Source organism: Cucumis melo, chromosome 8 (genome assembly GCF_025177605.1).
Source record: "Cucumis melo cultivar AY chromosome 8, USDA_Cmelo_AY_1.0, whole genome shotgun sequence".
Classification (NCBI taxonomy): Eukaryota; Viridiplantae; Streptophyta; class Magnoliopsida; order Cucurbitales; family Cucurbitaceae; genus Cucumis; species Cucumis melo.
In genome coordinates, this window is record NC_066864.1 from 6,957,482 (window position 1) to 7,029,407 (window position 71,926).

Consider the following 71,926-nt stretch of genomic DNA (forward strand, 5'->3'; position numbering starts at 1 on the left):
TAGGAATTTGCGTCGATAATCATCGATAAATATCTTTATTATTCAAATACTTTTAGTAACAAATTTAGACCATTAGATCTTACACTCTCTAAAATCAATCATATATGTGTAGCCTTTAGATCTCTTACGTCTTTTTAGGACATTTGGAGTTATTGGATTCTTCACATCTCCTACATCTTTCGAGAATCTATGGTTATCATAAACTATCCCAAAATTTAGATCAAGTGGGTGGTATAAAATAGAGGGAGTTTTTTCCTATATAAAAGAGCTTTTTTATTTTTTTTTTAATAAGAAAGAAAGTTTGTCACTAATATCTTGTTAAGTAAATTCTTCTATCCTTTTCCAAGATTTATTCTCTTCTTCTTCATTTTTTATTATTTAACTAGGGTCATGGATGAAGCACAAGGAGTTGAAGAGGGGACGGAGAAAAGTATTCCAATGAAGAGTAATGGATGATAATTACAAAGTATGGAGATTTATGTGTTGCAATATTTTGGCAAAGAATATCGTACTTTTGTGTTTTTGTATGTGTTTATCATTATCATTATTTTTCTTTTTCATTCAGCTTCCCTTATATTCTCTATAGGAGCCTCTTGCCCTTATATAAAGGACAGCCAAAGACCCCAAATTGTGCACTAAATTATCATTCTTCACATTTGTAAAAATGGTTGCCAAGAAGCCTTACGTTGTTGCCATTTTCATTCAAATTATTGAAGCCGGAATGAGTTTATTGTCGAAGGCTGCCTTCGCTACCGGTATGAATACGTATATCTTCCTCTTCTATCGTCAAGTTGCTGGCAGTCTCATCTTAGTACCACTAACTTTACTTTTAAAGGGGTACGTACGTCTCATTTCTTTCAAAATGTTTTTTTGTTGTTGTTCAAGCTGTCAATATACGAGCATAACTTAATATAAACCAAGCTCATTTGTTATATTTTTATGCTATGTTTCAGGAAAGAGAAGAGGCCATTGTCTCTAAAACAGCTCTGCCATGTTTTCTTCATTTCATTGATAGGGTGTGTATTTAATTAATGTTTAATAATTATAATAACGTATTAACCTATTAAAAAATGGTATGGTTTAATTTACTAATTGCTTATGTTATCAAGTGAAAATTATTATAGTTTCAAATATATAATATTGTAGGATGAAAATGATCATAATTTAATGAATTGGGGTTTTAGGATAACACTTACAATGAATGCTTATGGAGTGGCCGTTGATCACACGTCAGCAACTCTTGGAAGTGTAGCCTTCAACTGCCTTCCTGTCTCAACCTTCATCTTCGCCGTCTTATTTAGGTGATTTTGTTTTTGTGAATTTGAAATATTAGTTTATTATTATGAAAAATTATTGTCTACTAGATAAATAGCTAAACTTAAAAAACAGTTTTTGAAAAATAGACAATCATTTTCTCAAAAAATGCAAATTCAGATAGTATAACTTTTTTTTTTTTTGTTAATTCGAAACAAAAAGATTACTAGTTTTTAAAAATGTAAATCATTAATTTTTATTATATAGTTTATAAATAAGAATTGAAAAAAAAAAAACAGAAAGCAAAGTATTTATTTTCCTCATTTCCCATTCAAACAGTTCCAAGGTTAACATCCCCTTTCTCATGGAACAATACAGTTATAATGATATGACACATAACTTTGACAATATATATAACTTATATAGTATTAGCTGGACTGCAGTATTTTTGTATGTTTCACTTGATCGTTTAATAAAAAATTGTTAAACGAAAGATATATATAGTTTTTTTTTTTAAAGAAATTGAATTACTAATAGTTACACTTAATCATGGCTTTGATAATCCTCCTTGGATGACTATTACACTATTTAGAATCAATCTTGTATATTATTTTTTCAAAAATCTTGAAATCTCAAGTTAATTAAAAAGATTCAATAGAATGGAGAAAATGAACCTAAACTAATTGAACTATGCTCGATAAAATATATATACAGAATGGAAAAAGTGAACTTACAGAAAGCAGCAGGGATAGCAAAAGTGGCAGGAATGATGATATGTGTGGGAGGGGCCACAATACTTGCATTCTACAAAGGACCATATCTAAAGCCAATAATATCACATCCACTTTTTCACATTGACGAATCTGAAACCGACATTACCACAACATCTCAAAAGTCATGGTTGTTAGGGTGCTTCTTCCTGCTAGTGGCTACAGTGGGGTGGGGGATTTGGTTCGTGCTTCAAGCTAAGTTCTTGATGGGTTACCCTCACCCAGTTGAACTCATGTGCGTCCAAACAGTGATGAGTGTGGTTCAGTGCTTTGTTGTGGCTATTATTGTGGAAAGAGATCCTTCGGAATGGAAATTGGGTTGGAATGTTAGACTCTATGCTGTTCTCTATTGTGTAAGTATCTTTCTCCCTCCACAAATCTTAAATAAGTTTCAACAAGAGATGATATATATATTTTTTAATTTTAATTGTTTGTTAAAAGATTTAATTAATTAAAATAAAGCTCGTTTTTAATATAGTAAAATGAATCATAAAATGTTTACAAATATAGCAAAATTTTATTATGATAGAAGACAATAGACGTGTATCATTGATAATTTTGTATATTTATAAATATTTTTAACAATTTTGTCATTTAAAACACTTTATCTAAATTAAAATATATTTAAATTTGATTTTTTTTAAAAAAAATAAACTATTTACATTCTACAGAAGAAACAATTAAAAGAAAAAATTTATTACACTTATTTTTCCGATAAAATGTAAATATTTTGTCAAAATTTATAATGTACAATTGTATAAGGAATTTTAAAATAATAAATGAAATGGTTCATATGATTTGTTTAGAGTTGGAGCTGATGAAACTTTTAATTTGCAAATTTTAAGTTTAAATATTACTTTGCTTTTTGTACTTTTGAAATATTTAGATTATTTCGGTAATTTGGTTAAAAAACCATTTTCTTCGCTGAAAAAGTGAAAATGAAAACAAAATTAATAACTGTAACGACCCAACTTTCCGGACTAAGCTGAGGTCACTACCAAATACCAAAACTCGACCATTCAACATAAAATTTAAAACGGACCAGTTACGATTCATTAAAAGCATTAGAAATCTTACAAAAAGACGGTTTCGGGCCCTATTTTAAATCAATCATAAAAAGTCTCAAATAAAAACTCAAGTCATCAGTTCAAAAGCACAAGTCAAATATTCTGACAAAATACATAGCGGAAGCGATAAGAAAACAGACGCGTCCATATGGCCTTCACGCGTCCTTCCTGCCTCTCGTCGGTCTGCCCCTCGCTGTGCCCTTACCTGAAAAGTTTAAAAAGAGAAAAGGGTGAGTATAAACATACCCAGTAAGGGACCCACTACTGGGCCCGTTAGGGGACAACAGTTAACTTCCTATTCGGGGGTACCCTACATAACAGTCTAGTGGTCCCGTAGGACGCACATATCAGTCTAGTGCTCCCGAAGGATGCACATCTCAGTCTAGTGCTCCCGAAGGATGCACACATAAGTCTAGTGCTCCCGAAGAACGCACATATCAGTCTAGTGCTCCCGAAGGATGCACATATCAGTCTAGTGCTCCCGGAGGATGCACACATCAGTCTAGTGCTCCCGAAGGACGCACATATCAGTCTAGTGCTCCCGGAGGATGCACATATAAGTAAATCATCAATCATTTACATTTCCCCTAAGGGCTTTACTGGCCAGGTAGTATAAGCTTAAACCGTTACACCCTCAGTTGCTATACGCGTCAACTATTCGTATACCATTATGGAAGAGCCCAAGTCTCAAACAGCTAAATAACCAACTGAACTCACTGTCCTTCCCCGTCTAATCCCATGTTCATCGTCCATCAATCTAAAATTTCAATCTACAATTAGCGGTTGAAGTTCAGTTACATCAGACAGAAACATAATAACAGTACTTAACAGTCAACACAGATACACTTATTCAGTATAGTCACTAACGTATAATCCCCTGTGGATTACTACGTTTCCGGCCTCGACCCGAGGTCCAGTAGTAGGAAAACCCTTACCTGAAACTTGGTTATGCCCCTCGATCGAATCCACGCTCAACAGATCAACCTAAACGAAAACACAAGGGTTTTAGTTGATGACTCTAGTAGAAGTCGTTTTAAAAGGTCCGAAACGACTCCCGTTGACTTACCCAAGGAAAGGAAAGCTATCTCCAAACAAGCCTACTGCGAGACCCGAGAACTCAAGCGTCAACTCTGTACTACCTTCAAGGGGGAAAAGTAGGGCCATATCTTATTCCAATATTCAAACTCTAATCGGATGTAGCAACATTAAGGAATTCATCGAAAACAATCCTTACCGAAGACTCACCGTGACCCGGAGCGGAGGAAGGAAGCCTTAGGTGGCTTGGTGAAACAAGGAGCTCGGCTCGGCTTGAAGGCGTTCGGCTCGGCTCGGCTCGGCTCGGCTCCACCTCGGCTCGGCTCGGCTTGGCCTCGGCTCGACTCGGCTTGGCCTCGGCTCGGCTCGGCTTGACTCGGCTTGGGGCTCGGCTCAACTCGGCTCGCGGCTCGGCTCACTCGGCTCGCGGCTCGGCTCACTCGGCTCGCGGCTCGGCTCACTCGGCTCGCGGCTCGGCTCATTCGGCTCGCGGCTCGGCTCACTCGGCTCGCGGCTCGGCTCGCGGTTCGGCTCACTCGGCTCGCGGCTCGGCTCGGCTTAGCTCGCGGCTCGGTTCAACTCGCGGCTCGGCTCAGTTTTTGGCTCGCGGTTTGACTCGGCTTGCGGCTCACGGCTTGCTCGAAGTACCCGGCGCACACGCGAACGGCTAGTCTTGGCTGCTCGCGACGACAGATGAAAACTCACACGGCGACGGCGGCGACTATCTGCGATTTAGCCTGAATCTTTTGGGCTGCACCGGACGGCATACAAAAGAAGGAATGTAACTTACGGTAGAGACAGAGACGGCCGACAGATCTGTGGTTGCGTGAGACAGGGAGGTGGATCGGAAAGGGGGCGGTCGCGATGGCTGTTCTATGCCGTTGAGAGATGGATACCAACGGAGATGGAGACGGTCGTGCTAGTGCCGTCGGAAAAGAAAGAGAAACGAAATGGGGCGACCGTGTCGTTGGAAGAAGGCGGAGATGCTGTCGGGAGACGGTCGGGTGAGGAAGGAAGAGGGGGGGGCGGGTGTGCGGCGCGCTTAGGGTTTCTTCTTTCTCTTTTTTTTTTTAAAATATATATATATAAATTAAATAATAATAATAATTATTAATAATAAAATATTAATATAATAATAATATATTAAATGAAATTAATTAAAGTTTATATTAAAATATTACTATTAAATAATTAATTATTAAATAATAATATTTGTATTTTAAATAAATAAGAAATAATAAATAAAATTATTAATATTAAAATAAAATGATAAATTACCTAATGATAATAATATAAATAAATATTATATTATTATTTTATCGCTTAAAAAAATCCTAAATTCCCGAAAAATTCACATAAAATACAAAAATTTTACCTCGATCTTCGGGGCGTTACATTCTTCCCTCCTTAGGGAACTTTCGTCCTCGAAAGTTTTATTTCTCGAACAGCTCGGGATAACGGGATCTCATGTCATCTTCTCGCTCCCATGTAGCCTCTTCCACCCGGTGATTCCGCCATAAGACTTTAACCAAAGGAATTTCTTTATTCCTCAACGTTTTCACCTCTCTAGCCAGCACCTCAACGGGTTGTTCGGTATAGCTCAAGTTTTCATCAATTTCCAGTGGCTCGTAATCCACTACATGGGATGGATCTGGCACGTACTTCCTCAACATGGAGACATGGAACACATCATGAACTGTCGAGAGTGATGGTGGCAACGCCAAGCGATAAGCTACAGGGCCAATCCGCTCCAGAATCTCAAATGGCCCAACAAAACGGGGACTCAGCTTTCCCCTCCTTTCAAATCGTAAGACACCTCTCATAGGTGCTACCTTTAGGAACACCTTGTCCCCTACCTCAAATTCGAGATCCTTCCGCCTCACATCTGCGTAACTCTTCTGCCTACTCTGAGCGGTATGCATGCGTGATCTAATCTTCTGTATCGCTTCGTTAGTAGACTAAACTAACTCAGGACCCATCAATCTTTGCTCACCCACTTCACCCCAGCAAACCGGGGATCTACAACATTTGTCATACAAGGCCTCAAATGGTGCCATGCCGATGGTAGCCTGATAACTGTTATTATAGGCAAATTCCATCAAATGTAAGTGGGAGTCCCAGCTACCTGGAAATTCCAATGCACACGCTCGCAACATATCCTCTAAAACCTGGTTCAGACGCTCAGTCTGACCGTCAGTCTGTGGATGGAAAGCCGTACTAAAGTCCAACCTCGTGCCCATAGCGGTCTGCAAACCCTTCCAGAATTTGGAAGTGAAACGGGCATCTCTATCAGAAACAATCGACACTGGCACCCCATGCAACCTCACTATCTCGGACATGTACAACTGTGCCCACTTACTAGCAGTATAGGTGGATTTACCCGGAACAAAGTGTGCTGACTTGGTAAGCCTATCCATCACAACCCAAATCACTGTAAAACCCCTCAGAGTTCTCGGCAGTCCTTTAATGAAATCCATGGACACGTTTTCCCACTTCCATTCCGGTATACTCAAGGGTTGTAATAAACCCGCTGGTTTCTGCCTTGGTGCCTTAACCTGCTGACACACCAAGCATCTACTAACAAATTCTGCTACTTCCCTCTTCATGTTACGCCACCAATAAACCCGCTTCAGGTCCTGATACATCTTCGTACTACCTGGGTGCATGGAAAATGGGGAACTGTGAGCCTCAGATAATAATTCTGTCTTAACCGCACTATCCAACGGCACACAGAGGCGTCTCTCGAACAAAAGTCCACCATCAGAGGATAATGAGAACTCAACCGCTTGCCCTGTTTCTGCTAGGCCACGTTTCTCAACCAGATAAGGATCGTTACTCTGAGCATCAATGATCCTCTGCCTCAAAGTCGGCTGTACTGTCAACTGGGCTAACTGCATAGTAACTGCACCCACTGACACTGCAATCTCAGCCCGCTCAAGATCCCGATGCAATGGGGCCTGTCGGGTAATAAGTGCTGCCGAATGTGATACCTTTCTACTAAGAGCATCAGCTACCACATTCGCCTTGCCTGGATGATACAGTATCTCACAATCGTAATCCTTCACTAACTCAAGCCACCTTCGCTGTCTCATATTCAATTCTTTCTGAGTAAAGAAGTATTTCAAGCTCTTATGATCCGTGAATATCTGTATCTTTTCACCATATAAGTAATGCCTCCATATTTTCAAAGCAAAAACCACTGCTGCCAATTCTAGATCATGTGTAGGGTAGTTCTGCTCATGACTCTTCAACTGACGAGACGCATAAGCAACCACCTTACCCTGCTGCATCAAAACACAACCCAAACCCTTCTTGGAAGCATCACTATAAATCACAAAACTGCCAGAACCATCAGGTACAGTAAGAACCGGTGTGGTAACTAGCTTCTGTTTAAGGTTCTGGAAACTGTCCTCACATGCCTTGCTCCAAACAAAAGGAGCTCCCTTCCTGGTCAACTGAGTGAGAGGAGTAGCTATACGAGAAAAGTTCTCCACAAACCGTCGATAATAACCTGCTAAACCCAGAAAGCTACGAACCTCACTGACAGTGGAAGGTCGGGTCCAACCGGTGACTGCCTCTATCTTAGCTGGATCCACAGAGACCCCAGCCTTAGAAACCACGTGACCCAGAAAGGACACCTGCTTCAGCCAAAACTCACATTTCGAGAACTTTGCATACAACTTATTATCCCGAAGTGTTTGCAAAACCATACGTAAGTGCTTCTCGTGTTCGGCCTCCGTCTTGGAGTATATCAAGATGTCGTCGATAAACACGATCACAAAAGTATCTAGGAACTCCCTAAACACTCTGTTCATCAAGTCCATAAACACTGCTGGAGCATTCGTCAAACCAAAAGACATCACAATAAACTCGTAGTGTCCGTATCTGAAACGAAATGTTGTCTTCGGTACATCCTCATCCTTAATCCTCAGCTGATGGTATCCCGACCGAAGATCAATCTTAGAGAACACTGTGGCTCCCTGTAACTGGTCGAATAGATCGTCAATCCTGGGCAAGGGATATCTGTTCTTTACGGTTACCTTGTTCAGCTCCCTATAGTCAATGCATAGACGCATCGATCCATCCTTCTTCTTAACAAATAAAACTAGCGCACCCCAAGGTGACACGCTCGGTCGAATGAATCCCTTATCAAGCAATTCTTGCAACTGCACCTTCAGTTCTTTCAACTCTGCGGGGGCCATTCTGTAAGGGGCCCTGGATATAGGAACCGTGCCCGGCTCCAACTCTATGGCAAACTCAACCTCCCTGTGCGGAGGTAACCCTGGAAGTTCCTCAGGAAAGACATCCGGATAGTCCCTCACTACTGGTTCTGATGACAGGGATACATCGGCCTCTCTAGTATCCACCACGCTCGCTAAGATACCCCAAGTACCCTGACTGAGCAGTTTACTGGCCCTGATGGCTGAGATTACCTGAGGCAACGACCTTGACCCTTCTCCTTTAAATTTAAAACTGGCCCTCGAGGGAGAGTTAAACGTTACCTCCTTACGGGAGCAATCTATGCTGGCGTGGTTAGCGGCTAACCAATCCATACCCAGAATTACATCAAAGTCGAGCATATCCAGAACTAACAGTGTTACCTCAATCACATGGCCTGCTATCTCAATCTGGCATGTTTTCACCTTTTCCTTCGACAACATACATTCCCCGGACGGAGTAGATACTGATAGAGCATGTTGTAAGGGCTCTACCTCTAGGCGGGCATGCAACACAAATGTGGACGAGATAAAAGAATGCGACGAACCCGAATCAAACAAAACTAAGGCGTAATGCCCCAACACTGGGAGCGTACCTGTCACTACCGTGCCTGCCTGCTCAGCCTCAGTCTTGTTGGTAGCAAAGACTCTACGCCGGTGTGGAGCACCTGCTCCCTGATTCTGTGCGTTCCCCGTGAGTCTCAACGGGCATCTATCAGCTGTATGACCCTCTTGCTTGCACTTAAAGCAAGTCCTGGTCCCGAATAAGCAACGGCCCAGATGGTGCTTCCCACAAGTGGTACACAACGGCTTCCCTCTGGCAGCCTCCCCTGCCTCAAAAGGTTTCTGCTGGAAGCGGCGAAACTCACCACCTGATCTGAAATTCCGCTGTGGCACCGGAACAGGCTGCTGCTCAGCCTTCCTCTTCTGTCCCGATGTCAAACCTCTACCAGCGGTCTTAGACGAGTTAGCCCTCTCCTGTAAACTGAGATCCACTGCCAGGCGCAGTGCATCGGCATGGGTTGCGGGTCGGAAAGCTCGGACCAAACCCTGAATGTCCAGTCGGAGGCCTCTAACAAATTTATCAGCTCTGGCCGCCTCGGTCGCTATCATCTCGGGAGCGAAGCGGGACAACATGTCAAACTCCGCATCGTACTGCTCCACTGTCATGTCACCCTGCTCTAAGTTCAGGAACTCCTACCGCTTGGCGTCTCTCAGACTAGCAGAGAAGAATTTCGCATAGAAACTCTCCTTAAACTGCTGCCACGTGATCTGACTCACATCACCACCTAGCATTCTCTCTGTAGTCTCCCACCATGCAGCACCTCTGTCAGTCAACATAAAAACAGCACACTGAACCTTCTGATCCTCAGGGCATTTCATGTAACGGAATATGGTCTCCAAGGACGATAACCACATCTGAGCCCTGGTGGGGTCCTCCAAAGACCCATCGAACGTCGTGGGATTATACTTCCTGAAATCCCTCAGGTGCTTAGCCTCTGCTGACAACTGATCCGGCACAAACTGGGGCGCAACTGGTACTGGGGCCGGAGTCGGAGCAGGAGCTGGTGCTGGAGCTGGCGCCGGAGTTGGCGAGGCAGGCTTCTGCTGCTCCTGCATTTGCATAATCAAATCTCTAAACCTCTGCTCCATGGCGGCTAGGTGCGCATGAGTAACTGGCGCAGCCGGGTCAGGGGCTTGGGCTACAGGCTGCACCCCAGGTTGAACGCGTCCTGCTCCCCTTCCTCGGCCTCCTCGGCCACCCCTACGTGTACCTCTCCTTGGCGGCATTTCCCTAACAACCACCAACGATCCCTTTAGTCATAAATGGTAATTAACTTTGCAGTTTAACTTAGGTAAGGTAATGCATCTAGAGTTAATCATATACTTTCATGGGAGCGTACCTGACGAGCGGCAAGGATCGTTTCAGCCATAAGGACACAAAACACAGACTCACATTATAAGTCAGTCTACAGAACCTAAAACTTAGACTCTGATACCAACTGTAACGACCCAACTTTCCGGACTAAGCTGAGGTCACTACCAAATACCAAAACTCGACCATTCAACATAAAATTTAAAACGGACCAGTTACGATTCATTAAAAGCATTAGAAATCTTACAAAAAGACGGTTTCGGGCCCTATTTTAAATCAATCATAAAAAGTCTCAAATAAAAACTCAAGTCATCAGTTCAAAAGCACAAGTCAAATATTCTGACAAAATACATAGCGGAAGCGATAAGAAAACAGACGCGTCCATATGGCCTTCACGCGTCCTTCCTGCCTCTCGTCGGTCTGCCCCTCGCTGTGCCCTTACCTGAAAAGTTTAAAAAGAGAAAAGGGTGAGTATAAACATACCCAGTAAGGGACCCACTACTGGGCCCGTTAGGGGACAACAGTTAACTTCCTATTCGGGGGTACCCTACATAACAGTCTAGTGGTCCCGTAGGACGCACATATCAGTCTAGTGCTCCCGAAGGACGCACATCTCAGTCTAGTGCTCCCGAAGGATGCACACATAAGTCTAGTGCTCCCGAAGAACGCACATATCAGTCTAGTGCTCCCGAAGGATGCACATATCAGTCTAGTGCTCCCGGAGGATGCACACATCAGTCTAGTGCTCCCGAAGGACGCACATATCAGTCTAGTGCTCCCGAAGGATGCACATATCAGTCTAGTGCTCCCGGAGGATGCACATATAAGTAAGGCACACTACCCCATAGATGAAGCTAACCGTTACCCCTCGGTCTATACTCAATCGTCTACCACAGTCATACCACAATCATCAATCATTTACATTTCCCCTAAGGGCTTTACTGGCCAGGTAGTATAAGCTTAAACCGTTACACCCTCAGTTGCTATACGCGTCAACTATTCGTATACCATTATGGAAGAGCCCAAGTCTCAAACAGCTAAATAACCAACTGAACTCACTGTCCTTCCCCGTCTAATCCCATGTTCATCGTCCATCAATCTAAAATTTCAATCTACAATTAGCGGTTGAAGTTCAGTTACATCAGACAGAAACATAATAACAGTACTTAACAGTCAACACAGATACACTTATTCAGTATAGTCACTAACGTATAATCCCCTGTGGATTACTACGTTTCCGGCCTCGACCCGAGGTCCAGTAGTAGGAAAACCCTTACCTGAAACTTGGTTATGCCCCTCGATCGAATCCACGCTCAACAGATCAACCTAAACGAAAACACAAGGGTTTTAGTTGATGACTCTAGTAGAAGTCGTTTTAAAAGGTCCGAAACGACTCCCGTTGACTTACCCAAGGAAAGGAAAGCTATCTCCAAACAAGCCTACTGCGAGACCCGAGAACTCAAGCGTCAACTCTGTACTACCTTCAAGGGGGAAAAGTAGGGCCATATCTTATTCCAATATTCAAACTCTAATCGGATGTAGCAACATTAAGGAATTCATCGAAAACAATCCTTACCGAAGACTCACCGTGACCCGGAGCGGAGGAAGGAAGCCTTAGGTGGCTTGGTGAAACAAGGAGCTCGGCTCGGCTTGAAGGCGTTCGGCTCGGCTCGGCTCGGCTCGGCTCCACCTCGGCTCGGCTCGGCTTGGCCTCGGCTCGACTCGGCTCGCGGCTCGGCTCACTCGGCTCGCGGCTCGGCTCACTCGGCTCGCGGCTCGGCTCGCGGTTCGGCTCACTCGGCTCGCGACTCGGCTCGGCTTAGCTCGCGGCTCGGTTCAACTCGCGGCTCGGCTCAGTTTTTGGCTCACGGTTTGACTCGGCTTGCAGCTCACGGCTTGCTCGAAGTACCCGGCGCACACGCGAACGGCTAGTCTTGGCTGCTCGCGACGACAGATGAAAACTCACACGGCGACGGCGGCGACTATCTGCGATTTAGCCTGAATCTTTTGGGCTGCACCGGACGGCATACAAAAGAAGGAATGTAACTTACGGTAGAGACAGAGACGGCCGACAGATCTGTGGTTGCGTGAGACAGGGAGGTGGATCGGAAAGGGGGCGGTCGCGATGGCTGTTCTATGCCGTTGAGAGATGGATACCAACGGAGATGGAGACGGTCGTGCTAGTGCCGTCGGAAAAGAAGGAGAAACGAAATGGGGCGACCGTGTCGTTGGAAGAAGGCGGAGATGCTGTCGGGAGACGGTCGGGTGAGGAAGGAAGAGGGGGGGGCGGGTGTGCGGCGCGCTTAGGGTTTCTTCTTTCTCTTTTTTTTTTTTAAAATATATATATATAAATTAAATAATAATAATAATTATTAATAATAAAATATTAATATAATAATAATATATTAAATGAAATTAATTAAAGTTTATATTAAAATATTACTATTAAATAATTAATTATTAAATAATAATATTTGTATTTTAAATAAATAAGAAATAATAAATAAAATTATTAATATTAAAATAAAATGATAAATTACCTAATGATAATAATATAAATAAATATTATATTATTATTTTATCGCTTAAAAAAATCCTAAATTCCCGAAAAATTCACATAAAATACAAAAATTTTACCTCGATCTTCGGGGCGTTACAATAACATTTATAAATAGGTAAAATAAATTAAAATATTTACAAAATATTATAAAAAATTTAAATTTTCGATAGATACTCATAGAATTTTATTAGTTTCTACCAACGTACTAATACACTGTTTATAATTGTCTCTTATCGATATAAAATGAAAATTTGTTATATTTTGTAAATATTGTCAATAATCTTTTAATAAATTAAAAAACCGAAATGATTAGATTTTAAAGATAGAAATATCAGATTGAATACTTTACAAAATATAAAAACTAAAATAAACTAAATTCGAGAGTGCATGATTTAAATAAATTAATAACTTAGTTGATTTTGGTTTTTTAAGTAAACATCTTGGTCCCTTCAAAATAAAAGAAAAATAAAAATAAACGTATAAACCAGTTGCTTTTTCTAAATGGAATTTTGTACCAAGGCTTATAGTAATGATGTGGTGACGTGATGCAGGGCATTTTGGTGATTGGAATCACAAATAATGCACAATGTTGGGTAATCAAAGAAAAGGGTCCAGTCTTCCAAGCCATGATGATGCCATTGAATTTAGTTGCAACCATCATTGGTTCTCAGTTATTTTTGGCCGAAGGAATCTACTTGGGAAGGTATTTTCATATATTCTTCACTCTACTGTTTTTAAAAATATTTGATTGTAACATATGTTGTGTGTTCATGGATTTTACAGTATAATCGGTGCAATTTTGCTAGTCACAAGTCTTTACAGTGTTTTATGGGGAAAAAGCAAAGAGCTTGTGGTTACTCCAACTAACCAAGATCGACCATCGTCTCCAGATTCTCTATCACAAAAAGAGTCGGAAGAGTCGAACGATCGTTCTCAAGTTGACTCCACGATAATCTAAAATTATATGTCTTATATTCATCAATAACGGATTTAGGATAGGTTGAGGGGAGCTCGAGCCCCCTTCAACTTTATCATCTTTATATTATATGTATAGAAAACTATTTAATTTTTCATGCTATATTAATTTGTTTTTCTTACTCCCATTTTTAGTTCTATTTTTTATCCATATACAGTAATATGCAATTAATAGCTTGATGAAATACATAAAAAATGTACTAAACATGATTATCCATACTATATATAGTAAAGTTAAAAATTCAAAACATATAATTACTTGGTTAGAAAGCATTATTTAAAATTTATAAAATCTTTGTTAATCTTTTGGCAATTCTTGTTGGGACATTAAAGCCTATATTTGTTCTTTTTTCATTTTTCCCAAGCGACATTAAAGCCTATATTTGTTCTAGTGATTGCATGCTGCAATTCTTGTTGGGATGCTGCATATCATTGATCCAATATAATTTATCCAATAACCCATCAATTATAGTTTGAGATTGGTGAAGATTACTATTTAAAATAATTGAAAAATTTTATCTAAATCAGAAAACTTTTTGGCCCATTTTTCTCATAGATATTACAATATATTGTTTGAAAAATGTCTATAGAAATAACTTATAAAATATGCACGAATTGTTAAAGAAGAGCTGGTTGTGAGTAAAAACTTTCTATTTTTATCCCATGCGTAATGTTGCATTCCTTTCAGGAAAATAATATATATGCACCAAATTACATAGTTGGAGATATTATTATTTTTAATCCAATTGAAATATCGAATTCTATTTTATTTAATATTCTAAGTAAATTACGTCATTTGATGTGAATTTTTAAAAGATATTCTATCTTTTTTAACTTTTGAAAGTAAGAATTTGATTAATGTTATTCTGTCTATTCTTGTATCGTGTATATATGTTGCTCAAACATCACCTTTTTCACTCTAAATTGTTGAGGCATGAGCAAACAAGTGACAATGAAAAATATGAGAATGACTTCCAAATATTCTTTTTTGTTGTAGGAATAAAATAAGAAAAAAAATGTAGATTCATGCTTTATACAACATCAAATGAGGGCATAAGTGTGTTGAACTTCTCTATATGTTTCTATTTTTTATTCTTGTGTGCCATAATAATGATTTCAGTTTTTAAATTTTGAATTAAATTTTTTATTATATGAATGGAGATTGAAACTCCATAAAGCCTAATTAATCAGCATATAGTATTTGAGCTACTTGTCTAATTAGCCAACAAAATAAGATGGGCTACCTACTACCCACCATTTCTTGGTTTTAATTTTTAGAAACTCTTTATACGATCCAACTTTTTATGACGTTTTTCAATTACCCAAGGTTAGTAAGTGAAGTAAAAAGAAAGAAAATAGCAAGAGATATTCATGTTTTACATCAACTTTTACTTTATAATTCAAATTTGGAGAAACTATTAACTATTTCGGAGGTGATTGAACGAAGAATTACATAACAAAAATCAAATATAACCTATTACTTATATTTACTTTCTCCACCCTATCGATACAAATATTGATATAATTAAATTTACGTTTATATGAGGTTATATTTTTGGATCAATTAGTGATATTAATTAGTCCATATTAGAAATTTTAAGTTCAAATTTCTTCGACATTATCGTCTTATTAATATTGGTTTTCACTTCAATTAGCAATTTAGAAGTAATTATTGGTTCAATTAAAGTAGTGCATTTGGTATAAATGTCTTACCCATTTTGGATCGTTAATCAGATTTACTATTTTTTACCAATATGATTTGCTAGGGTAACAAATAAAAATCACTATTAAAAAATGACCAAATTGTCTATTATTAGTGAACATGAAATTAAGAGAGATATATGTAAACAATATTATATTACCAAAAAATATATATTTTATTGTTTCAATTTAATAATATAAAAGTTTGGTTTATAGATCTTAGTTTTCATCCTTCATATGTAAACATTTGAATCCTATAACCAAATTCTAAAATTTAAATTTAGAAATATAGGTATTTAAATTCCACTTTTTAATCATTTTCATTTTAAAAATTATGCCTATTTTCTCACGCTTCTTTATATTATAATTTTCATATTATTTTTAGTAGCATTTGATTTCTTAATTAATTTGAAAAATACAAAAGAAATTACAAACTTACTCTTTGTAGTTTACAAACTTATACTTTAAAATTTGAAATATCTTAATAAGGGTGGATTAAAAAAAAATTCAAAAGTAAGAGAATATATATATAGGATATTTTAAAAATTATAACAAAGCGGCGAAGTATTTACACTGTATAAAACAATTCTAAAAATGAAAAAAATCTAGAGACCCACCGTGTAAAATATAAAAAATGTCCCGTCAATCACGCCGTCAACAATGGGCGTAATATATTTGCAATTGTTTAGATTTCATTATTGTTTGATACGCGATCGTTTATATATGATTACAATTTATCTTTTCAATTATATCGTTTAATTTTGTTACACTTTAATTTTCTTAGACTTTAATTTGGTTATGTTTAAATTTAGTTACACGATCGTTTAGATTTGACCGTTTAGATTTGGGCCTCAAATCTAAACGATTTTTTTTTTCAAAATTTGGTACACGATCGTTTATATTTGGCTACTCCAATCTAAATGATTTTTTTTCAAAATTCTTTATACACGATCTTTTATTTCTTTACACGATCGTTTACATTTAGTTACTCTAATCTAAATGATTTTTTAAAGATTCTTTATACACGATCTTTTATTTTTTTACACAATCGTTTACTTTTTTTACACGATCGTTTACATTTGGCTACTCCAATCTAAATGATTTTTTTTGAAAATTTTTTATATACGATCTTTTAGATTTTGTTATTTTTTGTATATGGTCGTTTCGATTTGGTTATCCAAATTTAAACGATATAAAAAAGAATAAAAAAAGAAGAAAGACGATGGAAAAAAATCATAGCAGGAAAAAAGAAAAGAAAGATGATGAAAGAAATTGCAGGAGGAAGACGATGAAAGAAATCGCGATGGAACGACACTGTACGTGATTATTGGCTTTGGTTTTTTCTGATAATAAAATAAAAACCAAAAGAGTTAGTAAATGAAATTAGTAGCAATATGGAGTATTTTTACCTTGTGAAATAAATGGGGAGGGAAAGTAAGAAGATAGTGCCAACAGTTTTAGGTGCAGAATAGTATTCATACCAAAAGAAAAGGAAGCGTTTAAGAGGAAACTCATCCCATCAAATGTTGTTTGACAAACAAGTGCACAAAATGAGGCATCTTTGAATTCATTTTTTTTCCATATCATCGAGACAAATATTTTACAAACTTCACTTATGTGTGTGCAGATGCTTAAGTATATATATAATCAAGTCTGTTCAAAACCCTCACCCATTCAATTAAATTTGTTTTTATATATCAAAATAGCATATGGTTTTCCCATTTGCATCCACTCAAGTTGGAGTACTAATTTAAAAATGCATAGTATATTTGGTCATACAAAATCATTTTTGATGAGCTTTTTACGAAATATGGTAATCAAAATGAAAAAGAAAAGAAGTTTATTTTTGGAGATATGAGTTGTATTGGATTGATTTAGAAATACCTTTTTTGTTGCATAAACATTATTACAATAAATTTTTTCTAATTTAAGTGCATCATTGTAGGTATAATGGCATATATTTATTTGCTTGTATAACATAATTAAGAAAAAAAAATGAATGAGAATATTACAATTATTCTAAACCAAAATTGGTTTTGTGTAAATATATATATCTTGGGGAAGGGAATCTCCTCCCCAATTGAAGAAGACTCCAACAACCCATCTTTGGAGAAGGGTTACTACAAATTATATTGAACACCACTCATGTTGGAAATTCATAGTATATTTGATCTACAAAATCATTTTTGTTGAGATTTTTACCAAATATGTTAATCAAAATGTGCTGTACATTTAATGTTATATGGTAATCCAACAATTTTACGAAATATGGTAATCCAACCACTCATGTTGGAGTCACTTAATGGTAAAACTTCAACTACCAATGTCTTATCTCATTAATAACCACATATAATGTTATATGAACAACTCATTTCTATGCAAAGAATATCCTATTTTTGTGTTTTTGTATGTGTTTATCATTATCATTCTTTTTTTTTTTTTTTCATTTAGCTTCCCTTATATTCTCTATCAGGAGCCTCTTGCCCTTATATAAAGGACAGCCAGAGACCCCAAATTGTGCACTAAATTATCATTCTTCACATTTGTAAAAATGGATGCCAAGAAGCCTTACATTGTTGCAATTTTCATTCAAATTATTGAAGCCGGAATGAGTTTATTGTCGAAGGCTGCCTTCGCTACCGGTATGAATACGTATATCTTCCTCTTCTATCGTCAAGTTGCTGGCAGTCTCATCTTAGTACCACTAACTTTACTTTTAAAAGGGTACGTATGTCTCATTTCTTTCAAAATGTTTTTTTTTTGTTGTTCAAACTGTCAATATACGAGCATAACTTAATATGTTACCAAGCTAATTTGTTATATTTTTATGCTATGTTTCAGGAAAGAGAAGAGGCCATTGTCTCTTAAACAGCTCTGCCATGTTTTCTTCATTTCATTGATAGGGTGTGTATTTAATTAATGTTTAATAATTATAATAACGTATTAACCTATTAAAAAATGGTATGGTTTAATTTACTAATTGCTTATGTTATCAAGTGAAAATTATTATAGTTTCAAATATATAATATTGTAGGATGAAAATGATCATAATTTAATGAATTGGGGTTTTAGGATAACACTTACAATGAATGCTTATGGAGTGGCCGTTGATCACACGTCAGCAACTCTTGGAGCTGTAGCCTTCAACTGCCTTCATGTCTCAACCTTCATCTTCGCCGTCTTATTTAGATTTTTTTTTTTTTTTGTGCATTTGAAATATTAGTTTATTTATAAATCTTATAATAATAAAAGTATTATGAAAAATTATTGTCTATTAGATAAATAGCTAAACTTAAAAAACAGTTTTTGAAAAATAGACAATTATTTTCTCAAAAAATGCAAATTCAGATAGTATAACTTTTTTTTTTTGTTAATTCAAAATAAAAAGATTACTAGTTTTTAAAAATGTAAATCGTTAATTTTTATTATATAGTTTATAAATAAGAATTGAAAAAAAAAAAAAAAAGCAGAAAGCAAAGTATTTATTTTCCTCATTTCCTATTCAAATAGTTCCAAGGTCAACATACCCTTTCTCATGGAACAATACACTTATAATGATATGACACATAACTTTGACAATATATATAACTTATATAGTATTAGCTGGACTGCACATATTTTTGTATGTTTCACTTGATCGTTTAATAAAAAACTGTTAAACGAAAGATATATATAGTTTTTTTTTTTAAGAAATTGAATTACTAATAGTTACACCTAATCATGACTTTGATAATCCTCCTTGGATGACTATTACACTATTTAGAATCAATCTTGTATATTGTTTTTTCAAAAATCTTGAAATCTCAAGTTAATTAAAAAGGTTCAATAGAATGGGAAAAATGAACCTAAACTAATTGAACTATGCTCGATAAAAATTATATATACAGAATGGAAAAAGTGAACTTACAGAAAGCAGCAGGGATAGCAAAGGTGGCAGGAATGATGATATGTGTGGGAGGGGCAACAATACTTGCATTCTATAAAGGACCATATCTAAAGCCAATAATATCACATCCACTTTTTCACATTGACGAATCTGAAACTTACATTACCACAACATCTCAAAAGTCATGGTTGTTAGGGTGCTTCTTCCTGCTAGTGGCTACAGTGGGGTGGGGGATTTGGTTCGTGCTTCAGGCTAAGTTCTTGATGGGTTACCCTCACCCAGTTGAACTCATGTGCGTCCAAACGGTGATGAGTGTGGTTCAGTGCTTTGTTGTGGCTATTATTGTGGAAAGAGATCCTTCAGAATGGAAATTGGGTTGGAATGTTAGACTCTATGCTGTTCTCTATTGTGTAAGTATCTTTCTCCCTCCACAAATCTTAAATAAGTTTCAACAAGAGATGATATATATCTTTTTTTAATTTTAATTGTTTGTTAAAAGATTTAATTAATTAAAATAAAGCTCGTTTTTAACATAGTAAAATGAATCATAAAATGTTTACAAATATAGCAAAATTTTATTATCCATGCGATAGAACACAATAGACGTGTATCGTTGATAAACTGTGACATTTTGTATATTTATAAATATTTTTAACAATTTTGTCATTTAAAACACTTTATCTAAATTAAAATATATTTAAATTTGATTTTTTTTTAAAAAAAATAAACTATTTACATTCCACAGAAGAAACAATTAAAAGAAAAAATTTATTACACTTATTTTTCCAATAAAATGTAAATATTTTGTCAAAATTTATAATGTACAATTGTATAAGGAATTTTAAAATAATAAATGAAATGGTTCATATGATTTGTTTAGAGTTGGAGCTGATGAAACTTTTAGTTTGCAAATTTTAAGTTTAAATATTACTTTGCTTTTTGTACTTTTGAAATATTTAGTTTAGGGATCAATATCTTAGGGAGTCCGAGATTTGATCTCAAGAGAAAATATATTTAATCAATGTTTTAAAAAAAAACTTTATTCGAAGACTAGCCTATGATAGAATTTGAGAAATTGTAACAATTTCTCATTCTCTTAAGGTGAGGAATTTTTTCCCAATATAGTCTAATTAATGGGTGTATCCCACTTATTTTTTGGGATCATGGCTCCAAATATTGGAGTGGTGAGCAATGAAATAAGACATAGTTCTTTTTTAAAAAAATAAATTTTATTCAAGACATTAAATTTGGCCACCGTTTTCTAAAACGGGTGTTATGGGGTGCTAACACATTCCCCGTACACAAATGACTCCCGAACTCAACTCTAGCTTTTTTTCGTAGACCAATTTTTATTTTATTTAAAATGATTCATTTTATTTCGGTGTCCAATCACACCGTAAAAAAAAAAGGTGGCGACTCCTCTTTTTTTTTAAAAAAAAAAAAAACCTTTTTAAGGACATCGGCCGCTCCGCGTCGTCTCGGGTACGTGGCGACAGCTTGGCGACTCCACTGGGGACATGAGGTTCCACCTTGAGAGTTTGACCTTTTCTTCGTCTTGATCTTGTACATTTTTTTTGTTTTATTTTCTTTTTAGTGTGTTGTTTATTATTGTTTCACACGCAATCACAAGCCTCCTGCCCGGGCTCTACCATATAGAATTAGAAACGAGGATGAAGTAGTGTTGACCTTCGAGGAGCTTATGCTTCCGTGCAGGCACACGAAAAATTCTCACTCAATTTAGTCATACAATCACTTGTGGCGGTTGTGATCAAATTGAGGATCTTTTATCTTTTAGGACTTATATTCAGCTTCACTCATTATGATTCTCATATCATGTTAATTCGTATATTTTTTAATTTTAATTTTTTTATCTTATTATATTATTCTCACACACTAGCACAAGCCCTCTACCCGGGTTGTACCTGTAGGATTAGATTCGAGGATGTAGTAGTGTTTAACCTTTGAGGAGTTGTTGCTGCCGTGCAGGCACACGAAAAATTCTCACTCAATTTGGTTGTAGACTATACACCATTTTGAGGGCCTGTGTCAGATAGGATACTAGCATTAATTTCACTAAGTTTGTTTGAGTCATTGCATTATTTGATGGTTTTCTTTCTCACATTTAGCATTTACATCTAGGCTCATCCTAATTGAATCATTATTCTCTTTTTGGAAAAGATTAAAGCCAAAACTTGTAAAATAGCTTAAGGTTCACCTCCTCAGCATCCATATTGGACAAGAAGAAAGACTCGAATAATGGATGAGCAAACCAATGATCAGGTTCAAGCAGTTTGTCAAGACGTTGAAGGATTGAAAGATCAATTGGCAAAGATCTTAGAACTGCTCACTACTGGAAGAGGAAAGAGTGTTGCGGGGATTTCATCACAAGTGGAAGTAGATCTGAACCAGGTGCTAGAAGACATGCCTGCATACCCTCCAGGTTTTACTTCGCAAAGGTCGTCTAGTCCTCGCATGACTTATCCTACACAAAATCCTAATCCGATCACCCAACAGGAAAACCATGTGATCAATCCAATGTCTACTCCAATTACAGAAATTGGTAAGAAAATTTTAGAAGAGCAGGGTAGTAGAAAAAGACTAGAATTTCTAGAAGAAAGATTACACGCCATTGAAGGTGCAGACATGTATGGGAGTATCGACGCAACACAACTATGTTTGATATCAGATGTGGTGATCCCTCCCAAATTCAAGACTCCAAATTTTGAGAAGTACAATGGAACCACGTGCCCAAAAAGTCATTTAGTTATGTACTGTCAGAAAATGTCAGCTTACTGTAACGACCCGACTCTTTATGCTGAATCGAAGTGGTTACTGAATCTAGGATCAGTGTTTAAGTCATAAAATCTGGTGTAAATAAATGCAAAGAAATCTAGCAAATGTATTTATGAAAGATAGTTAAGGTAACATGTAGAAATACGAGTTAAGTTTAAAATCCCTAAGCGGGCCCTATCTACAAAAATAACCAAAGTAAACATGCAGAAAGCCGAAACATGAATTTAACTGTAAAGTAAAACATGTGCGGAAGCAGGAAAACCCCTATGGCTCGCCACGGTCACTTCACGTCGCTCGCCAGCTTGCCTTTGCCCTTACCTCGTCCTCTACCTGAAAACATAAAATGAAGAGAATGAGTATAAAAATACTCAGTAAGGGACCCACTACTAGTCCCACTAGGTGCCTGTTGGCTTCCCTATCGAGTCCTGAAAACTGGTACCCAATCTCTGGCACGTTCCCGAACACGTGCAACATGCGCTCCCGTAGGAACGAAAATCTGGTCTTCGGTGTTCCGAGGGAGCACCTAGGACATGCTGGTCTGTAGTGAACCCGGGGGTAACACTAAGACAACCGGGATGCGAGGACCCCGTCGAGTCACTCGGTCATATCTATATCCATGCTAGACTGGCGTCCCGTCGGACCACACAGTCCTAAATAGGTGGTGATCCCGAAGGACACCCATGCAGGTACGACTCTACTGGGTTGCTAACAGGGACCCTAGTCTTAACATACATATACATCTCATCATCATACAACTATGACGAAATAGTGAACACTAGCTCCCTTCCCTTCCTCAACAGTCTCTACATCGTCAGAACAATTCCAAACATTTCGGTCATATGCTACCGAGCATTCGTATCACAACGTCCTCCTACAGTCAGCAGTTCAACACAACATACGGCCACATACTACTGAGCATTAATATCATAACATCGTCATACAGTCAACAGTTCAATACACCATACGGTCAATCATCAGTATGCATATCTCACAGTATGCGAAATCTTACAATTTGTTCATGGGTCTAGTAGTAGAAATCTCTTACCTCGAGATGTTGCTAGATGAGTTCCTACTGAGGAAGTCCTAAGCTGCAGCAGCTATTTGGTCCAAGTTGCTTCTTGAGGAAAGTAATTAAATTAATTAAATTTCCAAATTAACTCATTTAATTACTGGGCAGGCTAGGGAATTTGGAAATTTACCAAAAACTAGGTGGAAGGAGCCAAAATTGTCTTGGCGGCTCGGCTGGAAGAAGGACAGAATCGGCTCGGCTCAGTCCTGGCGAAAGGGGCTTGCGCGAGCGGCTCGGCTCACGTCAGCAGGGAGGCGCGGCTCGGCTTGGAGTAGGCGCGCGCGCGGAGTTCGGGTTCGGCGGGCGGCGCGGGTCGGTTTTGGACTCGGGCCGACGGGCGGGCGCAGATCAGCCGAAACGCGGGTTCTGCTTCACGGCTGGAGGCGCGCGGCTGACGCCGTCGACTGCTGCGGGTCGGTGACTTGGCAGTGCGCGGCTTCACGCAGTGGTTGGCGGTTGCGCACGATGGGACTGGGCGGCTCGGCGACGCGGCTTCAGCTGCTCTCCCTCGGATCGATGCGGCGCGGCGCAGGCACGGGTGTAACGCGGCTTCGGGCGACGGCTGGCGTGCGACGGCTCGACTTGACCTGATCTCCGACGCGGCTGGGACGATGTGCGTCGACTCGGCGGCGGCGGCGTGGCTAGGGTTTCTCGGCTTCTTCTTCTTCTTTCTCTTTTTCTTTTTCCTTTTTCTTTTCCTTTTCTTTTCCTTTCCTTTTCCTTTCCTTTTCCTTTTATAAAATAAATTCCCCTCTTTTTCTCTTCTTTAATAAATTCCAAATTTCACTCTTCTCTCTCTAATTTACCAATATTTCCCCCAAATTCCTCCTTTCCCTCAACTTCCAAATACCAATTAAATCTTTAATTACCAAGTATAATTAAAGTTGAAATTTGCTTAATATTTTTAAAAGGGGAAAAATTCACATCTTGATGACATAAGTTTCATTATTTAATTATAAACAAATAGATGAATAAAATAAAAAATAAATAATTGAATTTAAAAAAAATGAACGACATGAGATCATTGGGGTGTTACATACTTCCCCCCTTAGAAAGCTTTCGTCCTCGAAAGCTCTACTCCTCGAACAGCTCTGGGTACTGGGTCTTCATGTCCTCTTCTCTCTCCCACGTGGCCTCTTCAACTCCATGGTTCTGCCAAAGGACTTTGACTAGTGGAATATCTCGACTACGAAGCTTCTTGATCTCTCTTGCCAAGATCTCGACAGGCTGCTCCTCATAGCTCAAGTTCTCACTGACCTGTAGGGGCTCGAAGTCCACGATGTGCGTCGGGTCTGCGACATACCTCCTCAACATGGAGACATGGAATACGTCATGCACTGCTGAGAGGGATGGGGGCAAGGCCAAACGATAAGCCACAGGGCCAATCCGTTCCAGTATCTCAAATGGCCCCACGAAACGTGGACTCAACTTCCCCTTCTTCTCGAACCTCAGAACGCCCTTCATCGGTGCTACCTTCAAAAAGACCATATCTCCCACTTCAAACTCGAGGTCCTTACGTCGTACATCAGCGTAACTCTTCTGTCTGCTCTGTGCGGTCAGCATACGAGCTCGGATCTTCTGTATGGCTGCATTGGTAGTCTGCACTAACTCGGGGCCTAGCATCCTCTGCTCTCCAACCTCGCCCCAGCAGACAGGGGATCTACAGCACTTGCCATACAGACCCTCAAACGGAGCCATACCAATGGTAGCCTGGTAACTGTTATTATAGGCGAACTCCATTAGATGCAGGTGGGAGTCCCAACTTCCTGAAAACTCTAGCACACAGGCCCGCAGCATATCCTCCAAAATCTGGTTCAGTCTCTCTGTCTGACCATCAGTCTGAGGGTGGAATGCCGTGCTGAAGTCCAGCCTCGTACCTAATGCAAGTTGGAGCCCTTGCCAAAATTTCGAAGTGAAACGGGCATCCCTGTCTGAAACGATGGATACTGGTACTCCGTGCAGTCTTACTATTTCCGTCATGTATAACTGCCCCCACTTGCTGGCAGTGTACGTGGATTTCCCTGGCACGAAGTGGGCTGTCTTCGTGAGTCTGTCGACCACAACCCAGATCACCGTGTAGCCCTTCAAGGTCTTGGGCAGTCCCGTGATAAAGTCCATCGACACACTCTCCCACTTCCACCCTGGCACACTCAAGGGTTGCAACAACCCTGCTGGATGCTGCCTAGGTGCCTTCACCTGCTGGCACACCAAGCACCTACTGACGAACTCTGCTACATCCCTCTTCATGCCCCTCCACCAATAGACACTCCTTAAGTCCTGGTACATCTTCGTACTCCCAGGGTGCATGGTAAACGGGGAACTGTGAGCCTCAGTCAAAAGCTCTGTCTTAACTGCGCTGTCTTCCGGCACACACAGGCGCCCCTCAAACATAAGGCCATCATCAGAGGATATAGAGAACTCTTCACCTTGCCCCGTCTCTACCATACGACGTTTCTCTGCCAAGTAAGGATCACTCAGCTGAGCAGCAATGATCTTTTGCCTCAAGGTTGGCTGAACTGTCAACTGAGCCAACTGTGCGGCAACCTCACCTACTGAGACTGCAATCTCGGCTCTCTCCAAATCCCTGAGTAAGGGGGTCTGCTTCGTGATTAGCGCTGCTGAATGTGCAACCTTCCTACTCAGCGCGTCAGCCACTACATTTGCTTTACCTGGATGGTACAGGATCTCGCAGTCGTAGTCTTTCACCAACTCGAGCCACCTCCTCTGCCTCATGTTCAACTCCTTCTGAGTGAAGAAATACTTCAGGCTCTTGTGGTCGGTGTAAATCTGAATCTTCTCACCGTACAGATAGTGCCTCCATATCTTCAGTGCAAAGACTACAGCTGCCAACTCCAAGTCGTGGGTAGGGTAGTTCTGCTCATGATTCTTCAACTGGCGTGAGGCATACGCAACTACCTTACCTTGCTGCATCAGGACACATCCCAGTCCTTTCTTAGAGGCATCACTATAGATCACAAAACTTCCCGACCCATCAGGCACTGTCAGGACTGGTGCCGTCACTAGCTTCTGCTTAAGCTCTTGGAAACTACTCTCACATGCTGGGCTCCAGACAAAAGGGGTTCCCTTCCTGGTCAACTGGGTCAATGGGCTGGCTATGCGTGAGAAGTCTTCTACAAACCTCCTGTAGTATCCTGCCAGACCCAGAAAACTGCGAATCTCACTGACTGTAGACGGTCGAGGCCAGTTGGTCACCGCTTCGACCTTAGCTGGGTCCACCGAGACTCCCTCACTGGAAACCACGTGCCCTAAAAATGTCACCTTCTTTAACCAGAACTCACACTTGGAGAACTTGGCGTATAGCTTATGAGCTCGAAGGGTCTCCAAGACTTGGTGCAAGTGCTCTTCGTGTTCGGCCTCAGTCTTGGAATAGATCAAGATATCGTCAATGAAGACTATGACGAATTGGTCTAGAAAGTCCTTAAACACCCTGTTCATCAAGTCCATGAACACTGCAGGGGCATTAGTTAAACCAAAGGACATCACTATGAATTCGTAGTGTCCGTACCTCGAACGAAAGGCCGTCTTGGGAATATCACCGTCCCTAATCCTCAACTGGTGATAGCCTGATCGCAGGTCGATCTTGGAAAAGACGGTGGCCCCCTGTAACTGGTCAAACAAGTCCTCAATCCTGGGTAAGGGGTAGCGGTTTTTAACTGTCACCTTGTTCAACTCTCGGTAGTCAATGCAAAGGCGCATCGACCCATCCTTCTTCTTCACGAACAACACTGGGGCTCCCCACGGTGATACACTGGGCCGGATAAAGCCCTTGTCCAACAGCTCCTGTAACTGGACTTTCAACTCCTTTAATTCGGCTGGGGCCATTCTGTAAGGAGCTCTAGAGATAGGGGCGGTGCCGGGCTCTAACTCGATGGCGAAGTCTACCTCCCTAGGAGGCGGAAGTCCTGGGAGTTCGTCGGGGAAAACGTCAGGGTACTCCCTTACTACTGGTTCGGAAGATAGGGAAACTTCTGGTTCTGCCACATCTACTACGCTTGCCAAGATACCCCAAGTACCCTGGCTAAGTAGCTTACTCGCCTTCATTGCTGAGATGACCTTGGGTATACCTACCATGCCTGCCCCTCTAAATTTAAACTTATCCCCTGAAGGAGGGTTAAAGACTACTTCCTTATTGAAACAGTCTATGGTTGCATGGTTAGTGGACAACCAATCCATGCCTAAAATTACATCGAAATCTTGCATATCTAGCACCAGTAAGGTTACATCCAAGGTATGGTTTGCTATTTCTACCCAACATGCCCTTATTTTTTCCTTAGACAAAAGGGCCTCTCCAGAAGGAGTAGAGACAGACAAGGCACTACCCAACGGTTCTACTTCTAAACCCGCATGCTTGACAAAAATAGAGGATATAAATGAATGCGATGACCCCGAGTCAAATAGTACCAAAGCATAATGCCCCAAGATTGGGAGCGTACCTGTCACCACCGTACTAGCTCGCTCGGCCTCCTGCCGGTTCGTGGCAAAGACTCTCCCCTGCTGGGGAGCAGAAGGCTGACGTGGCGTCGTCTCTAAGGGTTTCCGAGGACACGCATCAGCAGTGTGCCCCGGCTGCCTGCACCTGAAGCAGACTCCACTCCCAGCTAAACATTGTCCTCCATGGACCTTCCCACAGGTAGTACAAGTGGGTAGCTCTCTCAAAGTTCTCCCAGCTGCTGCCAGCTCCCGACGGTGTCTCTGGAAGACACCTCCTGACCTCGGAGTCCGCTGTGGTATTACGTCGGGCTGCGCCTCCGCCTTCCTCTTCTGTCCCGAGGCTGACCCTGTGCCGACAACCTTAGATTGACCAGCTCTCTCATGCAGGCTCAGATCCAGTGCTATGCGTAGAGCATCCGCATGAGTGGTTGGCCGAAGAGCTCGTACAAAACCCTGGAGGTCTAACCTGAGGCCATTAACAAATCTCTCAGTCCTGGCGGCCTCATCCCTTACCACATCAGGGGCAAAACGGGACAACAGGTCGAACTCGGCATCATACTGTTCCACGCTCAGTTTGCCTTGCTCCAAGTTTAGGAATTCTTGGAGCTTGGCGTGCTTCACGTTGGCAGAGAAGAACTTAGCATAAAAGCTCTCCCTGAATTGCTCCCATGTGATCTTGCTGGCATCTCCTCCCAACGCCCTCTCAGCAGTCTCCCACCAGGCAGTCCCCCTATCCTCCAAACAGAAAGCTGCACACTGCACCTTCTGGTCTTCTGGGCACTTCATGTACCTGAAGATCGTCTCTATGGATGTCAACCACAGCTGGGCTCTAAAGGGGTTGTCCAAGGATCCGTCGAAAGTCTTCGGGTTGTACTTCCTAAAATCCCTCAAGTGCTTGGCCTCAGCTGACAGTTGTACTGGCACCGGCTGAGCTTCCACCGGGGCTGGAGGGATGACGGGCTGGTCCTGAACAGGGGCTGGAGGGACTACAGGCTGGTCCTGAACAGGGGCGGCCTGGTTCTGCTGAGCAGCGAGGAACGGCGCTAGAGCAGCTTGCAGCATGGCCTGGTAACGCTGCTCCATTGCGGCGAGATCCGCCTGAGTGACCGGTGCATTAGGGTTGACTGGTACGTCGGGGTTGACTGGCGGCGCGGCAGGTTGCTCCGCCGGTTGGCCACGACCGGCTCCTCTGCCTCCCCTGCCACCTCCTCGGCGTGCACCTCTACGTGGCGGCATTCTTCCTAAAATTCACCAACAAATTTTTCACCACTAGAGCTCAATATTCTCACTCTAAGTCTAATCTAATCAGGCAACATTATAATCTTAATATTTGTAAAGCTTTAGGCATACCTGGCGAGTGACGAAGGACCGTATAGCCATAGGGTGAGGTAAAAATCAAAACAAAATGACTTACATCATAAGTCAGTCTACAGGACCTAAAACACTGGGCTCTGATACCAACTGTAACGACCCGACTCTTTATGCTGAATCGAAGTGGTTACTGAATCTAGGATCAGTGTTTAAGTCATAAAATCTGGTGTAAATAAATGCAAAGAAATCTAGCAAATGTATTTATGAAAGATAGTTAAGGTAACATGTAGAAATACGAGTTAAGTTTAAAATCCCTAAGCGGGCCCTATCTACAAAAATAACCAAAGTAAACATGCAGAAAGCCGAAACATGAATTTAACTGTAAAGTAAAACATGTGCGGAAGCAGGAAAACCCCTATGGCTCGCCACGGTCACTTCACGTCGCTCGCCAGCTTGCCTTTGCCCTTACCTCGTCCTCTACCTGAAAACATAAAATGAAGAGAATGAGTATAAAAATACTCAGTAAGGGACCCACTACTAGTCCCACTAGGTGCCTGTTGGCTTCCCTATCGAGTCCTGAAAACTGGTACCCAATCTCTGGCACGTTCCCGAACACGTGCAACATGCGCTCCCGTAGGAACGAAAATCTGGTCTTCGGTGTTCCGAGGGAGCACCTAGGACATGCTGGTCTGTAGTGAACCCGGGGGTAACACTAAGACAACCGGGATGCGAGGACCCCGTCGAGTCACTCGGTCATATCTATATCCATGCTAGACTGGCGTCCCGTCGGACCACACAGTCCTAAATAGGTGGTGATCCCGAAGGACACCCATGCAGGTACGACTCTACTGGGTTGCTAACAGGGACCCTAGTCTTAACATACATATACATCTCATCATCATACAACTATGACGAAATAGTGAACACTAGCTCCCTTCCCTTCCTCAACAGTCTCTACATCGTCAGAACAATTCCAAACATTTCGGTCATATGCTACCGAGCATTCGTATCACAACGTCCTCCTACAGTCAGCAGTTCAACACAACATACGGCCACATACTACTGAGCATTAATATCATAACATCGTCATACAGTCAACAGTTCAATACACCATACGGTCAATCATCAGTATGCATATCTCACAGTATGCGAAATCTTACAATTTGTTCATGGGTCTAGTAGTAGAAATCTCTTACCTCGAGATGTTGCTAGATGAGTTCCTACTGAGGAAGTCCTAAGCTGCAGCAGCTATTTGGTCCAAGTTGCTTCTTGAGGAAAGTAATTAAATTAATTAAATTTCCAAATTAACTCATTTAATTACTGGGCAGGCTAGGGAATTTGGAAATTTACCAAAAACTAGGTGGAAGGAGCCAAAATTGTCTTGGCGGCTCGGCTGGAAGAAGGACAGAATCGGCTCGGCTCAGTCCTGGCGAAAGGGGCTTGCGCGAGCGGCTCGGCTCACGTCAGCAGGGAGGCGCGGCTCGGCTTGGAGTAGGCGCGCGCGCGGAGTTCGGGTTCGGCGGGCGGCGCGGGTCGGTTTTGGACTCGGGCCGACGGGCGGGCGCAGATCAGCCGAAACGCGGGTTCTGCTTCACGGCTGGAGGCGCGCGGCTGACGCCGTCGACTGCTGCGGGTCGGTGACTTGGCAGTGCGCGGCTTCACGCAGTGGTTGGCGGTTGCGCACGATGGGACTGGGCGGCTCGGCGACGCGGCTTCAGCTGCTCTCCCTCGGATCGATGCGGCGCGGCGCAGGCACGGGTGTAACGCGGCTTCGGGCGACGGCTGGCGTGCGACGGCTCGACTTGACCTGATCTCCGACGCGGCTGGGACGATGTGCGTCGACTCGGCGGCGGCGGCGTGGCTAGGGTTTCTCGGCTTCTTCTTCTTCTTTCTCTTTTTCTTTTTCCTTTTTCTTTTCCTTTTCTTTTCCTTTCCTTTTCCTTTCCTTTTCCTTTTATAAAATAAATTCCCCTCTTTTTCTCTTCTTTAATAAATTCCAAATTTCACTCTTCTCTCTCTAATTTACCAATATTTCCCCCAAATTCCTCCTTTCCCTCAACTTCCAAATACCAATTAAATCTTTAATTACCAAGTATAATTAAAGTTGAAATTTGCTTAATATTTTTAAAAGGGGAAAAATTCACATCTTGATGACATAAGTTTCATTATTTAATTATAAACAAATAGATGAATAAAATAAAAAATAAATAATTGAATTTAAAAAAAATGAACGACATGAGATCATTGGGGTGTTACATTACGCTCATTGTTGATTCATTGCTTCCAAGATAGCTTAGTCGGCCCGGCTTCTCGCTGGTACATGCAATTGGATGGTTCACAAGTGCATAGGTGGAAGGATCTTGCTGATTCTTTTTTAAAACAATATAAGTACAACATTGATATGGCACCCGATCGTCTGGATCTTCAGAGAATGGAAAAAAAGAATGTTGAAACTTTTAAGGAATATGCACAGCGATGGAGAGAGTTAGCTGCACAAGTGCAACCTTCCCTGACCGACAAAGAATTGATGGCTATGTTCATAAACACTCTTCGGGCCCCATACTATGATAGAATGGTTGGAAGTGCTTCAACTAATTTCTTAGACATCATAACCATTGGGAAGAGGATTTAATTTGGAGTGAAGAATGGAAGGATCTCTGATCCCGCTTCAGAGATAAGAAGAATGATGACCTCAAAGAAAAAAGAAGAAGGAATACATGAGTTGAACTCGATTCAAAGAGTAGTGCATGTATCCTCACCAATTGTGGGGCAGACAAATTACTTCTCATAGTTATTAGAATAGAGGTAAAAGCCCATCCGGTCAGGCAACTTAGAGAAACGCAAGGAACAATTGGAAGCAAACCCATTTTGATCCCATACCTATGTCATATGCAGAGCTTTTACCTCAACTTTTAATGAGTCACCAAGTGGCTATTGTACCACAAGAGCCTTTGCAATCACCATATCCTAAGTGGTATGACCCCAACGTAAAATGTGAATACCATACTGGGGCAGTTGGGCATTCTACGGAGAACTGTTTTTCCTTTGAAAGCTAAAGTGTAAAGTCTAGTCAAGGCTGGATGGTTAAATTCAAGAAGACAGGAGAAGAGTCTAACATTAACCAGAACCCTTTACCAAATCATGAGGGACCCGCCATAAATATTGTTGACACATTCACGAAAAGATACAAGAATAAGGTGTGTGATGTGACTACTTCAATGAATACACTTTTCCAAATCCTTCGTAGAGCTGGATATTTGTCACCAAGGTTTAACAATGATGAGGGGGAGAAGTTTGGATGCGCCAACGAGAAGCAGTGTTTATTCCACCTTGAGATAGATGACCATTTCATTGAAGATTGTTATGAGCTCAAGAATGAGGTACAAAAGTTGATGGATGCAAAGATTCTCTTGGTAGGACAAGTGAGCATGCAAGAAATCGAGGTCGATATGATTATTGATAAGGAAACTTCAAATGATACCTCAATTACAATTATCTCCGAGAATACTATTTCGCCTAATCTATTGGTTTATCAGTGTCCACCAAAATTTGAGTTGAACAATTGGGAGATCAAGAGGACGCTAAAAGTTTCTAAAGGATCACAAAAGTAATAGCGTTTTATGCACCCTCTGATTATGCCTAAGGTCACAGGATTTCTTTTCTTTTTGTAATAAGGGCATCCTTCCTTGTTTTTACAAAGTTGCACTTTTAATACCCTAGTCATTATGTACTTTCTTTATTTTTTTTTTTAAGAAATGAAGAATGTTGATTCTATCCCAAATACCGTGTCTATTTCTCTTGTCTTTCCTTTTTTGCTTTTTACCGGTGCAATTTAGTATCTGTAATAAGGGCACCAAAGTTGAAAGTGACATCGATGACGTTATTGATTTTGAGGTTTCAATTTGTAATCTAAAGCAGAATATTGAAGTGGATGGATATGATCTATCTCCTGAATTACTAAGATTGATAGAGCAAGAAAAAAAGACTATGTCATATCAACAGATTTTGAAGGTACCAAAAGAAGTAAAAGAAGTGTGAATTGACACTTTAGCTCTAGAGTAGGACCAATCAGATATGGTGACCTTGCTACTCGAGTTCAAAGATATTTTGCATGGTCTCATCGAAATATGCCTGGTTTTGATACAAAGATTGTAACACATTGATTACCACTTAAACTAGAATGTAAACCTATACAGCAAAAGCTTAACAAGTTGAGCTAAAAGTATCAAATGGCCATCGATTCATTTTGGTAGCCATAGATTATTTCACGAAATGGGTAGAGGCTTGCTTCATACAAAAGTGTCACCAAGCAGGATGTTGTCAAGTTCATACGAAAGGACATTATATGTCGGTATGGTTTACCTGAGCGCATCATCACCGATAATGAAAAAACCTAAACAATAAATTAATGGAGGAGTTATGCAGTCAGTTCAAGGTTAATTCCACTCCTCATCACCCTAAGATGAATGGGGCAGTGGAAGCAGCCAACAAAAATATCAAAAAGATTCTTGAAAAAATGTCGGTCACTTATAGAGATTGGCATAAAATGCTGCCTTTCGCATTATATGGATATAGAATATCAGGGACAACTCCCCTTTCACTAGTGTATGGTTTCGAAGCAGTTTTACCTGTTGAAGTTGATGTGCCAGGGTAATCCAAGAGGTAGAACTAGATGAAGCAAAGTGGGCTCAAGTAAGGTACGAGCAACTGAATTTCATAGAAGAAAGGAGACTGACTGCACTATGTAAAGGACAGTTGTACCAAAAGAAAATAGCACGAACATATAACAAAAAAGATCGACATCACCATTTTCAAGAAGGAGATCTAGTGTTAAAAAGGATTCTGCCTTTTCAAAAGGATCACAGAGGAAAATGGACTCCTAATTATGAGGGACCATATATAGTAAAAAAGGCTTTCTCAGGAGGAGCTTTAATTTTGACAAATATGGACGGAGATGACTTGTCTAACTCGATAAGTGCAAACTATGTGAAGAAATACTATGCATGGAGCGACGATTAACTTTTGGTTCTAGCATTTTCTCGTCAAGTCACTAATATTTGAAGGATATGGGCTTGTACTTGAGGTTTTAGTACTCATGAACGTTATTGGGCTATTAAGCATGCTTTGGTTTTATTTCTGGAGGAAAGTAAACAATGATTCAATTTTTTTTAACATTGTTTATGCATACATGACTTTTCACATTGTCTGCATTTCCATAGGTGGCATGGTATACATTATTGATATGATAATTTAATATATGACCTTTAGTTTGATTATTCATTCTTTTGTCATGAGGCACTTGTTTTATCCCTGGCCCTTGACACCATGTCGCTGCGATGGCGCTTGTTTTATCCCTGGCCTCAGCTTATTTATTCTTTTGTCATGAGGCGCTTGTTTTATCCCTGGCCCTTGACACCATGTTACTGAGATGATGCTTGTTTTATCCCTGGCATCCAATTTATTTATTCATTTGTCATGACGCGCTTGTTTTATCCTTGGCCCTTGACACCATGTTGCTGCGATGACGCTTGTTTTATCCCTAGCCTCCAGCTTATTTATTCTTTTGTCATGAGGCGCTTGTTTTATCCCTGGCCCCTGACACCATGTTACTGAGATGACGCTTGTTTTATCTGTGGCCTCCAGTTTATTTATTTCGTTGTCACGAGGCGCTTGTTTTATCCCTGGCCCTTGACACCATGTTATTGAGATGACGCTTGTTTTATCCCTGGCCTCCAAGTTGTTTATTCTTTTGTCATGAGGCGCTTGTTTTATCCCTAGCCCTTGACACCATGTTGCTGGATGGCGTTTGGTTTATCCCTAGCCTCCAGCTTATTCATTCTTTTGTCATGAGGCGCTTGTTTTATCCCTGGCCCCTAACGCCGTTAATTTATTTAAAATATCTTAGTTTGATGAGTTAGTGGCTACACCTTCGTCCACCTTCTAATTCTATAAGGATGCACGAAGGGGGGCATGCTGTAGCCACCTAATTTTATCCTACATTTTTTTATTATTCTTTCAATTATTAATTGTGACAATGGTTAAGATATTTCATTGATTTATTTTGTTCAAAAAAGAAAAAGATAAAATCTTTTTGTAATAATATGAAATCTTATGTTTTTTTCTTATCTTTTTATTAAAATGGAAAATAAAGTCATTAATGAGAATATCTATTATTTAAAAAAATTCAAATCATTTTTTTTGACTTATCACTTTAGGAAAAAAAAACAAATTAATTTATTTATACAAAATCTCTTTTGATTTATCATATTAGGAAAAGCAAGATAATTTATTTTATACAAAAAAATTTAATACGATATTTGACTTATCTTTATCACTTTAGAAAAAAAACAAACAATTTTATTTTGGACAAAATCTTTCAATATCATATCTTTACTATTTAAAAAAAAAAAAAAGAAAATTAATAAAATTACATAATATCTAATTTGATTTTATACTTATTAAATTTTCCTAATTTGTGGCACACCCCGGGTCTATAAATAGGATCCTTTGTCATTTGGAAAAAGGGGGAACAAATTGTTTTAGAGAAATTCTTGAGGAAAAAAATTGTTTTAGAGAGAATCTCTACGGGAAAAAAAAGTGTTTAGAGAGAATTTGAAGAAACGTATTCCTTTGCAAAAAGGTGGGTTATTAGCTTTTTCGCTTTATTGTTTTTATTTTTATCTTCATATCGTCTTTTTTTTTACCCTAATTCTAATCCCATAAGGAAGGAAAAACTTAGTTGGAGGTTGCATTAGGTAGGGTTTACTCCCAATGATCCACACCTCATACAACAAGTAATTTTCTTCGGGATTGAAGCCTTATTTTTGTTCTCTTTTTAAATGTAGAGAGAAAAAAAAAATGTATAAGGAAAATTTCTTTTTTTCATTTTTACTACCTTTTTATCATCATGCTAAAAGAAAAAAGAAAAAGTCTTTTAACATTTTTCTTCTCTCTAAAACAATAGAGAAAAAGAAAAAGTTATAAACAAAAATTTTCTATTATTATCATTTTTATTATTATTATTAATTATTATTATTATTATTATTATTATTATTATTATTATTATTATTATTATTATTATTATTATTATATTTTTTTTTCTTTTAGGGTGGCGGCAAACCCTCTGTTTCTTTTTTAATTTTTTTTACTTACTTATTTAAATTTAATTTTATTTGTAATTTTATTATTATTATTATTATTATTATTATTATTATTATTAATATATATATATATATATATATATTTAACCTTCGGTTTTTTTTTTTTATTTTTTTATATATAACTTTATTTATTTATTTATTTAGTTTTTTTTATATTTATGATTTTTTTAAAAAACTTTTTGCTATTTTTATTCTTATACCATTATCATTTCCTTTCATAATTTTTTTTATCTCTTTTAACTTACTATCACTCCTATGTCCTCTTTTTTTCACTTATTTATTTAATTTCTTTTTTACATATTTCTTTTTTTATTATTTCATTTTAGTTCCTTTTTCATTTTTTTTCTCTTATTTTATTTATCGTTATTATGTATCTTTCCTTTTTTTTTTTTTAACTTATTCTCATTACCACCATAATGATAATTATTATGTATATGACCTTAAATACATATATTTATACATTGATATCCTAAATTATTTGCCTAATTTATTGTGTGGTATATTTGTTATTTCTATTTGACTTTCATTAAAAATTTCTTGAAAATTTTAAAATACTTTTAACCATTAATTTTGGAATCTTTTTTTAAATTTTTTTCTCTTTAAACCATTTAGAATTTTTTTTGCTTTAAAATTATTTATTTTAAAACTCAAAATTAAATAAATATTTCATAAGGTTTCCTAATCTACATTTTTTTATAATAACCACGCCAATTTCTATAAAAAATCCTACGAAGGAATCTAGAAATTTCTGGGAGTCCGTTATTTCTAGACTCTTGAGGTGAGGGATCAATATCTTAGGGAGTCCGAGATTTGATCCCAAGAGAAAATATATTTAATAATGTTTTAAAAAAAACTTTATTCGAAGACTAGCCTATGATAGAATTTGAGAAATTGTAACATTTTCTCATTCTCTTAAGGTGAGGAATCTTTCCCCAATATAGTCTAATTAATGGGTGTATCCCACTTATTTTATGGGATCATGACTCCAAATATTGGAGTAGTGGGCAATGAAATAAGAAATAGTTCTTTTTTAAAAAAATAAATTTTATTCAAGACATTAAATTTGGCCACCGTTTTCTAAAACGGGTGTTATGGGGTGCTAACACCTTCCCCGTACATAAATGACTCCCGAACTCAACTCTACTTTTTTTCGTAGACCAGTTTTTATTTTATTTAAAATGATTCACTTTGTTTCGGTGTCCAATCACACCGTAAAAAATATTGGTGGCGACTCTTTTTTTTTTTAAAAAAAAATAAACCTTTTTAAGGACGTCGGCCGCTCCGCGTCGTCTCGGGTACGTGGCGACAGACTTTAGATATGGTCCTTTGTAGGATGCAAGTATTGTTGCCCCTCCCACACATATCATCATTCCTGCCACCTTTGCTATCCCTGCTGCTTTCTGTAAGTTCACTTTTTCCATTCTGTATATATAATTTTTATCGAGCATAGTTCAATTAGTTTAGGTTCATTTTCTCCATTCTATTGAACCTTTTTAATTAACTTGAGATTTCAAGATTTTTGAAAAAACAATATACAAGATTGATTCTAAATAGTGTAATAGTCATCCAAGGAGGATTATCAAAGTCATGATTAGGTGTAACTATTAGTAATTCAATTTCTTAAAAAAAAAACTATATATATCTTTCGTTTAACAATTTTTTATTAAACGATCAAGTGAAACATACAAAAATATGTGCAGTCCAGCTAATACTATATAAGTTATATATATATTGTCAAAGTTATGTGTCATATCATTATAACTGTATTGTTCCATGAGAAAGAGTATGTTGACCTTGGAACTGTTTGAATAGGAAATGAGGAAAATAAATACTTTGCTTTCTGCTTTTTTTTTTTTCAATTCTTATTTATAAACTATATAATAAAAATTAACGATTTACATTTTGAAAAACTAGTAATCTTTTTGTTTCGAATTAACAAAAAAAAAAAGTTATACTATCTGAATTTGCATTTTTTGAGAAAATAGCTGTCTATTTTTCAAAAACTGTTTTTTAAGTTTAGCTATTTATCTAATAGACAATAATTTTTCATAATACTTTTATTATAAGATTTATAAATAAACTAATATTTCAAATGCACAAAAAAAATTACCTAAATAAGACGGCGAAGATGAAGTTTGAGACAGGAAGGCAGTTGAAAGCTACAGCTCCAAGAGTTGCTGACGTGTGATCAACAGCCACTCCATAAGCATTCATTGTAAGTGTTATCCTAAAACCCCAATTCATTAAATTATGATCATTTTCATCCTACAATATTATATATTTGAAACTATAATAATTTTCACTTGATAACATAAGCAATTAGTAAATTAAACCATACCATTTTTTAATAGGTTAATACGTTATTATAATTATTAAACATTAATTAAATACACACCCTATCAATGAAATGAAGAAAACATGGCAGAGCTGTTTAAGAGACAATGGCCTCTTCTCTTTCCTGAAACATAGCATAAAAATATAACAAATGAGCTTGGTTTATATTAAGTTATGCTCGTATATTGACAGTTTGAACAACAACAAAAAAACATTTTGAAAGAAATGAGACATACGTACCCTTTTAAAAGTAAAGTTAGTGGTACTAAAATGAGAGTGCCAGCAACTTGACGATAGAAGAGGAAGATATACGTATTCATACCGGTAGCGAAGGCAGCCTTCGACAATAAGCTCATTCCGGCTTCAATAATTTGAATGAAAATTGCAACAATGTAAGGCTTCTTGGCATCCATTTTTACAAATGTGAAGAATGATAATTTAGTGCACAATTTGGGGTCTCTGGCTGTCCTTTATATAAGGGCAAGAGGCTCCTGATAGAGAATATAAGGGAAGCTAAATGAAAAAGAAAAAGAATGATAATGATAAACACATACAAAAACACAAAAATAGGATATTCTTTGCATAGAAATGAGTTGTTCATATAACATTATATGTGGTTATTAATGAGATAAGGCATTGGTAGTTGAAGTTTTACCATTAAGTGACTCCAACATGAGTGGTTGGATTACCATATTTCGTAAAATTGTTGGATTACCATATAACATTAAATGTACAGCACATTTTGATTAACATATTTGGTAAAAATCTCAACAAAAATGATTTTGTATATCAAATATACTATGAATTTCCAACATGAGTGGTGTTCAATATAATTTGTAGTGACCCTTCTTCAAAGATGGGTTGTTGGAGTATTCTTCAATTGGGGAGGAGATTCCCTTCCCCAAGATATATATATTTACACAAAACCAATTTTGGTTTAGAATAATTGTAATATTCTCATTCATTTTTTTTTCTTAATTAGGTTATACAAGCAAATAAATATATGCCATTATACCTACAATGATGCACTTAAATTAGAAAAAATTTATTGTAATAATGTTTATGCAACAAAAAAGGTATTTCTAAATCAATCCAATACAACTCATATCTCCTAAAATAAACTTCTTTTCTTTTTCATTTTGATTACCATATTTCGTAAAAAGCTCATCAAAAATGATTTTGTATGACCAAATATACTATGCATTTTTAAATTAGTACTCCAACTTGAGTGGATGCAAATGGGAAAACCATATGCTATTTTGATATATAAAAACAAATTGAATTGAATGGGTGAGGGTTTTGAACAGACTTGATTATATATATACTTAAGCATCTGCACACACATAAGTGAAGTTTGTAAAATATTTGTCTCGATGATATGAAAAAAAAATGAATTCAAAGATGCCTTATTTTGTGCACTTGTTTGTCAAACAACATTTGCTGGGATGAGTTTCCTCTTAAACGCTTCCTTTTCTTCTGGTATGAATACTATTCTGCACCTAAAACTGTTGACACTATCTTCTTACTTTCCCTCCCCATTTATTTCACAAGGTAAAAATACTCCATATTATTACTAATTTCATTTACTAACTCTTTTGGTTTTTATTTTATTATCAGAAAAAACCAAAGCCAATAATCACGCACAGTGTCCTTCCATCGCGATTTTTTTCATCGTCTTCCTCCTGCAATTTCTTTCATCATCTTTCTCTTCTTTTTGCTGCTATGATTTCTTTCCATCGTCTTTCTTCTTTTTTTATTCTTTTTTATGTCATTTAAATTTGGATAACCAAATTTAAACGACCATATACAAAAAATAACAAAATCTAAAAGATCGTATATAAAAAATTTTGACAAAAAAATCATTTAGATTGGAGTAGGCAAATGTAAACGATCGTGTAAAAAAAGTAAACGATTCTGTAAAAAAAATAAAAGATCGTGTGTAAAGAATCTTTAAAAAATCATTTAGATTAGAGTAACTAAATGTAAACGATCGTGTAAAAAAAGAGTAAACGATCGTGTAAAGAAATAAAAGATCGTGTATAAAGAATTTTGAAAAAAAAATCATTTAGATTGGAATAGCCAAATATAAACGATCGTGTACCAAATTTTAAAAAAAAAATCAAATCTAAACGGTCAAATCTAAACGATCGTGTAACTAAATTTAAACATAACCAAATTAAAGTCTAACAAAATTAAAGTGTAACAAAATTAAACGATATAATTGAAAAGATAAATTGTAGTCATATCTAAACGATCGCGTATTAAACAATAATAAAATCTAAACAATCGCAAATATATTACATCCATTGTTGACGGCGTGATTGACGGGACATTTTTTATATTTTATACGGTGGATCTCTGGATTTTTTCCATTTTCAGAATTAGAGGTTAAGTATACATCAGCAACTATGGGAACTGCAGCCTACAATTGTGTTCCTGTCACCACATTCTTCTTTGCTCTTATGTCAAGGTTCATTGACATTAACTAATTTAGCTTTTCTCTAAGTAACATCCCTTTAGATTGATTTTTAGAAAAGGGAACGTTTCAAATAAACTTATTTTTATTTAAATCCTTTTAATAAAAATTGCTTAAAATACCTTTCAAAAGTTGTCAAAGAGTAATTTTTTTCCTAAGTGCTTACTCTTTGAAAAATCGCTTAATCTAGCCTTGCTAAGAAGTTGTGCTTCAACATACAAGTCAAGTTTGGAAAAGTACAAAAAAAAAAATTAAAAAATAAAAAATTACAAGAAAACTAACATGTATGATTTTAAAAGATAAACTTGTTACCGAAAAATGTTTAAAAATGTAGCTAGCTTTTAAAATTAGAATGTAGAATTAAAATATTTACTATGTAAGAGATCAAAACTAAAGTTAGTAAAACCAAACCAACCAAAATTTAGGAAGAATAAAGTATATTTATTTTGTAATAATGTTGTTACCCATATCTCTCTCCTAATTTTCATATATTCACCAATAACAGAGAGTTTAGTTTTTTTTTTTAAATAGTGATATGTTACAGCCAACATATGGAAAACCTTATAGAGGAAAAAAAATAGTTTTAGCAATTCAAAATGGGTATGGAATTTATACCAAATAATGGATGCACTGCTTTAATTAAACCAAAGAACAAATAGAATATATAATTTGTTTGGGTTATTAAGCTATGAACAATGCTACATGTATATATAACTATTCTTGAATCACCGATTGAAGTAGAAAACCAATATTAATATTGAAGAAGAAAAAACTTTGCAGAAGTTTAATTATATATAGAGTTTTTTAAACCAGTTTGGTCTGACCACGTATTATCTTAAATTACAACGGGTCGTCCAAAAACATAATGGGTGAATGTAAATTTAATTATATCTCTAACAATTACACATATTTGATTATTTGTATTATTGTTGATAGGACGAAGAAAGTAAATTTAAAGAAAGCAAGTGGAATAGCCAAGGTTGGAGGCTCAATATTGTGCATTGCTGGTGTTACCGTTCTTGCTTTTTACAAAGGCCCTCGTTTTAATCCACTCTTCAAATTTCACCTTTTTCAAACTGATCATCAACAATCTCATGTTTCTTCCAAAAAAGAATGGATTCTTGGCTGTTTCTTGCTCTAATCATGCATCAGGATAACTAAGTGGATTAAAAAAAGTTAAAATAGACGTAGCTTATCTATGTATTTGTCTCTTTATAATATTTAGTTTGATATATGCATGATATTTTACTTTCAGGCTTGGGTTTTGAGAAGTTGTCCATCTCCGCTTGTGGTATAACATTTGGACAGACATTTACAAGTGCCATTCAATCATTTTTTATGGCTATTGCAATTGAAAGAAATCCTTCTCAATGGAAGTTGGCTTGGAACATTTCCCTAGCTGCTATACTTTATTGCGTATGATTTTCTCTTTTCTTTCCTTGGAGTATGAAGATTGAAACCTCTAATCCTTTCTATTATATTTAATACAAGTCAATTATTTTTTAGCTACAATTTTGTTGTTTTGCAGGGAATTTTTGTGATACCCATTGGAACCTGTTTGTCAAGTTGGGTGGTAAAAAAGAAAGGTCCAGTTTTCCAAGCTGTTACCACACCTTTTAATCTCATTTTCACACTTATTCGTTCAGAACATATTATTAGAATTAGCTTGGGCAGGTAATTAGATTAATTGATTGACATAAATCTATTCTATTAATAATGATTTAAATTTATTCAAACGTGTTTTTTTTTTTGTGTGATGAACAGCATAATTGGTGCTGTATTACTGGTCTTGAGCCTTTATAGTATTATGTGGGGAAAAAAGAAAGAAGCGAGCCATCTTGATACAGAAAACACCACGAATTCTATTTTAATTCATGCATAAATGTTGGTGTTCTTGCTTAGATGAGCTTTTATTATGAAAACATGTTATCTTATTGTTTTTTCTTCATAATTTTTCTTATATATTTTTTTTGTTTGTAGAAGCTTCATCAAACTCATTTTAACATGTAATGTAGAAGTTAAAGTTAATTTTAATTGATTTGTGTTTAAATGGTCGTTTAACCTTTTTTCTCTTTAACCTATTTCTCCTTATTACTTACTACATGAGTGTTTTCGTACACTTTGGTTTGGTGTGTATACACTTACATGCATCATTGAAATTTGATTCTCTAATATTTTTGTGGATTTTGATGTGAACCCTTAATTTTGATCCATGAACATTTGTTAATCTTGTGTTATTTAATTCAATATTCACACTATTTTGTTGGTGTCTTATCTAAAATGTTTAGGTATATTCATATTCCTTATCTGACTCGTTGGATTCCATACTTCTATTCATGATATAGGAGAATTTATCCCCCTCCATACATCTTCATCAATTGAGACTACACATTATAGTTTGTTATATATGTTGAACACCTACATTGACAACACCTTCAAACAACAAGAATGAGAGTAGATTTCATTCCGGATGAATCAACAATTCCACTCCTATTTAAATAAGATATAGAGTTGAAAAAGAAGAGACATACCGATTTTCTTTCCTTTTGCCAAAATATTGCAACAGATAAATCTTCCATACTTAGTAATTATCATCCATTACTCTTCATTGGAATACTTTTCTCCACCCACTTCTCTAACTCGTAGTTTTTTTTCACACGAATGAAATATTTGATCAATTTTGGCCATGGGAATGATAGGGATGCTAAACATATATTAACCTTGCTGAGATATTCAGATGCGTCTACTACATATACTATAAAAATGATGACTCTGGTTGAATAATAATTAAAGAAGAATAAGGGAGCGAATAAATCCTCGACGAAAATAGAAAAATTCATTGTATAAAATATGAGTGAGAAACTTTCTTTCTTATTGAAAAATACAAAAGCTCTCCTATATGGAAAAAGAAATCTCCTTCTATGTTATACCTCTCCCATTTGATCTAGATTTTGCGATAGTTTATTGACAATCGTGGGTCCTCATTTGTAGCACAAAATACTTGGCCATCAACCAAATACAATAGCTCCAATTTATCCTATAGAGATGTGAATAATCCATAGCTCCAAATCTCCTAGAGAGATATGAGAGATCCAAAGGTCACAAATATATTGGTTTTAGATAGAGTGTATATAAAGTCTAATGGTACAAATTTGTTACCTAAAAACTACATGAATAATAAAGATATTTCTCGATAACTATCCAACCCTCATCCCTATCCATTCTTTTGTTCATTCACTTTGTAAAAAGAAAAAGGAAAAAAAAACTATACAAATAATGTCGGAAAACATTTATTACAATCTTGTTTAAAAAAAAAAAGAATAAGTATTTCCTATCAACTCAATACGCTTTCCTATCAACTCAACACGCTTTCTTCTTTTTTTAGTAAAATAAATTTTTTTCTGTTTTAGTTTCATATATTTCCTAGAAATCTCGTCTACTAGAATTCTATGCATTTTAAAATTAATATTCCAACAAATTAAAAGTGGTTGGAAATGGGAAAACCATATACTATTTTAATAGAAAGATATAAATTTAATTGAATGGCTGAGTGTTTTGAATATAGTTGATCATATACTTAAGCAACTACACACATAAGATTCAAAAAAGCCTTATTTTGCACTACTTGTTTGCCAAATAACATTTGTTGGTATGAATTTATTATTATTATCATTATTATTTATATTATTATTAATGAAATCACTGTGATTTGAAAAAGAATGTAATATGATGCAAGCACGTATAATATACCAACTTAGTCAAATCACCCACCAATCAACATAAAAAAATGTATAGCTTACTATTGATAATTAATTCATTTTATTCCATGAATCTTGTGAAATTTCCAAATACTAAATTGTATATATATAGTGCCCTGTAAATTATATTATATTATATTAATTTTGAATTTAGTTTGACTCTTCCCTTGGATGCTTATGGAGTGGATGTTAACTTCACGTCAGCAACTACACCTATATTGGATAAAAGTCCATTTTTGTCAACAAAGTATGATATGAAATTTACCAAAAATAGAAGGGCAAATTACACAGCTGATCAGCATCCTAACATGGACCCAACATCCTAACTTCCAACAATGTTAATAATGGATGATCTTGAAAAAAAAAAGGCCATATAAATGATACTAGCTTGGACACATTATATTAAACTAAAGGAAGAAAAAAGAAAGATAAAAAGACAACCAAACGTATTATTAAAGTTAAAAATGTTACTTAATTGCATTTTATTTTCTTTCCGCAACCTTAAATAATTCTAGTTTAAAATATCATTTAGATCCTTGAGTAGATTGAAATGAAAAGGCGCACACTTCATCCCAACAAAACCCAAAACAGAGACCGAAGAATGACATGTTGCAAGAAAGTCAAATCTTCGTTAAGTAGATTTAGAGTAACAAAATATTTTAATTTAGAGTAACAAAATGCAAATAAGAATCTCTGTTTTGGGTTGAGAATGTCTCTTAATTCAACTCAACCCAACTCATTTATACCCTTATGCAGCGCATGTTTGCCAAATTACCTTCGCTAGAATGAGCTTAATGCCAAAGACCAGCTTTGCCGTGAGCATGAACACTCAATACCTTCCTATTCTCTCGTAAAGTTGTTGGCAGTATCATCTTAATTCCACCGACTCTTATCTTAAAAGGTAAAATATATATTCCAAATTATTACTATATTCATTTCCTAACTCTTTTTATTTTATTATTCTTTAATTTTATAAGTACCATTGGATTTGTTTTTTTTTTATTATTATTACCTCTACAAAACTCTGTATTCTTTTCAATTGTTTTTTTTTTCGCACTTGGGAGCAATTATTGGTTTTGGTTTCTTTAAAAAAATGGACTCCAAACTCATGAAGTATTTTCAAGATTGTCAACAGAACACTTTCCTAAACCCTTGATTTAAGATAGAAACTTTAATTGTAGTTTTGATCGTACATATAAATTAAACAATTATAAAATAGAAAATATAGAGAGTTGGGAAATAATGATGGAGGAAATGAATAGAGCAATAATTTGGGATATATATTCACCTTTGTGAACTAGATTGGTGATGGGAAGTAAGAAGATAGATAGCGTCAAAACCGATTGAATCGATTTTTGTACAAAATCGAAAAAATGTGGTTTGTTGTGGTCTCAAATAGTTCAAAATTGAAAATTTTCGATTTGGTTCTGTTTTTATCTCGAAAACAACTTTCATAAATTGAACCAAACCGAACCGTTTTTAAATAAATGAGATTTTATATATAATTTTATTTAAAAAATATATGTATATAAGTTTAGTTTAGGGTTTGTCTGTGTGCTTCAACCCAGCCTTTTCCATCCTCTTCCCTCCATCTCTCGCATCTCTCATCTCCATCCCTCGCATCTCTCATCTCCATCTCGCATATTCTCTGACCTCTTTTGTCTCCTCTTCTTCCACCTCTTCGATCTCCACCACCACGCCGGCCGGCGTACGAGACACTACCCAAGATCAACCCTTCCCAACATCAATTCAAAATCCAGAAGGCGTAAGATCCATCTCTTCGATCTCCACCACCACGCATCTCTCATAAAACTTCAATCTTAAAAATTAGAAGAGGAGATGGGAACAACTCCAGCAGGCGTACGAGAGCAGAGAGGTGACTACGGAGGGCAGGCGGGAGGTTAGTAACAAAATTAGTGAAATTTGAAAATTCTTTTAGAACTGGATTAAGCGTTTTTAGACCCAATTTAAGGTAAATTAATTCCTCTGGTTCCTCTTTATCTTTGATACATTGCACACAAGAATAGGCGGGTAACCAAAACGTGAGAGAAAAAAAAATGAAAATCAAAGATGATAATAACAATAAAGTAGATTCTACATAACAAATTTTGAAATTTAAATAAACAATAACAATAGAAAACAATCGTTCGGTGAAAATATTCATTAGAAAATTCACAGAATTTGAAAATTCTCCCTTTCCCATGTTCACAGAGTTCTTGCCATTATCATCTACGTAAGGAAATGAGAATTTTGGAAAAGAAAACAAATTTTGAAATCGAACGGTTTATCGAGCCGCACAATTGTTGTGGTTTGGTTTTCCGTACAATTTTTAAAAAAATTTCGGCCCTACCGAACCAAACCGTATCTAACCCTACCCTCATGTCTGAGTATTAATTTTGTTCAGAAATACTCTTTTTTGTTTCAAATTGTTTTGTAATTGAAGTGCATTATTGTAGGTATAATTCTATATCTATTTTCATGGAACCTAAGGATGAAGATGGAAATATTATAATTTTTCAAAATTTGTTTTGTAAATATATATTTTGGGAGCAAATCTCTCCTCCCCAATCGAAGCCACCCAAAGAACGGCCACCGACTAATTCAAGAACTAAGATCACTTGGCTGAATAAAAAGATTAGTTTTTTTCTTTCATCTTTTGTCTTATAGAAGCTTTTATCTTACGTGGATAATTATATATAAAGAATATCTTCCTTATTCATGAAACTTTTTCTAATAAATTGTTTTACATTTTTGTTAGGACCAATTAGAACCATTGAATTTATTTAATGGCCAAGTATCTTTGTAATATATAATAAAGATCCATAATTGTCTAATTATTCCAAAATCGGATAAAGTTGGATAAGTTATAAAATAGATATTTTTTTCAAAAGAGACCTCTTTATTTTTCCATAAGAAAAAAAGCTCGTCACTTATATTAAAATATTGTGAATTATTATTTTTGGGTTTGAAAATAGTGAAAATTCAGAGTTAATTTCAAAAAGGGTAAAAAAAGAAAATGCAACACCGATGCACACTCTCCTGCCTCCAACATTTGCCTTCCTTATATTTAATTTCTCCATCCAAACAATATAAATATATAATTGTTAGAAGGTATAATCAAATTAGTTTATGTTCATAAACTTAGGTTTTTGAATTAGAGGAGATTAGTTCATAAAGAGACCTTGTGTATAATAAATTCTTCCATCTTTATCTGTTATTTATTATTTATTTTTTTTGGTAATGAACAATATAATTAGTACTATATTGATGGTTTTAAACCTTTACATTGTATGAGATATTATTCAATTGTGTTTTTTCTTCAACGAAAAGTTTTATATTTTGTTTGTTAGTGAAAGTTTCATCCAACTTTTTTATTTAATTTTAATATGAGTCAATCTATTTTTCATTAATGATATAATGGATGATTATGATTTGGTTTGATTATGTGTACTCTAGTTGAATAATAATAATAAAGAAGAAAGGAGGGAATAAACCATGAACATGAACAAGGATAGAAAAATGAGTGACAAATTTTCCTTCTTTTGTCTCTTATAAAAAAAACTTTCCATGTTTATACTTTAACCACTTATCAAGATTTTGCGATAGTTTAGCAAACTATGGGTCTCATTTATAAGACAAAGAATTCTTCTCTATCAAGCAGATCCAATGGTTCCAATTTGTAGAAAGATATGAAGGATATATTGTATTTGCTGTACTACATATATACACACACGTGACGTATCAGTACATACATTGATATTTTTTTAAATTGAAGGGTTTAAGAATACTATTAAATAAATATCTATATATATCTTTTAACATCTTTATAAATATTTATAAAAGGTTAAAAAAAATATTGTTATTTATTTAGTCTAGGGAATAGAAATATTATATCAACAATATTCCTAAACTTAATTTGAGTTCGGAACAACTTAGTTAATAATTTAAATAAAATCTTATAAATTGTCTGATTACAAATATTCATTGATTTTATCGATACAATTGTAAAATTAAAATCTCGATATCAATATCGACATTGATATTTTAAAAACCGGATATGAGTAAGAGATTCGTGAATGGGTTAAAACACTTTTCAATTCAATCCCTGGTCGTTCATTGAGCCCTAAAAGATGAAGCCTAAACTAACCTAAAGAAAAAAAGTGAGCAGACCAAAGACACTATCTGAACTTGGATTGGGTCCTTCAATAGTCAAGTCCATTATCCAACTTAATCAAGTTTGGGCCTAATTTAGGTCAATGTTTGATCAACCTCTTCAATATTTTTTTTTTAAATACATATATTTTTTTAGATTTTCTTAAATTAAAATTTATTATAAAGTTTTGTTGATTATTTTATTTTCTTAAACCTGCGTATTAGTTTTTAACTTTTAATCATTTTATATTAACTAATTTAAATCTATGATATCTAAAGTTAAATATATTTTTAAAAAAATATTAAACCAAAAGTTAATTATATAAAATACAATATTTGTATAGCCATATATGCACACATGTATATTTGGGTTGATTCAATAATAAATTTGTTGGACTCATTACGATTTAAATAGTAAATAAATTAAAACATATGTGACATCATCTTTTGCTTTTTACAAAATGATAATTTTTGTAAATAGTTCACCAAGTGACCCCTAATAAAAGTTGAAAGAATCTATTTCCATACGTAATATTTTTAAGCTACCATAGAATTGCAAATGTGAAGTATAATTAACAAAAACCATCCATAGACTTTTAATCAACCTATTCTCAAAGATGTATTTAAAACTTTTTTATATTTGTAATTTATCTGCTAAATAATTTGAACATAATTGTCATATTTGTAGTTATAACCACATGAAACTTTTTAAGTTAGAAATAACAATATTCATATGTTAGAAGTACGACATCATTGAGCACCATAGATTGAAAAATTCTTTTGAAAACGATTACGATAAACTAGAAAAAGATTGGCAAGTAAAAAATTGTTCCCTGCTTAGTTGAGTTGCCTAATTAAGACATTATTATGTTGAATAATGAAAAAGGTATGTAACATGCACAATGACAAAAATGATACCATTCCTAGTTCCCACTATACACACACGATATTCAATTTAATAGTGAAGCACTACTAATAGGATCATGTGAAATCATATTGCCTAATGGAAGAATAAGCATATTTTTAAATTAATATTCCAAACATAGTGGTTGGAAATTGGAAAAAGCATATGTTTTTTAATTTAATTGGATGGAGGTTTTGATATATATATATATATATATATATAGTTGATTATATACTTAAGCAATAACTATACACATATAAGTGATATATGTGTTGTGAAACATTGGTTTAGTTGATACGGAAGAAAAAAAGGATTCAAAGAAGCCTTATTTTGGAGCTCTTGTTTGCCAAATAACATTTGCTGGGATGAATTTATTCTCAAAGGCTGCATTTGCTTCTGGTATAAATATTTATATTTTCCTTTTCTACCGGCAAGCTCTTGGCACTATCGTCTTACTTCCCCTCACCATTTATTTCGCAAGGTAAAATAATACTTCATTTTTTTACTAATTTCATTTTCTAACTCCTTTTATTTTTTCTATTAGTTTAATTTATAAATATGTTAGATCTGCGACCAAAATATCTATCTTAAATCAAGGTCGCGTTTAAGAAAGTAATTGGAGAAACCAAAACCAATAATCACTCTCGAGTGGATTGAGGAGAACTTTTTTTTCCCTTAATTATGCTTGGAAATGAACAAAATTAGTTGACTTTCAAACCAAAACCAATAATTTTTGTGGTTCATTTGTTACATGACGATAAACGTTTCATATCAACTAAGAAAGAACGAAGAACAATACTAAGAAAGAATCTGAGGGGCAAATATTTTTATTAACATGCCATCAGTCTTTTAAGTGAAATGAAAGCTTACCAATTTGTTTGTTTGTTTGTTTTTTTTTCTCCATGGAGTATTATCGTAGAAAGGAAATGGGAAGTTTATCAAAAGGAGATGTGATGAAGATTTTCGTGCAGGCCATTCTGGGGTTTGTACACACAATTAATTATATTACAAAGTATCTGAATTCTTTTAATTTAATTTGATGGAAGTTTTTTTGCTCTTCTTGTTGTGTGTGTTAAATTAAAAATGCAGGTTTACAGTAGGTTTGAATGTTTATGGATTAGGAGTTAAGTATACATCAGCAACTTTAGGAGCTGCAGCCTTTAACTGTGTTCCTGTCACTACATTCTTCTTTGCTTTTATTTCAAGGTTCGTCGACATTATCTTAACTAATTTATTTTTTTTCCAAATAACCTCTCCTTGAATTGATTTTTCAAAAAAAAAAAACATTAAGAAGAACTTATTTTTATTTAAATCCTTGTAATAAAAATTGTTTAAAAAATCGTGAGAAAACGTGTATGATTTTAAAAAGTAAAATTGTTACCAAAGAATGTTTAAAAATCTAGCTAGCTTTAAAATTTAGATTTTAGAATTTAGTTAAAGAATTAAAATATTTAGTATGTAAAACTAAGGTCAGTAAACCAAACCAACCAAACTATAGGAAGAATAAAATACATTTATTTTGTAATAATGTTGTTACCCATATATCTCTCTTAATTTTCATTTATTCAATAATAAAACAGACAGTTTAGTTTTTCTTCTTTAATAGTGATTTTTATTTGTTACCCAACATATGGAAAATCTTATAGGGGAAAAAATAGTTTTAAGCCATTCAGAATGGGTATAGAATTTATACCAAATAATGGATACACTGCTTTAATTAAACTAAAGAACAAATAGAGAATATATAATTTGTCTGAGACTACTACTTTCTAAACCAGTTTGCTATATGATATTATCCTTAATTAAAACTTTGTCGTTCAAAAGCATAAATTTGTGGGTGAATGTAAATTTAATTATATTGTCCAACAATTACACATATTTGTATTATTGTTGATAGGATGGAAAAGGTAAATATAAGGAAAGCAAGTGGAATGGCAAAGATTGGAGGCTTAATATTGTGTATCGCTGGTGTTGCAGTTCTTGCATTTTACAAAGGCCCTTATTTGAAACCACTCTTCAAATTTCACCTTTTCCAAACTCAACAATCTCATGTTTCTTCCAAAAAAGAATGGATTCTTGGCTGTTTCTTGCTCTTCCTTACTTGCCTTACATGGGGTTTGTGGTACGTTCTTCAGGTAATTAATTTTCAATATTATCCTGAATTTTATATGTTGTTTAGGTTATTATTTTATGAGTAATGTTAACACTAGGTTAGGATAACTGAGTGAACTAGAAAAAGTTAAAATATTTAATTTGATATAATACAATATTTGATTTTCAGGCTTGGGTTTTGAGAAGTTGCCCATCTCCACTTGTGTTAACATTTGGACAGACATTTTCAAGTGCCATTCAATCATTTTTTGTGGCTATCGCAATTGAAAGAAACCCTTCTGAATGGAAGTTGGCTTGGAACATTTCCTTAGCTGCTATTCTTTATTGCGTATGATTCCAACCTCTAATTCTTTATATTATATTAATATGTGTCAATTATTTTTGAGTTACAATTTTGTTGTTTGCAGGGAGCTTTTGTAATTCCCGTTGGAAACTATCTATCAAGTTGGGTAGTAAAAAAGAAAGGTCCAGTTTTCCAAGCTGTTACCACACCTTTTAATCTCATTTTCACACTCATTGGTTCAGAATTTCTTTTAAATGATGGAATTGGCTTGGGAAGGTAATTAGAAACTAATTAATTGATTGGTATAAATCTTTTTTATTAATAATGGTTTAAATTTGTTTAAACATGTTTTTTTTTCCGTGTGTGGTGAACAGCATAATTGGTGCTATATTGCTGGTGTTGAGCCTTTATAGTGTTTTATGGGGAAAAAAGAAGGAAGCGAGTTGTCTTGACACAAAAAACAACACTAATTCTGTTCCAACGGAAAGGAAAGTGTTAGATAACATTTAAATTTTAAATATGGTAGGATTACTTAATTTTTGATGTTTTTATTAAGTTGTACTCAAATGAGCTATTATCATGAAATCATGTTATCCTGTTGGATTTTCTTCATAATTTTTTTTTTATTATTTTGCATGTTAGTAAAAGTTCATCAAACTTGTTTAACATTTGATGTAAGGTAGACATTAAAGTTAATTCTACAATTTGTATTTAAATGGCCGTTTAACCTTTTTCCTCATTTAACCTATTTCTCATTATTACTATATAAGTGTTAAACGTATAGTTTGGCTTGGTATGTACATTTACATGCATCGTAAAATTTGATTCTCTAATTTTGTGAATTTTGATGACTAACCTTTAAATTTCTATCAACATTTGTAAATACTCTTTGGTTATTTAGTCCAATATCAAATGTCTTATCTAAAGTTTACTTGATTAAGTGCAGGAAGAAAGAAAAATTAAGAAGTTTTTTTTTATAATTCAAAGCAAACACTTGTAATTCATCTTATTCATTACAGTCATAGAAGGCCTTTAATAAAGCGCTCCAAATTTGAGGATTCAATGTAAATAATCCATAATATCATATACACATTAACTGTCCTCATTTGCAATTTTCAACATATACCATTTATCATATCATATTCCTTATTTGACTCACTAGATTCGACACTTCTATCCATGATATAGAAGAATTTTCCTCTTTCTATACATCTCCATCAATTGAGACCACACATTTTAGTTTGTTCTATATGTTGAATATATACATTGTAGTTTATTCTCAAAGAACAAGAGCTTTAATAGATTTCATTCCAGATGTATCAACAATTTCACTCAGTTTAAGTAAGATAGAGAGTTGAAAAAGATGGGACTTATCGATTCTTTTTCCTTTTGCCAAAATATTGCAACACATAAATCTCCATACTTTGTAATTATCATCCATTACTCTTCATTGGAATACTTTTCTCCGTCCCCTCTTCAACTCCTTGTGCTTCATCCATGACCCTAGTTAAATAATAAAAAATGAAGAAGAAGAGAATAAATCTTGGAAAAGGATAGAAGAATTTACTTAACAAGATATTAGTGACAAACTTTCTTTCTTATTAAAAAAAAAAATAAAAAAGCTCTTTTATATAGGAAAAAACTCCCTCTATTTTATACCACCCACTTGATCTAAATTTTGGGATAGTTTATGATAACCATAGATTCTCGAAAGACGTAGGAGATGTGAAGAATCCAATAACTCCAAATGTCCTAAAGAGACGTAAGAGATCTAAAGGCTACACATATATGATTGATTTTAGAGAGTGTAAGATCTAATGGTCTAAATTTGTTACTAAAAGTATTTGAATAATAAAGATATTTATCGATGATTATCGACGCAAATTCCTATCCACCTTTTGTGAATCGTTAAAAAATAATAATAAATTTAATTGTATAAGATAAAGAAGTAATAAAATAATCGATATTTCTTTCCAGCCATGTGTTGTTCTTCATTCTCATTCATTCATTTTGTACAAAAAGGTAAAAAAGTACAAGTATAGAATTAATTATACCTACAATAGTCCACTTAGATTAGGAAACCTTTATTACAATAATGTTTATTAAAAAAAAAAAAGTATTTCCAAATCAACTCAATACACGTTTTTTTAGTAAAATAAACTTTTTTTCCTTTTGAGTATCGTGTATATATATTTAGTAAAAATTTCAACGGGAATGATGTTGTCTAATGGAATCCTAGGCATTTCAAAATTAATATTTAACATAAGTGGTTGGAAATGAGAAAATCATATGCTATTTTAATAGAAAAATACAAATTTAATTGAATGGATGAGGTTTTGGATGTAGTTGATTACATATTTAAGCAACTACACAAATAGAAGTGACAGGTTGTAAAAATATTGGTTCTGAAGATATGAAAACAAAAAAAGGATTCAAAGAAGAGCTTTATTTTTTGCAGTACCTGTTTGCCCAATTACCTACGCCGGAATGAGCTTAATGTCCAAGGCCGACTTCGCTGCCAGCATGAACAATTAATACCTTCTTCTTGTATCGTTAAGTTGCTAATAGTGTCATTTAATTAATTCCACTAACTCTGAGATTTATATTCCAAATTATTACTATATTCATTTCCTAACTCTTTTTTATTTTATTATTCTTTAATTTATAAGTACTGTTAGATCTGTTTTTTTGTCTTTAAAAAAGACTGTATTTTCTCGGTTGTGTTCACTTGAGAGTAATTATTGGTTTTAGTTTCTTTCAAAAAAGGACTCTAGACTCATAGAGTACTTTCAAGATTGTCAAACTAATCACTTTCCTAAATCATTGATTTAAGATAGATACTTTGGTCGAAATTTCGGCGTGCTTATAAATTAAATAATTATAAAATAAAAAATAAGGAGAGTTGGAAAAAAATAATGGAGGCCAAAATATCAATATAGTAATAATTTGGAATATATCTTTACCTTTGTGAAATCCATCAGTTTGCCTGTGAAAGGAAAATATATAAGTATTCATACTGGAAGCAAAAGCAGAAAAGCAGCCTTTGAGAATAAACTCATCTCAAAGGAGAATTAAGTATTCATACTGCAAAATAAGGCTTCTTTTGAATCCTTTTTTTCTTCCATATCATCAAAACCGATATTTTACGGCATATCACTTTTTGTGTGTATAGTTGGTGAAGTACATAATTCTACTATACTCAAATTGAATTGAACTGAATTGTACAAAATTAAAAAAAAAATGCTGTTTGTTCCAGTCTCAAATAGTTCAAAACGATTCGATTTTTATTTTGAAAACAGCTTTTAAAATCAAACGGAACCGAACCGTTTTTAAATAAATAAAATCCAGAACTGACTATGGAGGACAGGCAGTAGGTTAGTACTAAAATTACTGAAATTTGAAAGATATACTGAAATTAGAGCTGAGTACAATCTTCCTGAAAATTTGAAAGTTCTTTGAGAACTGGATTAAGCGTTTTTAGACCCAATTTAAGGTAAATTAATTCCTCTGCTTCCACTTTATGTTTGATACATCCACAGCTGCACACAAGAATAGACGGGTAAAAAATCGTGAGAGAGAGAAAAGAAAATCAAAGATGATAATAACAATAAAGTAGATTCTACAGAACAAATTTCAAATTTGAATAAACAATAACAATAGAAACAATCGTGCAGGTGAAAATGCGTAATGATTCATTAGAAAATTCACAGAATTTGAAAATTCTCCCTTTCCCGTGTTCACAGAGTTCTTGCCATTATCATCTCCGTAAGGAAGTTAGAATTTTGAAAAAAAAAAACAAATTTTTGAAATCGAACCAAATCCCTTGTATTAGATTCGGTTTGAGCCGCACAATCGTTGTGGTTTGGTTTCAAAAATTTTCGGTCCGACCGAACCAAACCATATCTAACCCTACCTCTCATGTCTGAATATTAATTTTGCTCAGAAATACTCATTTTTCTTTCGAATTGTTTTGTAATTGAAGTGCATTATTGTAGGTATAGTTCTATATTTATTTTCATGAAACCTGAGGATGAAGATGGAAATATTACAATTTTACGAAACTTGTTTTGTAGATATATATTTTGGGAGCAAATTTGTCCTCCCCAATCGAAGCTGCCACCAACGAAAGAATGGCCACCGACTAATTCAAGAAAGATCAAGATCACTCGGCTGAATAAAAAGATCAGTTTTTATTCTTTCATCTTTTATCTTATAGAAGCTTTTATCCAAACAATTCACAAATTAAAGGCACATAGGGATTAGTGTTGGATAATTATATATATAAAAAGAGAATATCTTCCTTATTCATGGAACCTTTTTGCTAATAAATGGGAGCCATTTGATCTTTACATTTCTATTAGGACCAATTTGAATCGTTCAATTTATTTAATGGTCAAGTATCTTTGTAATATAAATGAAGACCCATGATTATCCAACTATTTTAAAATTTCGATAAATTGGGTAAGTGATGAACTAGATCTTTTTCTCATAAAAGACCTCTATATTTTTCAATAAAAAAGAAAATTTGTCACTTAATGTGGTGAATTATTATCTTTTGTTTTGAAAATAGTGAAAATTGAACAGTGGTTTAAAATAAGATCAAAAACTGCAACATCGATACACACTCTTATGCTTCCAACATTTGCCATTCCACTTGTTTTCCTTATATTTAATTATTCCATCCAAACAACATAAATATATAATTGTTAGAAGGTATAATCAAATTAATTTATGTTTATCCATAAACTTATGTTTTTGAGTCAGAGTAGGTTAGTTCACGAGAGATCTTGTATATAGTAAATTCTTTTATCTTTGTCTGTTATTTATTTATTTATTTATTTTGTAATGAACAACATAATTAGTCCTATATTGTTGGTTTTAAATCTTTACATTGTTTTACAGAGAAAAAGAAGCGAGTTTTCATAATACAACTAATTTTGTTTAGGACCATGTAATTGTTATATTCTCGTTGAGTTGTACTTGAATGAGTTCTTCCCGCAAAAAGATGTTATTCGATTGTGTTTTTTCTTCAACAAAAAGTTTTATATTTTGTTTGTTAGTGAAGGTTTCGTCCAACTTTTTTAACAATTAACGTAGATGTTCGAGTTAATTTTAATCTATTGTGTTTAATTGGTTGTTCGAACTTTTCTTTCTTAACCTATTTCTCATTAATGATATAATGAAGAAAAAGGGAGAGAATACATCACGAGCAATGATAGAAGAATTTACTAAATAAAATATGAGTGACAAATTTTCTTTCTTTTGTCTCTAATAAGAAAAAACTTTCTCTATATACCTCACCCACTTGATCAAGCTTTTAGGATAATTTGGCAAACCATGAGTCCTCATTTATAAGACAAAGAATACTTTTCCATCAAGTAAATTCAATGGCTCCAATTTGTCATAGAAAGTTGTGAAGCATCAAATCACTCTAAATATTCTAGAAAGAGATAGAGAGATTCAAGGGCTATAAATATATTGGTCTTGGACAAAGTGTAAGGTCTAATGACTCAAATTTATTAGAATTAAAAAAATTCATGAAATATATACATACACATGTGTGTATATATATAATTATCCAACATCAATCTCTATCCAATCATTTGTGAATGGTTGAAAAAAAGATAAATTTGCTTCTATAAGATAAAAGAAACTAATTTTGTTTTCTAGGCGTTGTGGTGTTCTTCCATATAATTAGTCGGATGTCTGGTGTGCCTGGTGGTGGCTTCTTCAATTGGGGAGGAGATTCCCTTCACCCTTAATACATATATTTACACAAAATGAAACTTGGCTTTAATGCCAACGTAGGATTCATTTTTTTTACAAGCAAATAAGTAAATATAATTATTCATGCAGTTAATAGAAAACATTTATTACAATAATGTTTAAGCAACAAAAAAAAAGGTATTTCTTAATCAACTCAATACAACTCATATGTCCTTAAACAAACCCTTAATTAATTACATGACACGCAATTTTGCATGTTATTAACTTATTTAAAGGATAATTTTCAAGATTTTGCAAACTTTTTGGTAAATTTTATTTTTTAAGTTATTTACAAAACTTTGTCAAACTTTTCTTTCAATCTCAACCTAATTTCTACCTCCAAATTCTATCTCTCTAAATTTTCATTCACTTAACGGGTTCTACAATCCGATTCTAAGTCCGAAGAATAGTGGGTCAACACTAGTGGTGGTCCCAATTCGTGATCGTGAGGAAATTTCAAGGATAGGGAAGCTTCAAAGGTGTATTTTTCTCTTAACCCAAATTAATGTAATTAGGGCTTATTTAACATGTTAATCACTAAAGTGTTTAGTTGCATATAGGGTAAAGTTCGATTCTTATTTTCGTTGCGCATATTATGTTTTTCCATCATGTCTCGTAGGAGGATTAATCCACATATACTATGTGATTATATATATATATAGTAATCCACGTAATTATACCATTTTTTCATCTCTTTCTTTGTTAGTAACCCTTGAAAAGAATGACAGAAAGTGAATTTTATGAAAAAACATTAAAAATTAAACAGTAAACCCCTAAATTCTCTTTGTAGTTTTAATTTAAAGTAACTAAATATTTAGTTAGTTAGTTTTTTTTTTTTAAATAATCTTGTCTAATTGTTTGAAGTTTGTTTTAATTTAGAAAAAAAAAAACGGTTTAACAGGGGGCAATATAATCTTTTAAAAAATGTATATGTTAATTTTTAAAGACCAATAGAATACAATACATGTAAAATTTTAATTTAAGTTTCCTATTTTATATATATATAAATTTACTTTGTTTACTTTTCAAAATTGTATTTTTAAAAGTTCTTGCATTTTTTTTTTTTTTTGCCTAAAATTTAGCTATATAATTTTTCAAATCAAGACCATAATCAAATACTTTAATTATTTTTTACTTTATATATGCATTTCATACCTCACAAGAAGCATATGTTTGATATGTAACCACCAACCTCTATGAATAGTCACATTATTCTGTATGCATCATTTGCATCACTTGGTGCTCATCAAACACATATTCTTGTATAGTTGCATCCCACCATCCCACCAACACTAATTGCACATATCCTACATAAAACTTTGACTTTTAAATAATATAAATATATTTTTGTGATTAAAAATTAGAAAGGTGATTGCAACTATTTGCTTTTGAATGGACACCTTCATCGGAAAAAAGTCCATTTTTTAAAACAAAGTACAGCATGAGAATTTACCAAAAACAAGTGCAAAAGTATAGAAAAGTTATCTCATTATTGCCCATTTTACATATAGAATAGTATATAGTAAACTAAATAAATAAATATGAATTTTAACAAATTAATGTAAATACCTTATTATCACGAGGGAAAGTTACACAAAGGTAAAAAAACACCCAATTATTTACGGTTCGTATAACAAAGCCCTTAGTCATTTTTTAAATATTTCAGGCCCTTCCATCTTTCTTTTGCAATTGTCTTCCTTCTACTATTTCTTTCATTGTCTCTCTCTTGCGATTTCGTCTTTCTTCTTTTCTACTTTTTTTCCTGCAATTTATTTCCATTATCTTTCTTATTTTTCAATTCTTTATTTACGTCATTTAATCTTTTCATCGTTTTTCTTCTTTTCCTCTTCTTTTTTTCGCTTTTCCATTGTCTTTTTTTTTACGTCGTGTACAAAAAACAGCAAAATCTAAAAGATCGTGTGTATAAAGAATCTTGAAAAAAAATCATTTGGATTGGAGTAGTCAAATGTAAATTATGTTAAAAAAAATCGTGTATAAAGAATCTTAATAAATAATTGTGTAAAAAAAAGTAAACGATCGTGTAAAAAAATAAAAGATTGTGGATAAAGAATTGGAGTAGCCAAATGTAAACGATTGAGTAGACGATCGTGTAAAAAAAAGTAAATGATCGTGTAAAGAAATCTACAAAAAGAATTAAAAAATTGTGTATCAAATTAAAAAAAAATCATTTAGATTTGAGTTCCCAAATCTAAACGATGAAATCTAAACAATCATGTAATCAAATTTAAATGTAACTAAATTAAACGATGGTGTAACAAAATTAAACGATGGAATTAAAAAGATAAATTGTAGGCTTTAGATCGCGTATAAATTATAGCCATATTTAAACGATCGCAAATATATTTATTGACGACGTAGTTGACGGAACATTTTTGATATTTTACATAATGAACCTCTAGATTTTTTTTCTTTTTTGTTTTTAAAATTGTTTTATACGGTGTAAATATATATATATATATATATACTTTTTTTATATTTTTGAAAAGATACCATTACACAGACCAATTTTGGCTCTAATTAATACCAACTTAAACTTATATTAGGAAACATTTATTACAATAAATGTTTATGAAAAAAAAATATTTATTGAACAACTCATATCCTAAATAAACATTTATTTGTAAGTACACACATAATAGCGAAAGGTTGTAAAATATTGGTTTTGAAGATATGGAAGAACAAAAGGATTCAAAGAAGCTTTATTTTGCAGCACTTGTTTGCCAAATTACTTCGCTGGAACGAGTTTAATGTCGAAGGCCGACTTCGCTGCCGGTATGAACACTTATATCTTCCTCTTCTATCGTCAAGTTGTTGATAACATTATCTTAATTAGTTCCACTAACGTAAAATATATATTCCAAATTATTACTATATTCATTTCCTAACTCTTTTATTTTTATTTTATTATTCTTTAATTGATAAGTATGTTTTTTTTATCTCTACAAAACTCTATATTTTCTTAGTTGTGTTCACCTGGGAAACAATTATTGGTTTTTGGTTTCTTTCAAAAAAGAAAAATCAAGTAGATCAATTTTTCAAACCCTTAATTTAAGATAGATAGTTTGATTATAATTACGACCGTACTTATAAATGAAAGGATTATAAAACGAAAAATATAGAGAGTTAGGAAGTAATGACGGAGGAAATGAATTTAGTAATAATTTGGGATATATAATTTACCTTATGAAATAGATGGTGATGGAAAATAAGAAGATAACCTCAAAACAAAACCCAACCAAATTGATTTTGTACAAAACCAAAATATGCAATTTGTTGGGGTCTCAAATAGTTCAAAATCTTTCAATATTGAAAACTGATTTTAGAACTGAAACGAACCTAACCGTTCTTGCATAAATAAAGTTATATAAAATCTTATTTATTAAACATATATATAAGGTTCGTTTAGGATTATTGTTAGCTTTTTTTTCTTTCAACCCAGCCGTTTCCATCCCCTTCCGTCCATCTTTCGCATCTCGCATCTCTCTTCTCTCTTCTCCATCTCCCATCTCCTCTGACCTCTTTCGTCTCCTCTACTTCCACCTCTTCCATCTCCAACGCCACCTCGGCCGGCGTTCGAGACACTACCCAATATTAGTCCTTCCCAACATCAATTCAAAATCCAGCAGGCGTAAGATCCATCTCTTCGATCTCCACCACCACGCATCTCTCATAAAACTTCAATCTTACGAATTTGAAGAGGAGATGGGAACAACTCCAGCAGGCGTACGAGAGCAGAGACTGACTACGGAGCGCAGGCGGGAGGTTAGTACCGAAATTACTGAAATTTGAATGATTTACTGAAATTAGGGCTGGATATAGTCTTCCTGAAATTTGAAAGTTCTTTAGAACTGGATTAAGCATTTTTATACCCAATTTCTAGATCCAATTTAAGGTAAATTAATTCCTCTGCTTCCTCTGTATCTTTGATACATACACAGCTGCACACAACAATAAAGGCGGGTTAAAAAACTTGAAAGAGAAAATCAAAGATGATAATAACGATAAAGTAGATTCTAGAGAACAAATTTGATATTTAAATAAACAATAACAATAGAAATAATCGTGCAGGTGAAATGCATAATGATTCATTTGAAAATTCTCCCTTTCCCATGTTTCACAGAGTTCTTGGCACTATCATCTACATAAGGTTTCTATAATTTTGGAAAGAAAAAAAAACACAATAACCAATTTCGAAATCTAACCGAACCGATGCGGTTCGGTTCGAGCCGCACAATCGTTGTGGTTTGGTTTTGTATACAATTCCTAAAAAAATTTCAGCCTGACCGAACCAAACCGTATCTACCCCTACCTCTCATGTCCGAGTATTAATTTTGTTCGGTAATACTCTTCTTTCTTTTAAATTGTTTTGTAATTGAAGTGCATTATTGTAGGTATAATTCTATATTTATTTTCATGAAACCTAAGGATGAAGATGGAAATATTTACAATTTTACAAAATTTGTTTTGTAAATATATATTTTGGGAGCAAATCTCTCCTCCCCAATTGAAGTCACCACCAACGAGAGAATGGCCACCGACTAATTCAAGGAAAATCAAGATCACTCGGCTGAAAAGGATCAGTTTTTTTCCTTCTTCTTTCATCTTATATAAGCTTTTATCCGAACAATTCTCAAATTAAAGGTGGATAGGGATTAGTCTTGAATAATTATATATATATAAAATATCTTCATTATTCATGAAACTTTTTGCTAACAAATTGGAGCCATTGGATCTTCACATTTCTCTTTGGACAAATTGAAACCTCTGTGATATAAATGAGACCCATAATTGAAGTTGGATGAATTATAAAATAGAGCTTTTTCTCACGAGAGACCTCTATATTTTTCAATAAAAAATAAAGTTTGTCACTTATATTAAAATGTTGTGAAATTATTATTTATGGGTCTGAAAATGGTAAAAATTGAAGAGAGGTTTCAAATAAGGTCAATAACTGCAAACACAAGTGCTAATACCTCCAAAGAGATTATTCAATTGTGTTTTTTCTTCATCAAAAGGTTCTATAATTTGTTTGTTAGTGAAAGTTTTATCCAACTTGTTTAACAAGTAATGTAGATGTTCGGGTTAAGCAAATAAGTAAATACAATTATACTTGCAATTAAATTAGGAAACATTTATTAGAATAATGTTTATGCAACGGAAAAAAAGGTATTTTCATCCACTCACCAACTCATATGTCCTTAAATAAACCCTTTTTATTTTTTGAGTAGCATATTTCATAACTTAACTGTTTTCTAAGATATCAATGAATCATAGGCCGCCTCGGTCCCTCCTCTTACCATTTATTTTAATTAATTCATTTTTACTCTCTCTCTCTCTCTCTCTCTCTATAAATAACGCTTCACGCCCCCTCTCCCTCCATCTTCAACCATCTTTCTCTACGATTTCAATATATATATATATAATATATACACACATACAATTCAGCCCCTTTCTAACAATGGCGGCTACCCGAGAGCCCTTCAACCTTTTAACGCACTCCGCCGCTCCGACGGCCCTTCATCAACAATTACAACATGAGCAGCTCTCCCCAAGGCATTTCCCTGTTCCTTACTTATTCGGTGGCTTGGCCGCTATGTTAGGACTCATCGCTTTTGCCCTTCTACTCCTCGCTTGCTCTTACTGGAAACTCTGCGGTTACCTAGATGGCGGCGATGCTACCAACCGTGAACCCGACTTGGATGCCGGCGGCGACGACACCCAGAAACAAGCTTCCCCTGTTTTTGAAGAGAAAATCTTGGTTATTATGGCCGGGGAAATGAAGCCCACGTATTTGGCTACACCCATGTCTAGTAGATCATCTTCTTTTGTTTGTTCGTAGAAGCTTCATCCAACTCTTTTTAACATTTTATGTAATGTAGAAGTTAAAGTTAATTTTAATCGATTTGTGTTTAAATGGTGGTTTAACCTTTTTTCTCTTTAACCTATTTCTCATTATTACTATGAGTATTTTCGGTTTGGTTTGGTGTGTATACACTAATTTTGTGGATTTTGACATGTACTCTTAGTTTTCAATGAACATTTGTTAATCTTGAGTTATTTAGTTCAATATTCACACTATTTTGTTAGTGTCTTATTTAAAATATTTAGGTATATTTGTATCTACATTTAGGTTCGTTCTATTTTATGTTTTCAAATTTACTCAATCAAGTAAATTTGTTGAGATGGTTGGAAATTGGAAGAGCCTATGCTTCATTTTTCAAAAAGTAAGGTTTCTCTTTTTATACTTAAGCAACACAAGCACACAAGTGAAGGAAGAAAGAAAATTTGATTAGTTTTTTTTAGGGGTTTTAACTCGAATAATGCATATGAATTTATACAATGGGCCTAATTTGCCTATGTATCACATAAAAATCTTAAATGGACTTATTTTTTACACAAAAGTCAGATTCAAATTATTAAACTATCAATCTTTATTAATTTATGAATTAAAAAAAATAAATGGGTAATTGATACGTAAAAAAGGGGGAAATTTGAAACACATATGGAAAGTGCATAACGGGCAAGGCGGAAACCATTCTACTTTCCTTTGTGCGCAGAGATACATCGTCAACGTTTGATCCAAAAGCTCGTTTTTTCATAGACATTCTACGTTCGGGCAAGTCGATTCCATCACTGTGTTCAGAAGCATTCTTCCCTTTTGGTGAGTGTTTTTTTTTCTGTTCTCATCCGAAATTAAAGGGGTATATGTAGAACTCTCTTTCGTGCACAAAGATACATCATCAACCACTCATAAGTGTTTTCAAAAGCTCATTCTTCCCCAGACATTCAACGTTTGGGCAATCCCTGTTCAGAAACATTCTACCCTTTTGGTGAAAGTTTTTTTTTCTTATATGAAATTAAAGGGGGTATATATGAGATCAAAACGTTTATTTATTTAATAGTCTTTCATCACTATGTTTGAAGAAATTAGGGTTCTAGCCATCATTATCTTTTTAAATCAGCTTAAAGTGTAGAGACTCTGTGTAAAACAAATCTAAAAAGTAATGCATGTTGTACATATTGAATGATTAAACCTCTAGTTTGAAGTCTGTATATATTGAAGTGTTGATTTAGTGTTTAAACAACCAATTTTAAGTGCAAATTCTCTGTGTAAACCACAAATTAAGTAATGCATGCTGTCCATATTTTTTTCCTGATGTTTATATTCTTAAAAATCAAATGAAATAGGAAACATGAAGTGATTAGGCAGAATAAGGTTGTATTGTATCATATAATATGTAGTTTATATTGTATGATAATATGTAGGATAAGATTGAAAAAAAAATGGTTCGTAGAAGCAAAAGATGCTTAGGATCAAGGCTAAAAAATATTAAATCAAACAAGGATGATCCTATTGTGATCGACAAATATATAGAGGTATATTTCTTATTTACTGAATTTAAATTTTAAATTGTAGAAATAGTTAAACACAAATATAATATGTGTATATATAGTAGGAGGAAGTAAGAAATGAAGAACAAATGAAATATCAACTACTACAAACTATATATCCAGAAGATGATGAAGAAGATTTAAGAGAATCGACAGGTACACAGATTGTTGTTAAACGGATGTGGTGTTCAAAACTCCGGAAGCAAAAATGACAAAAAACAACAAATGAAAACAATCTAAAACAGTAAGTATATACTATATGATGTATATATTTTATATGATTTCTATTGATGATTTAATTATATTTGTTTGTAGATTAATGAAAGAGAAACATCGTATGATGTACCACTAAACTTTTCATCGGAGTCTGATGAGGTTTATTTATAATCTGTACAAATTAAAAAATATTTTTTGTACAAATGATATTTAGTTTTATGTATGAATAGAAACTAATGTTAATGATATTCGATTATCTGTAGGACAATGTACCAATAACCAAAAGGAGATTGTTCGAACGTGTGTTGAAGGAGAAAGGGAAGGAAAGTCAAACTAAAAATGTACGTATATATAAAATGTAGATATGTAAGAAACTATCGTTACATTATTATAAATTTTTTATTGTTTATATAGAATGTATGTATCTAAGAAGAGAAAATTAGAGAAAGTTGTAAAAGTAAGGGAATAGAAGAAGGATAATAGTAAGAAGATAAAAAAAAAGTGATAAGAAAGAAGAGGTCGAAAAACAAACAAATACAAATGTGAAAAAAGAACAAGAAAATCAATTAAAAAGGTATATAAAATATATGTATATAATATTTCAGTTGAGTAAAGTGCAGTTAGTTATCAATAACAAATTATCTTATAGTTTAAAATGCATATTACTAATATTGATTTAGAAATCGATTCAGAGAAAAGAAAGGGAAAAAACCAACCGACATAGAGAAAAATTATGAGACAGTCATTAAGTTATTGAAATATACTTTAGGTAATGTAATTTAATAGTATATATTAAGTATACATATAATGATATTATCCTTGAAATTATGTGTGTAGGATGCATCATTGATTCGAGACAATGGTCAAGAGTGCAAAAATTAAACATCTATGCAAGATTAGATGTAATTAAAAATATAAAAAGAAAATTAAATAATAGAGAAATAAAAGTATTTAGAAATACGACTTTTGGTAGTTTTCTAGATTTCAAATTCTCCAAATTTCAAAGCCAACTCCTATACCACGTAATCAGACTCAATGTACATTAATCTAGTTGAAATATAGTGTGTTCTATATGTTGAATACCTGCATTGACAACACCTTCAAAGAACAAAAACGGGAGTAGATTTCACTCCTATTTAAATAAGATAGAGAGTTGAAAGATGGGATATATTGATTTTCTTTCCTTTTGCCAAAATATTATGACACATAAATCTTGGGTACTTTGTAATTATCATCCACCCACGCAGAAAGTTTATCACTTATATTAAAATGTTGTGAATTAATATTTATGGGTCTGAAAATGGTAAAAATTGAAGATAGGTTTCAAATGAGGTCAATAACTGCAACACCAATGCTAATGCCTCCAACATTTGCCATTCCTCTTGCTTTCCTTATATTTAATTTCTCCATACAAACAATACAAATATATAATTGTTAGAAGGTATAGTCAAATTAATTTATGTTTATCCATAAACTTATGTTTTTGAATCAAAATAGGTTAGTTCATAAGAGATCTTGTATAGTGAATTTTTCTATTCTTGTCTGTTATTTATTATTCTTCTTTTGTAATGAACAACATAATTAGTGCTATTATTGTTGGTTTTAAAAGTGTACGTTGTTTTACGGAAAAAAAGAAGCGAATTGCCATAATACAACTAATTTTGTTTAGGACCATATAATTGTTATATTCTCATTGAGTTGTACTTGAATGGACTATTTTCGCAAAGAAATTATTCAATTGTGTTTTTTCTTCATCAAAAAGTTCTATATTTTGTTTGTTAGTGAAAGTTTTATCCAACTTGTTTAACAAGTAATGTAGATGTTCGAGTTAATTTTAATATGAGTTGTGTTTAAATGGTTGTTTGAACTTTTCTTTTTTAACCTATTTCTCATTAATGATATAATTGATGTTTATGGTTTGGTTCGATTCTGTGTGTACTCTAGTTGAATAATAATAACGAAGAAGAAGGGAGAGAATACATCACGAACAAGGATAGAAAAATATGAGCCACAAATTCTCTTTTTTTTGTCTCTTATAAGAAAAAACTTTTCCTATTTATACCTCACCCACTTAAAGATTTTGGGATAGTTTGGCAAACCATGGGTCTCATTTATAAGAGAAAGAATACTTTTTGTAGAAAGATGTGAATGATCCAATGACTCCAACTATTCTGGAAAAGATCTAAGGACCACAAACATATAGGTCTGGGACAAAGTGTAAGATCTAATGACTTAAATTTATTAGAAAAAATTCATGAATAATATATATATATATATAATTATCCAACATCAATCTCTTTCCAACCATTTGTGAATGGTTGAAAAAAGATAAATTTGTTTCTATAGGATAAAAAATAACATTTAAGCTGTTGTGGTGTTGTTTTGGATATAATCAGTCTGTTGGTGGCTTCTTCGATTGGGGAGGAGATTCCCTTCACCCTATATATATATTTACACAAAATAATTTTTTTTTGGCTTTAATGCCAACTTAGGATTCCTTTTTTCTTAACTAGGTTGTACAAGCAAATAAGTAAATACAATTATACATGCGTTTATTAGGAAACATTTATTACAATAATGTTTATACAACAGAAAAAAGAGGTATTTTCATCAACTCATTACAACTCATATGTCCTAAATAAACCCTTTTTATCTTTTTGAGTACCATATTTCATAAAAATCTCAAACAAACAAATAATTTTGCCTCATGATATATACTATGCTTTTTTAAATCAATACTCCAACATGAGTGGATGGAAATGGGAAACCGTATGCTATTTTGAACATACTTGATTATGTACCTAAAGCAACTCCACACACATAAGTGATGTTTGTAAAATATTTGTTTTGATGAAATGGGAGAAAAGATGAATTCAATTAAGCCTTGTTTTGCTGCACTTGTTTGTCAAATAACCTTTGCTGGGATGAATTTACTCTCCAAGACTGCCTTTTCTTTTGGAATGAATACCTTTATTTTCTTTTTCTACTGGCAAGCTGTTGGCACCATCTTCTTACTTCCCCTCACCATTTATTTCTCAAGGTAAAATACTCCATATAATTACTAATTTCATTTCCTTACACTTTTCATTTTTATTTTATTATTATTTAATTTATAAGTGCAGTTGGAAAACTGTGATCAAAATATGATGGGTTTTGAAAGGTGATTAGTTGACAATCGTAAAGAACATATTCCATGAGAGTCTTTTTTTCTTTTTTCTTTTGGGAGAAACCAAAACCAATAATCACTCCCAAACAAACACAATTGAGAAAATACAGTGTTTGTAGAGATAAAAAAACAGATCTAACCGATTTGTTTGTTTTTGTTTCCATGGATGATTTCTGTAGGAAGGACATGGCAAGTTTATCAAAAGGAGATATGTTGAAGAATTTCATGCAGGCCATCTTGGGGTCTGTACAATTAATTATAATGCAAAGTACTTGATCTCTCTTAATTTAATTAAGATTATATTCTGATGGATTATTTTTTTAAATAATTAAAATTGCAGATTTACTTTTGGTTTGAACATTGCTTATGGATTAGGGATTAAATATACATCAGCAACCATGGGAGCTGCAGCCTATAATTGTGTCCCTGTCACCACATTCTTCTTGGCTCTTATTTCAAGGTTCATTGACATTATCTTAACTAATTTAGCTTTTCTCTAAGTAACATTCCTTTGGATTGATTTTTCAAAGAGAAAACGTTTCAAATAAACTTATTTTTATTTAAATCCTTTTAACAAAAATCGCCTAAAATAACTTTCGAAAGTTGTCAAAGAGTCTAATTTTTTTTATTAAATGCTTACTCTTTGAAAAATCGCTTAATCTACCATTGCTAAGAAGTTGTACTTCAAAATACAAGTTATGTTTGGAAAAGTACAAAAAAAAAAAAAAAGTAATATAAAAAATTATGAGAAAACTAACATGTATGATTTTAAAAAATGAAATTGTTACCCAAGAATGTTTAAAAATGTAGATAGCTTTTAAAATTAGACTTTAGAATTTAATTAAAGAATTAAAATATTTACTATGTAATTGATCAAAACTAAAGTTAGTAAACCAAACCAACCAAACTTTAGAAATTTATACCAAATAATGGATGCACTGCTTTAATTAAACCAAAGAACAAATAGAATTAATATATAATTTGTTTAGGTTATTAAGCTATGAACGATGCTACTTGTATATATAAGTATTCTTGAATCACCAACTGAAGTGGAAAACCAATATTAATATTGAAGAAGAAAAAACTTTGCAGAAGTTTATTTATAGAGTTTTCTAAACCAGTTTGGTCTGATCACATATTATCTTAAATTACAACAGGTCGTCCAAAAACATAAACTCAAACGTAAACTTAATTATATCCTCTAACAATTACACATATTTGATTATTTGTATTATTGTTTATAGGATGGAGAAAGTAAATTTAAAGAAAGCAAGTGGAATAGCCAAGGTTGGAGGCTCAATATTGTGCATTGCTGGTGTTGCCGTTCTTGCTTTTTACAAAGGCCCTCATTTTAATACACTCTTCAAATTTCACCTTTTTCAAACTGATCATCAACAATCTCATGTTTCTTCCAAGAAAGAATGGATTCTTGGCTGTTTCTTGCTCTTCCTTACTTGCCTTTCATGGGGGTTGTGGTTTGTTCTTCAGGTTAGTTTTCAATATTATTCTGAATTATATATATGTATGTTGTTTATGTTATTATTATGTGATTAATATTTTGGTATATTTCAAGTTAACTCACTCTAATCATGCATCAGGATAACTAAGTGGATTAGAAAAAATTAAAATAGATGCAGCTCATCTTAATATTTGTCTCTTTATAATATTTAGTTTGATATGTATAATGTTCTACTTTCAGGCTTGGGTTTTGAGAAGTTGTCCATCTCCACTTGTGGTAACATTTGGACAAACATTTTTAAGTGCCATTCAATCATTTTTTGTGGCTATTGCAATCGAAAGAAATCCTTCTCAATGGAAGTTGGCTTGGAACATTTCCCTAGCTGCTATACTTTATTGCGTATGATTTTTTCTTTTCTTTCCTTGGAGTATGAGGATTGCAGCCTCTAATCCTTTATATTATATTAATACAAGTTAATTATTTTTTAGCTACAATTTTGTTGTTTGCAGGGAATTTTTGTAATACCCATTGGAACCTATTTGTCAAGTTGGGTGATAAAAAAGAAAGGTCCAGTTTTCCAAGCTGTTAATACACCTTTTAATCTTATTTTCACACTCATTGGTTCAGAATTTTTTTTAAGGATGGAATTAGTTTGGGCAGGTAATTAGATTAATTGATTGACATAAATCTATTCTATTAATAATGATTTAAATTTATTCAAATGTGTTTATTTTGTGTGGTGAACAGCATAACTGGTGCTGTATTACTTGTCTTGAGCTTTTATAGTGTTATGTGGGGAAAAAAGAAGGAAGCGAGCCGTCTTGATACAGAAAACACCACGAATTCTGTTTCGGATCATGCGTAAATGTTGGTGTGTTCTTGCTTAGATGATCTTTTATTATGAAAACATGTTATCCTATTGTTTTTTCTTCATAATTTTTCTTATATATTTTTTTTGTTCGTAGAAGCTTCATCAAACTCGTTTTAACATTTGATGTAATGTAGAAGTTAAAGTTAATTTTAACTAATTTGTGTTTAAATGGCCGTTTAACATTTTTTCTCTTTAACCTATTTCTCATTATTACCATATGAGTGTGTCCGTACAGTTTGGTTTTGTGTGTATACACTTACATGCATTAGTGAAATTTGATTATCTAATTTTGTGGATTTTGATGTGAGTCCTTGATTTTCAATGAACATTTGTTAATCTTAAGTTATTTGCTGTTGTTAATTTTTTTGTTTAATGTTTGTTAAATATGTTGCATGTTTGACATTAATTGATTAGCCTTGTGAAAGACAGAATAGTTTGTTAGGTTTAATATTTATTTCACAATCTGTATATTACATTTTGTATTTATTTCCCAAACCTATATTATTTCTTAACGTATATATTATTTCCAATAAATTATTTTATATTATTTCAAATATATTTATTCTCAATCTGTATATTATTTCCCAACTTGTATATTATTTTCAACCTGTATTATTAGTCTACTGTATCGTTTGTTGTATTATTTGCCAAATCATTTGTCAACTGTTTTATATGCCAACCTGCATTTGTCATATTTCACATTGTTTTGTTATTATTATTATTTATTTTTCAATTTCTATAATTGCAAAATGTATGAAAAAATTCATTTTTTTTGTCATATGGATATAAAAATTTGAGATAGGAAACGTAAGGTTCATTTAAGGATTTTATGATTTAAATTTCATAAATACATGAAATTTCTCGTTTTGAACAATTAATTCATAAATTGT

General features: G+C 34.3%; 5 protein-coding genes and 2 long non-coding RNA genes across 11 annotated transcripts; 6 read left to right on the top strand and 1 right to left on the bottom strand.

Moving 5' to 3' along the window:
• Window positions 1-376: 376 nt before the first annotated feature.
• LOC103485294 (WAT1-related protein At5g64700-like) lies at window positions 377-13,882 on the top strand. The gene is made up of 7 exons (XM_051089019.1): window positions 377-466; window positions 587-837; window positions 954-1,016; window positions 1,185-1,301; window positions 1,969-2,377; window positions 13,331-13,482; window positions 13,563-13,882. The coding sequence occupies exons 2-7, from the start codon at window positions 665-667 to the stop codon at window positions 13,735-13,737; spliced, it is 1,089 nt and encodes a 362-aa protein (XP_050944976.1). The 5' UTR covers window positions 377-466; window positions 587-664; the 3' UTR covers window positions 13,738-13,882.
• Window positions 13,883-22,220: 8,338 nt separating this feature from the next.
• Window positions 22,221-29,127, bottom strand: LOC127150623 (uncharacterized). The gene is made up of 2 exons (XM_051089023.1): window positions 27,658-29,127; window positions 22,221-22,464 (listed from the first exon to the last, which is right to left on the bottom strand). Exons 1-2 carry the CDS (start codon window positions 28,889-28,891, stop codon window positions 22,415-22,417), a joined length of 1,284 nt encoding a protein of 427 aa, XP_050944980.1. The 5' UTR covers window positions 28,892-29,127; the 3' UTR covers window positions 22,221-22,414.
• Window positions 29,128-33,374: 4,247 nt separating this feature from the next.
• On the top strand, window positions 33,375-42,818 carry LOC127150554 (WAT1-related protein At1g43650-like). Its single transcript, XM_051088423.1, has 7 exons — window positions 33,375-33,616; window positions 34,186-34,193; window positions 40,840-40,930; window positions 41,873-41,976; window positions 42,192-42,352; window positions 42,465-42,610; window positions 42,701-42,818. The coding sequence occupies exons 1-7, from the start codon at window positions 33,375-33,377 to the stop codon at window positions 42,816-42,818; spliced, it is 870 nt and encodes a 289-aa protein (XP_050944380.1).
• Window positions 42,819-46,252: 3,434 nt separating this feature from the next.
• Window positions 46,253-48,043, top strand: LOC127150624 (uncharacterized). Its single transcript, XR_007823187.1, has 2 exons — window positions 46,253-46,594; window positions 47,151-48,043. It is a non-coding gene; the product is annotated as an uncharacterized LOC127150624 (long non-coding RNA).
• Window positions 48,044-49,997: 1,954 nt separating this feature from the next.
• Window positions 49,998-52,884, top strand: LOC103485250 (WAT1-related protein At5g64700-like). Of its 3 annotated transcripts, none has more exons than XM_008442784.3 (7): window positions 49,998-50,231; window positions 50,670-50,732; window positions 50,840-50,956; window positions 51,648-51,885; window positions 52,032-52,190; window positions 52,270-52,421; window positions 52,520-52,884. In XM_008442784.3, exons 1-7 carry the CDS (start codon window positions 50,116-50,118, stop codon window positions 52,653-52,655), a joined length of 981 nt encoding a protein of 326 aa, XP_008441006.2. In that variant the 5' UTR covers window positions 49,998-50,115; the 3' UTR covers window positions 52,656-52,884. The 3 variants fall into 3 exon arrangements, with proteins under 3 accessions (XP_008441006.2, XP_050944981.1, XP_050944982.1); XM_051089024.1 differs by having other exon boundaries at window positions 51,728-51,872; XM_051089025.1 differs by lacking the exon at window positions 50,840-50,956.
• Window positions 52,885-61,168: 8,284 nt separating this feature from the next.
• Window positions 61,169-63,857, top strand: LOC127150625 (uncharacterized). Of its 3 annotated transcripts, none has more exons than XR_007823190.1 (2): window positions 61,169-61,694; window positions 62,324-63,857. It is a non-coding gene; the product is annotated as an uncharacterized LOC127150625 (long non-coding RNA). The 3 variants fall into 3 exon arrangements; XR_007823188.1 differs by having other exon boundaries at window positions 61,182-61,694; window positions 62,001-63,857; XR_007823189.1 differs by having other exon boundaries at window positions 61,182-61,694; window positions 63,378-63,857.
• A 5,032-nt stretch (window positions 63,858-68,889) lies between these two features.
• Window positions 68,890-70,777, top strand: LOC103485249 (WAT1-related protein At5g64700-like). The gene is made up of 4 exons (XM_051089026.1): window positions 68,890-68,948; window positions 69,047-69,166; window positions 69,951-70,194; window positions 70,406-70,777. The coding sequence occupies exons 1-4, from the start codon at window positions 68,893-68,895 to the stop codon at window positions 70,568-70,570; spliced, it is 585 nt and encodes a 194-aa protein (XP_050944983.1). The 5' UTR covers window positions 68,890-68,892; the 3' UTR covers window positions 70,571-70,777.
• Window positions 70,778-71,926: the final 1,149 nt, after the last annotated feature.

Bases quoted from the DNA above. Each gene is read 5' to 3' on its own strand.
- LOC127150623 (XM_051089023.1), bottom strand. From the start codon at position 28,891: ATGCCGCCACGTAGAGGTGCACGCCGAGGAGGTGGCAGGGGAGGCAGA. The intron at 22,465-27,657 runs GTACGCTCCCAA...TTATGTTTTCAG, and splicing joins AGCTAGTACGGTGGTGACAG to GTAGAGGACGAGGTAAGGGC.
- LOC103485294 (XM_051089019.1), top strand. From the start codon at position 665: ATGGTTGCCAAGAAGCCTTACGTTGTTGCCATTTTCATTCAAATTATT. The intron at 838-953 runs GTACGTACGTCT...GCTATGTTTCAG, and splicing joins CTAACTTTACTTTTAAAGGG to GAAAGAGAAGAGGCCATTGT. The intron at 1,017-1,184 runs GTGTGTATTTAA...TTGGGGTTTTAG, and splicing joins TTCTTCATTTCATTGATAGG to GATAACACTTACAATGAATG.
- LOC103485249 (XM_051089026.1), top strand. From the start codon at position 68,893: ATGGCAAGTTTATCAAAAGGAGATATGTTGAAGAATTTCATGCAGGCC. The intron at 68,949-69,046 runs GTCTGTACAATT...TTAAAATTGCAG, and splicing joins TTCATGCAGGCCATCTTGGG to ATTTACTTTTGGTTTGAACA. The intron at 69,167-69,950 runs GTTCATTGACAT...TATTGTTTATAG, and splicing joins TTCTTGGCTCTTATTTCAAG to GATGGAGAAAGTAAATTTAA.
- LOC103485250 (XM_008442784.3), top strand. From the start codon at position 50,116: ATGAATTTATTCTCAAAGGCTGCATTTGCTTCTGGTATAAATATTTAT. The intron at 50,733-50,839 runs GTTTGTACACAC...TTAAAAATGCAG, and splicing joins TTCGTGCAGGCCATTCTGGG to GTTTACAGTAGGTTTGAATG. The intron at 52,191-52,269 runs GTATGATTCCAA...TGTTGTTTGCAG, and splicing joins TAGCTGCTATTCTTTATTGC to GGAGCTTTTGTAATTCCCGT.
- LOC127150554 (XM_051088423.1), top strand. From the start codon at position 33,375: ATGGAGGAGTTATGCAGTCAGTTCAAGGTTAATTCCACTCCTCATCAC. The intron at 40,931-41,872 runs GTTCATTGACAT...TATTGTTGATAG, and splicing joins TTCTTTGCTCTTATGTCAAG to GACGAAGAAAGTAAATTTAA. The intron at 41,977-42,191 runs GTTTTAATCCAC...TTTTACTTTCAG, and splicing joins TGCTTTTTACAAAGGCCCTC to GCTTGGGTTTTGAGAAGTTG.